Source organism: Pinus tabuliformis, chromosome 8 (genome assembly GCF_031772625.1).
Source record: "Pinus tabuliformis cultivar Carrire ecotype Pingquan chromosome 8, CPIR1, whole genome shotgun sequence".
Classification (NCBI taxonomy): domain Eukaryota; kingdom Viridiplantae; phylum Streptophyta; class Pinopsida; order Pinales; family Pinaceae; genus Pinus; species Pinus tabuliformis.
In genome coordinates, this window is record NC_142294.1 from 1,126,061,208 (window position 1) to 1,126,133,296 (window position 72,089).

General features: G+C 38.1%; 1 pseudogene; it reads right to left on the reverse strand.

The window, feature by feature from the left end:
* Positions 1-20,117: 20,117 nt before the first annotated feature.
* On the reverse strand, positions 20,118-34,297 carry LOC149239307 (glutamate synthase 1 [NADH], chloroplastic-like; annotated as a pseudogene).
* Between the last annotated feature and the right edge of the window lie 37,792 nt (positions 34,298-72,089).

Genomic DNA, 72,089 nt, shown 5'->3' on the forward strand with positions numbered 1-72,089 from the left:
ATGAGGGTAAAGTCCATTTTGAACTGAGAGGTTAATGCCTCACCTTCTGATCCTTCTGAGGATCCCTTCTTGGACTTCTTTGATGGCTAATTAGTCACATAATGTCCCATCTCATGACTATTAAAGCATCTTACTTTAGACTTGTCACCCTTCTTCCCTCCATGAGAAGAATTTGATTTGAAATGGGAAGTCTTCCCCTTTCCCTTCCTTGCCTTACTTGCTAAGGCCAGATTTTCTTCATCATCATTATTAGATGAAGAACCAAAGAACCATCTCGTGTGCTCCTCGTAAACTCCTCCTACATAAGATTTGACCACAGTTTTTCACAATCTGACAGTTTCTCCCTTTCATTCACAGAATCCTAGTAGCTATTCCAACTCTTGGAAGGCCAAGGAGAGTGAGGCTCACCATATCATCATCGGTAGTAGTTATTCCCACACTACCAAGCTCATCTCCGCAGGTGGTGAGCTTGTTTAGGTATGTGGAAATAGTATCACCCTTCTCCATCTTGATTCTTCGAAGCTTATCCTTGAGCGCCAATTTCCTCTAGTCGCTATTGTTTTGGTAAAAGTCCTTCAAAGTCTTCCACATTGAAAATGGAGTATCCTTCCCATGGAGACTCGAGACAATATGGTCTCGAACTCCCTCAAGGATGATCTGTCTCACCTTCGCCACACACTTCTTCCACTCAGCCAACTCTTGTGCATTAGTTGAAGCCGGCCTTGGGATTTCTTGGTCAATGAATTCCGTCAAGCCATTGTCTTCTAATACAACCTCCATTCTATCTTTCCATGCTATGTAATTCGAGCTACCTTCCAAAGAATACTTGAGTCTCAAGCCATAGAATTCCATTGGCCAACCTTGAAGTATGATATGAATTCTATTTGCACCTACAACCTCAAACTTCAAACTTCGAATTCTCTTCTTAGTATAATGTTCACAGCTCTGATACCATGTAGAAATTTTATACAAATATAGCTCTGATACCATGTAGAAGATTTCTACAAATCCAGCTCTAATACCATGTAGAAAATATGATGGTAGGTTAACCCGATAATGCAATATAAATCAAAGCATAATATTATAACCTACTTCTACTATCAATTTGTGGAAGCTTAAAGATCGAGCTAAACAATATAATCAGAAGAAGAAGAATCAATGGCACAATACACATGAAAATACTTTGGGGAAAGCCTCAGCTAAAAACCCCACACCATTGTATTATCATAAATGGTGGAAATACATAGTAATTATACAAAGCCTTAGCTCTCATAGCTAGCCAGCTCCCAGTACAATCCTCACAGATGCTCACAGGAAATCTTGGATTCTCTCCAGCCTTCCTCTCTGCCCTTCAAGCTCCTATTTCCTTGTGCTATTTGTGAGCGCCAGTATTGCAGCAAGATTGTTGCAACTCCTGGGCTGCCAACTTTACTTTTATCAACCTGTTAGTTCATAACAAACTTGAAAGCGTCGATGCTATATGCACAAGTACTAGTTCTCATTGCAGGTTGTCACTTGGTCAGCTGGCGCGAGATCACTAGGAGCTCAAGCCAACTTCTATAGATTTAAGAAGAAGCTCTATGTGTGATGAAAGGAAAGAAATATTACTCTAAAGATGCTATTACAACTGCAGAAAGGAGAAAGACTGGAATGTAAAGCAAAACCTATTAAACCCTAATTAACAAGCTAATTATACTTTTGCCAAAAACACTATGAAAACCATGAAAGAAATGCCATTACCTACTCAAGGAAGTAGAAAACATCTAACCATGCTATTTCTGGAAGTAAATAAGAAAAAAACATATTTTTGGATTTTTATGTGTTTTTATGTGAATTTAACATGCATCTAATTTATTGTGTGTGAGTGTGGTAGTGAACAGGTGGCGTTAGAGGGCGGTTTTTGAGCTTGGGAAGATGTAGGATGGTGTGGATGGGTCCTAGGAGGTATTAGGTGGCCTTTTGGAGCCTTTTCCCACACTTTGCCTTCAAAAGAAAGCCTACATGAAAAACTATAGGAGGACACAAGAAAACTACAGGAGGAAAACAGGGAAACTACAAGAGGCCTACAAGAGGAGGCCGAGAGAAATTTTTGCTGTTTTGAGGGTGTGAGAGTGGGTGGAAAAGGTGGATGAAGGTCGGAATGAGGTTTTAGGGCACCTAAGGTCGACCATGAATCACCAGGAGAGAGAAAGATGATTGGGGTTGCTCAAGGAGAGAGGAAGAAGTTCTATGAAAAATGAAGGAAACTAGGGCAGAATTGAGGTGAGGTTTGGGAGACCTGTAGGGCATGGCTCAGATGGAGGGTGTGATTGCTGGTAAGCTAGCCTACTACTGGAAGAGATCTGTTGCATAGAAACTAATAGTCAACCAATAAAGTTAAGCAACCAATGAAATGAGTGCATCCTAGGTAAAACAGAGTTTTGCATTAAAATGGCCTAAACTATGATGTATAGAAGGAAATGTTGGGAAATGTTGTAAGAAAGGAAAGCATGCAAAAGGAATATTGCAAATCAGGAAGTGAACATGATAAAGAAGATCTAAAGCAAGAAAAATTGGACTATCAACCTACTAAAGAGCTGCAAACACTAAAAGTTTGAGGAATGAGGAAAATCTATGTTTTTGGGGTAGCAAGAGAGTCTTTGCCTCAGATCATGGTCCCAGAGGGAGGAAGAAATGCCAAGGCACTGTTTCTAGCCTTTTGAATCTTCTCTGATCACTGCTTAATCTGCTACAGAAAGCATAAATGGAAGCAAGCTCCTAAATCATCAAACGCTACCTATTCTTAACCATAAGAGAAGTACATCTAACAATAAATTAATCTACAAACTAAAGTAAAGCATAAAAATATAAGTAAAGAGAAGCTTGGCTACTTGGATTGGGCCCTAACCTAAGAGCTTCAGCCCTCTGAGGTAGCTCAGTGCTAGCTCAAAAAGGATTCCATCTTCATTATCAAAAAATAGCAAGATTACATAAAACTGTTATAAAATAGTAAGCTCAAAATTTGGGCAGGGTTTTCACAAGAAAAAAAAAGTCAACCCTAGTGAGGCCCTAGGCCTCTCTACTTATGCATCTGAAGCTACCAACAGCTTCCTTAAAATCAAGGAGGCTTGGCTCCCAAAACTCAATATAACTCTCAATCATCTTCCACTTGCTTGACTACCTTCTAGTGTGATTCGGCTGCTTGTACTCCTAGCTGAATGGAAGGGAATTCGAAGTGAGGAGCAATAAATGAGGCGGATTCCCTCCTATAAGTCCTCTCCTCTATCTACTTCGAGTTATTGTTGCAGTTTGACCATTAAATCCTTGACATTTACCTCGAAATCCATCAATAATCTGCATTAAATACATGTTAGACCACATGGCATAATAACTAACTCAACTCTCCCTATAAGCATAAATATAATCAGAAAATCATACAATAAGCTAAGAGAATGGTTGATTTGACTAGGTTAGGAGGTAAAATGAGCCCATATAATTACCCATTTATGAGGTTCATCATCACCACCCTACTGAAGGTGTTGCTCATCCTTTGAGCAACCTAGTCAATCTCTTCGTCTTTTATGGCCCTAGTGGCCTCCCTAGCATCCCAGGCTTTTGTTGTGGTCTGCTCATGTTCTCCATAAAATCTTTCCTTTCTGTCTATGTCCTTCCACTGCTCCTCCTCTTCTTCTTCTCTTCTGCCTTCCATTATGCCTAATATGAGTGGAGGACTCAGTTTAAGGCCAATCTAGTTGACCTTTAGCCTTTGCATGGAGTGCTTGTACATTGGCACTCTTTTCAATGCCTCCTTCAGCCTCATGGGGGAATGGTATTACCTAATCTGCAAGCTGTGGGGTATGGTGTTCCATCTTCTCATGCATGCATGAACACAGTCCTCCCCAAGTAGCCTAAACATATCTTCAAAGTGTGCAATGGCTTGTTCCTGGTTGGCTAGATATTTAGGGGCAATCTAAGGGTCATTGACAAGAAGGTTGTGTGTGTTGATGAGTCCCATAGGATCTGATGGCTTAGCTCTTATCATCAATGGTTCATTCTGATCTTTTATTAACAATCTTTTCATTTTTGTTGCCCTCAATTCTTCATGGTTGATCCATGAGGCTATGGCCATTAATTTCAGATCCCCTATCTTGGCATTGGGGTCCCACACATTCAGGTCTGTGAGGGCCATGTTGTGTAGATAGAACTCTGCCATGTTTTCTTTGTCCTCAAAGGTGCTTTGGTCACACAAATCCATGAACTGCCTGTAGTCTTGGAAAGGCATTGTGCCTCTTTTTGCCAAAGTTTTTATTTGGAATTGAAGCCATTGATCCTTCAGATAGAGGCCATAAGATTTGGCTAGTGTTCTGCATTGTAATGCCTCTATGGATAAGCTGGCCATGTATGCCAAATGAGTCTCTTTCTCCTACAGCTGCCTCCTTAGTAATTCATTCTCATTTTTAAGGTGGCTTCTTGTAATGGATTCTTTGTCTCTAAGAGCACTCAATTCCCTGCCCATTTCCTTGAGTTTGTTTTCCATATGGCCAATATCCTCAACTCGTTTAGACTTGGCTATCTGCATCCACCTATGCGTTCTCACTCTCTCTTTTTCCAATTCGAAAAACAGTGGAATTGCATATTTCTATGGGATTATCTTGCCTCCCTCAAGTAGATTGTAATAGGAGGCAATATTAGGCTAGGGGTTAGGTTCTTGTAGCTCTTTTGCTTCCTCTTTCACCCCTGGTTGTCCTCTTATATTTTCCTCAAGTTTTTGTGTCTCCTGTACTCTGGACAGTGTCTCTTGTAGGACTGTTTTAGCTTCCTGTAGGTCTGGTTTGCGGTCCTGTAGAATTGACTTTCCCTTCCATGTAGTAGATCTTGTAGTCCCCCTTTCATAGGTTATGGGTGTCTTGGAAGGAGAATCTTTCACCTTGGCAGATGGTGAATCTTCAATGTCAATGGGAGTCTTTGATGAGGGCTGAGGTTTGCCTGTTTTAATTCTGGTACTCTTCCTTGCCCTGAAATACATGGAGGTTTTTATTTTCCTCTTCTGCTTCTGCTTGACTGGTTTGCTAAGGGCAGTGAGGGCAGCTTCTGCTTCCCTTTCCCAAGTTTCAGGGGACTCTTCTCTTTGCTCTGCCCTCTCTGACTCCTTTTCTCCCTCTTCTGTCTCTTTTTCCTCCTCTTGCTCTGTATCTTCAACTTTTCCCTCCTCTGTTTCTTTTCTTTCCTCCTTCCTTTCTTGCTTTGCTATGTAACCACTAGCTTCATCTTCTCCTCCTTGTTGTTCTCCCTCATCACTGATAGCATGACTGACATCGTAGGTTAATGCCTTTATGTCATCCTCAACTATCATATTTATGAAAACTTCCCATGCTATAGGGATTGTAAGGGTATGGAGGGCTTCGTCTACTAGGATTTTGATTAGGCCATGGTGAGCTAGCTGTTTTGAATCTCCTACTTGTACCTTGGTGTTGGAGTTAATGAGGGACTGAAGGAGGAAGTAAGGGATGGTGAGCTTTTGATGTGCTAGGGTATCCATGCCATATCTCAAATCTTGGAGGATTCTGAAATGATATCCATAAACAATGTTGTGCCTCCCCTCACAAGAAATGTATTTGATCACTTGGTAGCTAACCTCATCCCAGGGATATGGTATACTAGCCCTCCTAATTCCATTCTTGTCTTCAATAGGGGTTTCATTATCTTGGAAAAATTTCTTCTTGGGAGCCTGGCCAATTGGTTTCTCATTTTACTCCAAGGCATCCCAAGAGGAAGGGTAGTGACTCTATTGATGAATTCAAGGTTTATTTCAATGGAGAGGCCTCTAATGGTTACATTAGCATGAGTTCTTGTGTGAGAGACTAGAGAGAGAGAAAATTCATGGGCAATTTCCTCATCAAACCCTCTAAACATCTCAAAGAAATTCATCCAGTTTGCCCTTGTAAATATTTCCACCACTTGAGGATGTGCATGGAGTCTAGTGGAGTTAGTGGGCTCTTTTCTCGTAAAACCCCTTGTCATACTGCCTATACTTCTTTTGAAAAACCAAATATGGAGGTGGAGACAAAGAATTTTGAGTGAAATAGAAACACAGAGGGGACTGTGTTTTTTTTTTAAACATTATTTGTTTTTATGTATTTCTACCTTCTTAAAGACTCATTTCATCTTCAAGTTGAGACCAATTCTTTCACATTTCGATATTCAATAGAGGGCATTCATGAACCCTACCTCTTCAGACTGGAATTCGTGCCAAAATTGATGTTTTCTCCCTTCAAAATGGCTCATTGCCCTTCCTATAGAAGCCCGTTGTCCCTCCTGTAGATTTTCTGTAGGTGCTCATGTAGAAAATACCGAGAGAAAAAATATGGAGGAAATCGATGGAGGATGGTGGATACGAGGCTATGGGGGCATAAGAAGACTGATGTGGCTAAGTTACGAGGAGAAAACTGAAGAAAAGGTGGTGAGAATGCGCAGGGAGGAGTGCTCAATACCTTTTATGGATATTTTTGGTTATGAGTGTTGAGCTGGCAAGGTGTACATTGCCCGGATTAGGACTGTTGGTCCCCAATTACTTGGTCATCATGACCCCTCCTCGTAATCATCCCTCATTATTGCATCGGAGTTAACTCTTCCTCCCACTACTTGTCCTTGGCATCTTTTGCTTGAGTTGAATTTGAGCACGTGTGGGTGATATTTCGGTTAAGTGGAGTCAACTAAATGAAGGTGGCCAAGTTAACTGGCCACCTTTTCCTCTTTTGATTTCAACCATCTCATTGCCTTTGTATGATTCCTAATTACACAGATGCAGATAGAGGAGTGACTTAGTTACTTACCTGTAATCCAAGTGTATTTGCTGCCATCAACTGTGAGGTGTTATGGCTTCCTCTGCTGCATGCCTTCATTTTCCTTCATGAATGTTGTCTCTGCTTGCTGATGTGCTGTTGTGTGTTTTTGCAGGTTCTTCTTTTTCTGGAGCTGAGCGGCATGTGCCTTTTCAACCTATAGATGTGCACTCTCTTGCTGTTGGTGCTGGACTTCTATGGGATCAGCTGCTACAGGAATTCCTACAGGAGCTCCTGTAGCTGCTTCTCGCATTGAAACTTCATCTATTTCCTTGTGCTTGGAGCTCGAGAATGATGCTAGAGGTGGAGATCAATGATGGAGGGATAGTAGGTAAGCTTCAGGTAAGGTTAATGGTGCATTTTCCCTCTTTTATCTTTGTTTTTTTTTTCAAAACTGAAAAACTGTTTTTCTGTGTTTTTTCTTGGACAGGGAAAAAAATAATAATGATGATTGGAGTGTGATGCAGGCTTGGAAGGGATGGCAAGGAGGTTTGAAGATGGTAAGAGGGATTATAGGTCCCTCGTGAGGCTTTTCTTGTCCCTCAAACTGCCTTCTATAGACATTTTTGGCTCTTTGTAATTCCTACAGGAGCCTCCTGTAGAAAACATAGTTTTGGAAGAAGAGGTACAGTGGGGTGAAAGAGATGCCAAAAATGATGGAGGAAGGTGTGGAGAAGATGAGATGGATGTTGGTATGAATGTCAGGGTCCCCTTGGCACCTTCTTCTGCTCCCTGTAGTCCTCTTGCAAACCTGCAATGCAATAAAAATTCATTTTTTTCTTTCTGTCTCTCTTTTTTTTTTTGAAAACAACTAGGGCACCTTAGAGAGGTTTTCACCTTAATTGCCTACCCTGGGCGCCTCCAAGGGATTTTTTCACCCAGGGATCTTATTATTTTCCCATTTTTTTTTTGACATCACTGGGCCGCCTCAGAAGAGGTTTTCAACCCAATGATGGGACTCAAGTGCCTCATGGAGGTTTTCATTTGAGTACTTACTTTTTCTCTTTTTTCTTCAGTGAGTGTTTGAAGCAGAAGCTAAGACATGCTCTGCTACCATCACTGTTTTATTCAAATCTTCAATAAACTCTCGCTTGGAGAGGGGTTTCTTGTAGACTTTCAACTGATGTCCATTAACAAGCATGGGGATGGCTTCATCATCAATGGTTCTGATCAGAACTGAACCATTGTCATTGTATTTCTCCATAGTGTAGGGTCCCAGCCATCTTGTCCTCGGCTTGCCTTTGAAATCCTTGTATCTTCAATCATAGAGTAGTACCCAATCTCCCTCTTGGAATTTCTTCTCCCTGATATTTTTGTCATGCCATATCATTCTCTGAATCTGAACTACCTCTATATGGAGAAGGACTTGTAATTTGTATTCATCCAATCCATTGAGCTAAACTAATCTCTCCTTCTGTGCATGGTTGAGGTCTACGTCCAGCTGAGCTGCCATCTTTAGGGTATTGAATTCAAAATCTATTGACAGCAAAGCCTTCTTCCCATAAACCAGTTCATAGGGTGTGAACCCAGTGGTGCTCTTCCATGTTGTGTTGTAGGCCCAAGTGGCCTCAACTAATCTGTCTGCCCAGTATTTTCAGCTGCTACTCAATACCTTGGTTAGGATCCCTTCCAATGCTCTGTTAGTGACCTACAATTGCCCATTGGCTTGTGGATGGTAAGGGGTGGAAGTCTTGTGCTTGATCTTATGATGTGTGAGCAGGTCTTCTATCAGGTTGGAAGTGAACTGACTGCTTTGGTCTTTGACCAATTCTCTCGGATACCCGAATTTGTAGAATATGTTCTCTCTCAAAAACTCAGCTACTTTTTCCTCTGTCATTGCTTTGATTGCTTTTGTCTCTTCCCATCTCGTCAGGTAGTCAGTGCACACAATGATGTACTGCTTCTGCTTTGAAGGGGGGTTGATAGGCCTCACAAAGTCCATGCCCCACTTCTCAAATGGTTCAAAGGTCACTTGAGGTTGCATGGGCATTTCATCCTTTGGAGTGGGTTTCCCCATCCTTTGACACCAATCACACTGGATCGTGTATCTCCTCACATCCTGATGAAGAGTGGGACAATAGTAGCCTGCTTGAAATATCTTGAAAGAAGTTATTTTCACTGCAAAATGGCCTCCACAAGGCCCATCGTGACAGGTCAGGAGGATATCTTCTCAAAATCTAATCTGGGCCAAGTTTCAAGAGATTGCCTCCAATCCAGGTGAAAGGGGTGCTTTTCCTTAATATTTTTCTCTTCTCTTTTGAGGATAGGTGTGGTGGGAACTGTGTTGAAACCAAATAGTTTGCTATATCAAGAAACCATGGAGAGAGTACTGATATAGCAAATAGGTGTTCATTTGGCATTTGGTCATCCACCATCCCTTCTTCACCTGCAGGAAAATTTACTCTAGACAAAAAGTCAGCAACAACATTCTCTTTACCAGGCTTATCAATAATGGTCAGATCAAACTTCTGCAGTAAAAGCAACCATCTATTAATGAGATAATTTACATTTGGTATTTTCATTAAATATCTAATTGTAGCATGATCAGTGTGCACAAAGGTTTGATAGCCTATGATATAATGTCTGAATTTGTTTAAGGAATGCATGATAGCTAGGAGTTCCTTCTCGGTCTGTATAGTTTAACTCTGCCTTTGAAAAGCTTTTTCTTATAAAGTATATGGCATAAGGTAACTTTTCATCAACTTGTCCTAAGGCTGCTCCTATTGGTTTGTTCGAGGTGTCTATGTGAATTTGAAAAGGTAGGGCCCATTTTGGGCCTCTGAGAATTGGGGCAGTCACTAGCTTGCTCTTCAAGGTATCTAGGGCTTCTTGAAAATTTTTCGGCCATATGAACTCAACATATTTGCCTAGGAGGCCAAACAAAGGAGATGCTAGCTTGCTGAAGTATTTAATGAATCTTCTATAATATCTAGCTAAGCCTAGGAAACTTCTGACATCTCTCACCTTTTGAGGATGTGAGACCCTTTGGATGATGGCAATTTTGTTAGGGTCCACCTACAGTGCTTGTTGAGATATTGCATGACCTAGCACTGTCCCTTCAGTCATCAAAAATTCACATTTTTCTAGATTGAGGGACAGGTTCATCTCAATACACTTATCTAGAACTTTTCCTAGCTTAGATAAAGCTTCCTAAAAGTCAGAGCCATGAGTAAAATCATCCATGTATATTTCTAATGCATCATGAACCAATTCAGAAAATATACTCAATACCACTCTTTGAAAAGTGGTTGGAGCATTGCACAAACCAAAAGGAAAGACCCAGTATGCAAAGGTACCCCAAGGACAAGTGAAAGTGGTCTTATCTTGGTCTTCCAGGCTGATTTGAATCTGATTGTACCTGCTAAACCCATCTAGGAAGGAGAAAAACTTTTTACCTGCCAGACTGTCTAACACTTGATCTATGAAAGGTAAAGGAAAATGGTCCTTTTTAGTGGCTTTGTTCAATTCTAGATAGTCGACACAGATTCTCCACTTACCATTTTTCTTTGGCACTAGCACCAAAGGAGAGACCCATTCACTATCAAACATGGGATAGATGAATCCTGCATCAAGCAATTTCTGCAGTTATTCCTTAACAATATCTTTAAGTGCTAGGTTCATCCTCCTTTGAGGCTGCCTGACTGGCTTGTAATCTTCCTTGATGTATATATGATGAGTACATACTGAAGGGTGCACTCCCTTCATCTCCTTATAACTCCAGGCGAAGGCATCTAGATGTTTTCTTAGTATGTTGCATAACTCGTTCTCCTGGGAAGTAGATAGGGATGGATTGATCTTCAATGTTCTTTCTGGGCTGAACTCTATGCTTTTAACATGGAGAGAAGTAGGGTCGGCCACATAGAGATCAGTTGAGGGGTTGTTTTGGGTTTCTCTTACTATGTCTTCTAATGGTGATACACTAGGAGGTGGATTCTGAATCAAAATTTTCAATCATATCATCCTCATCTTACGATTTTCCCCCCATGGCGATTTCTAATGTACAAAGTGTTGCAGAATAAACGTCATCCTCATCCTCCTCCCCCAACCAGAGAGGTAGATCATGTTCTAGCAAGGGTTAGGCAGGAGGATATAGGATGAACTACTTGGACATGTGCCCATTCTTTATGGTCATGTTCCTAGCTTGGCAGCTGATGTAGGCATCGGCTGTAGCCAACCAGGGTCTTCCCAGAATGAGAGGATACCCAGTGAGCTTTGCCTTTGGATGGAGAACTAAGAAATCAGTAGGGTACTCCCAAGAATCAATGGAGACCATCACATCTTCCACAATCCCTTCAAGGGTCACTGTGGAGCGGTTTGCTAGCTGTAGCACCGTCATGGTCTTCCTTAAGGAGCCTTGGAGGTTAAGTTTGAGCATCATTTTTTTTGTCATTACATTAATGGCAGCTCCCAGATCAATCAAGGTATGTGGGACCATTGTGCCATTGATGTGGACATCAACTACTGGGCTTCTAGGGTCCAGATATTTTGCACAGATTATCTGCCCCAACATCAGGTTGGACAGTTTTCCTATGACATTGATGGTTGGGGCATCTCTCTTGCGCCTTCCTGGATGCCTAAAGCACTTCTCTTTGATCAACCTATTGTAGATAGGCACATCTTTTATGGCTTGGAGAAGTGGTATCTTCACACATAAATGTTTCAATTCTCCCAGGAGTTCAGTCTCTTCTGAGTTTGGTTGGATTGTCATCGATAGTATCTCAAGAAAGGGTGGATTTGCTTTAGGTCACTTTGCTATTTATCTTCCTCAACCTCCCTGGGTGGAGGCTGGCTATCTGGGAGAACTTTCCCAGATCGCAAGTTAATTTCTTGAATCTCCACAGCATAAGTTGGGCATGATGGTTCCCCACTATACACTTGTTGAGTCTGTCTGTTGTTCAGGTTTGGATTTGGTTGGGCAAGTATTTGGGGTTGCCTTGGTGGAGTAGAATGTAATGATTGTGGTTGGGCAAGTGGTGGAGGCAGAAGAGTGGGAAGAGAGTTGTATTGGGGCCTCCACCCTTGGTGAGATGCATTCCACTGAGGTTGCAGCTAAGCATAGATTGAAATGAATGGGTGGCTGGTTGGGCATGATATTGAGATGTGAAGGACCAAGGAGGAGGCATGGACCAGGAAGGATGAGTAGGGGGGCCCCAAGATGGTATGGAGGTGACTTGTTTGGGGTTGTTGTAGGCCTGAGATGTCCCTTGCATCTCCTACTGGTATGGTGTAGGTCCATGCGACCTCCTTTTGTTTATGTGATAGATCTATTCAGTGACTACTTTGGTCCCTTGGTATATAGCTTTAAGTCTGGGCAAGTAAGGGCACTTATCTGTAGAATGATTTTCTTCATAGACTGAACAAACCTCTATAGAGTTCAATGGGCATTCATTCCTAGGATGCCTCCGATGCATCTACGGCAAAAAATGGCCAAAGCCCTCTCTGCTTCCTCTTGTTTTCTTTTGATATGTAAGGTATCCATTTGCATCGAAAGAGTCTGAAGCATCTCACTCTTGAAGTCTTCAAGCATGTTTCCAATTTTACCTTTAATGGATGAATTGGAAGAAGAGATACTGGATATGGGTTGACTCCCCCTACCTGTCTTTCTGGCTGCTCTAGAATGGTTTCTAAAAACAACCATGATGTCCTCATAGGATAGTTGGTAGATGTCTCCCCCGGCCAATAGATGGAGGGTGTCTAAAAGGTCTTCTTGGATTCCCCTGAGCAGGACCAACTTCAGAGACTCGGGGTCAAGTGTACACCCGACCCTTTTGTAAATGAGCTGGAACTTCTCTTCATAGTCTTCCAGGGACTCATCACTTCCTATGGTCATTCAGAAGATTTATTCTTTAGTATCTTTTGACCTACAATAGTCTCGATACTTGTTGTTAAAGGCCTGTTGCATCTGAGCCCAAGTTGTGATGGTATTGCCAGGTATTCCCATGAACCAGCGCAGTGTTGCATCCTTGAGAGTAAAACGGAACAATTTCAACTTTTTCTCGTCTTCTGCATAGTCATAAGTTTGATAAATGATAACAAACTCGAATAAGAATGTGTCAGGATCTTCTGTAGTCAGACCATGGAAGTGAGGTAGGGCTAAAGGACTTATATTCTTCATTATGGTGTTTCCATTGGTCTCCCGAATGAGGAAGGTACCCTTTATTCTCTCTCCATTTCCCCTAGCATTTCTGTTTTCAACCATTGGCTCCAGAGGAATGTTTTCTTCTTCTTCTTCCCCTATAGGTTCTTCAAATATCTCTAGTTGTTCACCTAAGGGTTCTTCTTGATCATAGCCACTGAAGAAGAGAGAAGGTTGGTTGTGTGAAGCAGTGGGGGTGTTGGGCAAAAATTTTCCTGAGTTATCTATATTCCTACGAGGCATGAAAGGAAATACTTTTGGTTGGTTTTTGTTTCTTTTTCCCCACACTAAAAGTACCTACAGAAACTGAAATTGTGATTGAACAGAACAAACTGCAACTAGTTGAAATGAACTTGCTGAATGGAAATTTTCAGAATTGAAAAGGAAAGCAAGGAATGTTGAACTGGAAGAAAAGAAAGGACTAGTCTACTTTTGCCAAAATAAACTAATAGTAGAATGTTGCAATAGAAAATAGAAGAAAACAGTAATCACAGAATACTCTAACGCTTCCCTGGAAACGCACCAAAAAGTAGTGAGTGCCAGTATTGCAGAAAGAATGTTGCAACTCCTGGGCTACCCAACTTTACTTTTATCAACCCGGTAGTTCGTAACAAACTTGGAAGCGTCGGTGCTATATGCACAAGTACTAGTTCTCACTGCAGGTTGTCACTTGGTCAGCTGGAGCAAGATCACTAGGAGCTCAAGCCAACTTCTATAGATTTCAGAAGAAGCTCTATGTGTGATGAAAGAAAATAAAGATTACTCTACAGATGTTATTCTAACTGCAGAAAGGAGAAAAATTGGAATGTAAAGCAAAACCTAGTAAACCCTAATTAACAAGCTAATTCTACTTTCGCCAAAAACACTATGAAAACCATGAAAGAAATACCATTACCTACTCAAGGAAGTAAACAACATCCAACCATGTTATTTCTGGAAGTAAATAAGCAAAAAACATATTTTTGGATTTTTATGTGTTTTTATATGAATTTAACATGCATCTAATTTATTGTGTGTGAGTGTGGCAGGAACAGGTGGCGTTAGAGGGCAGTTTTGGAGCTTGGGAGGATGTAAGATGGTGTGGATGGGTCCTAGGATGTCTTAGGTGGCCTTCTGGAGGCTTTTCCCACACTCGGACTTCAAAAGAAAGCCTATAGGAAAAACTATAGGAGGACACAGGAAAACTATAGGAGGAAAATAGGGAAACTATAGGAGGCCGAGAGAAATTTTCGCTGTTTTGAGGGTGTGAGGGTGGGTGGAAAAGGTGGATGAAGGTCAGAATGAGGTGTTAGGGTGCCTAAGGTGTACCATGAATCACCAGGAGAGAGAAAGATGATTGGGTTCGCTCAAGGAGAGAGGAAGAAGTTCTATGAAAAATGAAGGAAACTAAGGCAGAATTGAGGTGTGGTTTGGGAGACCTGTAGGACACGGCTCAGATGGAGGGTGTGATTTCTGGTAAGCTGACCTACTGTTGGAAGATATCCGCTGCATATAAACTAACAGTCAACCAAGAAAATCAAGCAACCAATGAAATGAGTGCATCCTAGGAAAAACAGAGTTTTGCATTAAAATGCCCTAAACTATGATGTATAGAAGGAAATGTTGTAAGAAAGGAAAGCATGCAAAAGGACTATTGTAAATCAGGAAGTGAACATGATAAAGAATATATAAAGCAAAGCAAAACTGGACTATCAACCTACTAAAGAGCTGCAAACACTGGAAGTCCTAGGAATGAGGAAAATCTGTGTTTTTGGGGTAGCAAGAGAGTCTTTGCCTCAGATCATGGTCCCAGAGGGAGGAAGAAAGGCCAAGGCATTATTGCTAGACTTTTGAATCTTCTGTGATCACTGCTTAACATGCTACAAAAATCATAAATGGAAGCAAGCTCCTAAATCATCAAAAGTAACCTATTCTTAACAATAAGAGAAATACATCTAACAACAAATTAATCTACAAACTGAGGTAAAGCATACAAATAAAAGTAAAGAGAAGCTTGACTGCTTGTATTGGCCCCTAATCCAAGAGCTTCAGCCCTCTGAGGTAACTCAGTGCTATCTCAAAAAGGATTTCATCTTCATTATCAAAAAATAGTAAGATTACATAAAACTGTTATAAAATAGTAAGCTCGAAATTTGAGCAGAGTTTTCACAAGCAAAAAAAAAGTTGACCCTAGTGAGGCTCTAGGCCTCTCTACTTATACATATGAAGCTACCAACAACTTCCTTAAAAATAGGGAGGCTTGGCTCCCAAAACTCGAGATAACTCGCAATCATCTTCCACTTGCTCGGCTGCCTTCTAGTGTGATTTGGCTACTTGTACTCCGAGATGAATGAAGGGGAATTCGAAGTGAGGAGTAATAAATGAGGGGGATTCCCTCCTATAAGTCCTCTCCTCTGTCTACTTCGAGTTATTTCTATAGTTTGAACATTAAATCCTTGACTTTGACCTCGAAATCCATCAGTAATCTGCATTAAATACATGTTAGACCACATGGCATAATAACTAACTCAACTCACCCTATAAGCATAAATATAATTAGAAAATCATACAATAAGCTAAGAGAATGGTTGATTTGACTAGGTTAGGAGGTAAAATGAGCCCATATAATTACCCATTTATGAGGCTCATCATTGTTCCTCTGGGATGATTCTCCTGTTACCAAGTGGATGATCTCCTCCAAGACCGTGCAATCTTCAAGGATGATTCCTTGACTGCATGCATGATTTTTATTTATAAGAAAACACATGAAATTGATAGTACACTATCCTTGACATTTAACTCAATTGGTTCTTTCTCAGAATAGACATGCATGAGTTTCTGATGAGGGAATCTTCAGTCAACTGGAGTAGCATTAGTTGAGTGCATGCATGCATCAATTGACTGTTAACTCATTATTAGTTCCTCAAACAATTTGGAACTAATTTAACTGGACTTAACTCAGTAAACTAAGTTAACTAATTACAACTCAAATATAACTCAATCTTATTTCCTTAATTTAAGGGATAACCCTTGCATGACTTCAGAAAGACTTCTAACTTGAATTTCTCCAACTAATTAATTTAAAATTAATTAATTAATTATTTTCAAGTAGCTGTTAAGACTAAATTCGATTTTAATTCACAATTTAATTCAAGGACAAATTAAATTGGAATATTCTTGTTGCCATATTTCAACGTTCTAATCCTATTTTATTGCTTGCACTAAATGCATTGATTTCAATGTAGATGGTGATTTCTATTCCTATTTGATTGCTTGCACTAGATGCATTGATTTCAATGTAGATGCTGATTTTTAATAATGTTTTATTGCTTGCACTAGATGCATTGATTTCAATGTAGATGGTGATTTCTAATCTTATTTGATTGCTTGCACTAAATGCATTGATTTCAATGTAGATGGTGATTTCTAATCCTATTTGATTGCTTGCACTAGATGCATTGATTTCAGTGTAGATGTTGCTTTATAATCCTATTTTCTTACTTGCACTAGGTGCATTAATTTCAGTGTAGATGTTGGTTTATAATCCAATTTTCTTACGTGCACTAGATGAATTGATTTGAGTGTAAATGTTGATTTCTAATCTTATTTGATTTCTTTCATTATATGCATTGATTTTAGTGTAAATATTGTTTTCTAATCTTATTTAATTGCTTGCATTAGATTCATTAATTTCAGTGTAAATGCTGATTTCTGTTTTGATGTAATTGGATGTATGATGGTACATTAATTTTAAAGTGATTGGATTAACATTTTCCATTGATTTCAGTGTAAGCACAAAAAATTATTGACAATGTACATTGATTTTTGTGTTATAGTAATTCAACCTATTAATATTGGAGAGGAGAAACAAGGAATAATGTTTAATACAATAGATTGAACTAAATATTTAAATGGTTTATGGTTTAACTTGTGCTTTTCATATAATCGATATGAAAATATGACAATCAATATGAAAAGAAGATAAAAGTAAAAAGGGTGACAATAATAATAATAGAAGAAAATAGTTTTAGATTAACCACAATGAATACTATTTGTAATTGACTATATTCTTATTATTCACATTTTATATCATTCAACACTATTACATTGACCCTTTACATTCAAAATTTATATTTCATCATTTTTCATCATTAAAGTTATTATCATCACAACAAACTGAGGCATCTAAGAAAATTTAAAATTAAAATATATAGATTAATCTGAGACATACTAGCATATTTAAAATGATTATATTAATATTAGATGAATTTACGTATTATTGATAAAATTAATCATATGTTCGTTAGATTTTCTTTGGCTGCACATGACTGAAACCAACCTAGATCCATCTTAACTCTGGATTTATCAAGCACCGAGAGGGATCAAATCTCTCGAGGTACAAACCTTTCCTCAAGTTTTTCACTCAAAAAAGAGGTTTGCACCTCAAGAGATGTGATCCCTCTCGTCGCTTGATAGATCTGGAGTTAAGATGGAACTAGGCTGGCTTTATTTTAAAATTGAGGAAATTACAAATATTTTTGAAAGTAACTTTTCATTAAAATAATAATTCTTTACTTTCAATTACATAAATTGATATAAAACTAGCTTGGATCTATCTTAATTTTGGATTTACCAAGGGCAGAGGGGATCAAATCTCTTTTCACTTTAAAAAAGGTTTGTATATGAAGAGATTTTATGCCTCTGACACTTGGTAAATTAGGAGTAATATGATTGAATTATTAATTATAATTATAATTATTAATTTTATATTTCACTTTACTTATTTTTATTTTTATAATTTACCCCAACTTTATTTTTCTTAACATTTTTCACATTAAATTTTATTTTACGGAGTTTCCTCAAATTAGATGTTAAAATTGATTTTCAAATAAAATAAATTGGCTATATTTTTTAACTATTAAAATTTATTTTGAATTTGCCCCATGGTGTAGATTAGTTGATAACAGAATGGGTTGTTAAGGCATTTCTTATGATGTTATCGGTTTAAACTTCGATTAGCTCAGTGTGCCACGTGTGAGGCAATGTTGGTAAACTTGGAGGTGACTGTGGTAGTGGATAGAATCGATCCTTAAATACAAACATGCTATAATTGTCTATTCTCTCATATACAAAAAAATAACAATAACCATAATAATCTTATTTTTTTTAATTTTATTGAATTAATTATTTATCAAAATTAGATTTTATTAAAAGCACATGATTCTATTGGAAGTAGTTTAGGTGATGGAAATAAAGGAAACTACTTTTCTTGTAAGAATTTTCTAAATTGTATCTCCACTCAAACAATCTCATAGAAAAAAAAAAGTCTTGACCCCACCCATCAAGCAAGCCACCCAATGTCACCTTGGTGGCCTTCTCTCACTCTTTAGACTACAAGAAGGATATCCTTATCTAGGGGGGAATGCTTAAATATCGAGCTAAGCTAGGTCATTGAGTAATGAAAGGAAGTTCCTTAACGAAGATTAGTGATTTAACACTACTCACTCTAAAAGTATAAGGTCAGGGATAAGTGTGTGAATAGTCAAACAAACCATGAATTATTAACAAATTTTGAATGATTTTAATTACACAACTATGCTTATTCATGCAACCAAATTATACTTGAAAAATGAAAGATAAATCTTGCTCAAATAACCATATAACATGAGATGCTAGTGAAGAATATATATACAATGGCACAATAAAAATAGAAAATTAATCATAAATTGTCTATACAAGTAAGGAATTAGATCATTCATTCATCGTATTCATGAGCATTGGAGATTGAGAGTTCGTTATCATCATTAAGAGACCATTCCACAATTAAGAGATCATACACCAACAATATTAACTATGTTTGGGACAACAAAGAGTTATGTGTTTGCGATGATAAATAAAGGAAATATTCAAACTTGTCATTGTTACTAAGGACAATGAAGACAACAAAGTTGAATGTGGACTGCTTAGACATTTGTAACATTCAAATTTCATCCATTTACCAAACCTGCACAATGGTTGTAGGACCAGGAGTTATGTTCATGCACATCTTGAGCCCTTCTTGGATCTGTCATTCAAACAGAGAAGTTATCCATTGTTTAAATATTTTTTCTAAATTTCTCTTGTCAACTACCTCCATACACTCAAAGATTCATTTCTCCTTCTGCACCACTAAACATCTATCACCATGCAGAATCCTAAGAGAAAATTCAGGTGCCATGTCAAGAAAAAGGACTAGGAAACCGCATTTGCACTCCTCCAAGGGAATAGTTATGGATTTCAAACATCAACATCATAGCCAGTGTACATAGGCAGAAAATGGGATATAAATGCAAATGATGAAATGTCCATTGGGACTAAAATGTCTCGTATAGACCATTTTTCCATCACAAAGGCCTTGGACCAGGCAGTTAATGCTTCCAAAATACCCTCCTTGTTAGTATTAATGAATAGCAATGTGAGACACTCGAAGCAGAGCACTCGACCTTTGATTCCTTTCACAACTTCAATAACAAGGCATGTGAGTGGCATGTTCGGCATGTTGTTTCCATTTTTCCTGGGATTATGAATTTCTACAACAAGTTTCCTAGGGGGCACTTATGTTTTGAAAGTGAACATTGGGTGTTTATCCTTGTCCTCCACTCTCTTCACAAGTTTTGATCAACTGGTCTTCCTTCATCACAAATTTATTTATCTGGGCAGTTGTTGGTCTTGCTTCAGCAATGGCCCAAACAACTAGTGATTATCCACATCTACAGTCACCAACAACAAAATCACCATCAACACTTGTTGCAAAATCACCAAAGTTGGCTTTGAAACTTGACCTGTTATCCCTTTCCATATCAAGCTTCTCTACAATAATCTGTCAAACCAAATAAAAAACTAAAATTAGAGTGAGGAGGTAAATGGAGAAATTCTAGAAAATATGGTGTGTATGTCTAGTATCTTTTAGACACAAAATATAAATGTTGAAAAGATGTGTATTCAATGTTATGGATTGGGAAGGTTGTAATATCATTGAATTACTCAATTTTCCAAAGAAAAAAACATAGTCCAGCAATGAATGTTGTCAACTAAATTTAAATTGGACCCAAATCATTATATTGTGCTTATCAATAAAAATTTAAAGTTTTATATCACCTTAGCAACAACTTTGATGCTTAGAAATATATAGCTTACCTGTTCTAGTCCAAGAAATCCCATTTTACCTTGATCAATTCAAGCCCTTTATCATTTCCATTGTCATCATCTATAAACCTTTTTTTCAACACATATGACTTGGGATCTTTACCAAACTTGGTAATAGCTTCTTGGTGGCCATAATCTACTTGGAAAACCTTAGGCCACTACCAAAAAGTGAACAAAGACCCATAATCATGGAATTGTACTAGGATACAACATGCTAGAAAATAATAGATAGCTAATTTTTATTTAGATGAAGATGAATAAAGACAAACCTAAGGCCAAAGATTCCCAGGAGCACAAGAATTGGGGGGTTGTGGAAGGAGCTCCAAATTCACAACATTGCTACATCCATGTCTTATGGTTGTTGCTATACAATCAGTTCCAATGTCTCCTCCTCTAATGACAACAACCCTTTTCCCTTTTGTAGAAATAAACTTTCCATCTTGCAATCCATTGTCCAACAAACTCTTGGTATTTGAATGAAGGAACTCCATAGAAAAATGTATTCTCATTAATTCACGACCAGGCATAGGAAGATCCCTGCAATTTATATATATAAAATAAATTGACACTGTACAACAAGGGCCTCGACTCCTATGGGAAAAATCTGAATTGAAATCAAATATAGAAAGTGTACCTTGGTTTTGTTGCACCACATGCCAAAATCAGAACATCATTTTGAGTGTGAAGCTTCTCCATAGAGAAAAGAGAGTCAACTCCAACATTTGCATTCATAAAAAAATTAACACCTTCCTCTACCATCAGATCAACACGTCATTAGATAACATCAAGTTTGTTTTTCATATTAGGAACTCCATACATCGTCAAACCTCCAATTTGATTAACACATTCATAAACAATGACAGAGTGCCCATGAGCTTTATTAAGTTGATCAGCAACAACCAAACTAGCTGGCCCACTGCCCACTATAACAACTTTCTTCCTACACCCAATGACCCATCCATATCAAGATCTAGTTCACCACATCATAGAAAACAGACATATTATTTTCAAAATGATAAGCATCATAAGAATGACATTAAGAATTATAAAGGAAAGACACATACCTTGTCCTCTTCTCAAGTGGACGTGGAACCATATAACCTTCTTCGAAAGCTTTATCAATGATGGCACATTGAATACTTTTAATAGATACTAGATTTTCAATTATTCCTAGTACACACAAACCTTCACAAGGGGCAGGGCATACACATCTAGTGAATTCTGGAAAATTATTTGTTTCCAGCAGTTGGTCCAATGCTTCTCGCCAATGCCCTTGGTGCACTAATTCATTCCACTGAGGTATTTTGTTCCCAAGAGGAAATCCACTATTATCCTGCATGGAGGAAAAAGTTTCACATGTTCATAATACAAACAAGTGTACAATATAGAAAAACAAAAAATATACATGAACAAGGAATGTAATTAAGAAGCTTTGCAATATACAAAAAGGCAAACACTCAAACAGTGAATATAAGTTATAACATATGAATTTTGAATTGTATAACTACATTATGTTTCACTTGCTATTTTAATAAATAATTAGGGGCAAATAAATGATGTATGGACTTTAACTTGATGACAAAAGCGGGTTCCACAATTCATACACCTAGCTGATTGTGTCTTCAATAGTGGCCTTCGCTTTTTTTCCTCAACCACTTCTTTCTAATCATTCATCTATGCTACAACATCTCTATATGCAAGACTCTCACTCTCATACATCAGAAAACCATGGTGCTTAACTACATTATCTATTTTTGTAGGTCTCTGTGCCACCACTTTCTGTTCACTTTGTTGCAAACTAGATAGAAATGTTAGCCCCATGACCAAGCCATCACACTCAACATTTATACAACTTAATATTTGATGACATTGTCAAATCATTTGAAAGAGTCAAGGATTTTATACGATGGAGTTAATATTTGATGATGATATACATGTTATACAATTGAAATTAAAATAAACAAAAAATGAGTTGAACTACATGAAAATGTACCTTGTAAGCCTTGTCATTTTTTTATGTTGATTTGAAGCAATTTTTTCCATCCTCTTCAATTCCTTAAAGGAATATTTCTTCATCTAGTCAGCCTCCTCTGCTTCCTTCACAGTATTCCTAGCCTTCATTTCTTGGAACACTCTTTTATAGTATCATGGGAATACTTTCACAAACTTTGGGAGGAAAGATTCAAAATCAGCAAGGAATTCTCTTGCCAGCTAACTGTTAGAGTGACGTTGGTGTTGTTGTATCATCATCTTCAGTGTCATGACATCATCTTCCTCTTCAAAATTTTCAAGGTCTACCAACTCGAGATTGCATCTTGAATCAAATTTTCCATCAACATTAAGAGCATAGGCAATACCTCCACTCATTCTAGCTACAAAATTCCTCCCAATTTCTCCCAAGATGACCATAGTTCCACCAACCATGTATTCACATCCATCATCTCCTACTCCTTCAACCACTTCTTTCACACTTGAATTCCTCACACAAAACCTCTCTGCTGCCATGCCATTGAAGTATGCTTCTCCACTTGTTTCCCCATATAGAGCAACATTCCCAATGACAATGTTTTCTTTAGGATCAAACTAGCTTCTTCTAGGAGGGTAAACCACTATCTTGTCTCTTGATAAACCCTTACAAACATAATCACTTATGTCCCCTTCCAACTCTAGGGTAACACTTGAACAAAGGAATGCCCCAAGGATCTGACTTGCACTATCTGTTATTTTACAAGAATCATGTCTGTGGGTAAACCTGTCATATTGTATCTTTTTGTAACTTCATGGCTAGGCATTGTACCAAAATATCTATTCACATTCCTTAAATCGTGATCAACTCTTGGTCCAAGGCCATATCTAGACCATAATCTTGGGCTTGAACACAATATTGAGCAACTTCTGGGTGAATCTCCACTATAGGCCGAAGTAGCAAAGAAATATCGACATTTTCAAGCTTCTCATTACTGTCTATAACCTCTTTATCCATATCTAGCATATATGCATGGCTGACCATATCCTTTACAATTTTGAAACCCATCTCAAACATAAGTTCACAAACCTCTTCAGCAAGCATGAAGAAGAAATTAATGACATGTTCTGGTTCTCCTGCAAAATTTTCCCTTAAAATAGGATCTTCAGTAGCAATACCAAGACGACATGTGATTTTGTGACATTTGCACATCATGATGCAACCTAGACTAATAAGGGGTGATGTACTAAAATCAAACTCTTATGCACCAAGGAGAGCATCTATGGCAACACCTCTTGTTGTTTTCAGTTGACCATCTACTTGTAGAACTGTATGACCATGCAAGTCATTAACCACTAATCTCTTATGAGCCTACTAGCCCAAGTTCCCATGGAAGCCCAACCATTTTAATTCCTGTCCAGCGAGATGCTCCAGTACCACCATCATGTCCTTAAATAAATACATGATTTGTCTGACCCTTTACTACACCACTTGCTATCACTCCATCTCCAGATTCCGAGACAGGCTTTATGTTGATTCTAACTCCTGGATTAGGATTCTGCATCAAAATCCATTAAAATAGTCAGATACACTTTCATGGTCTACAGGATTCAGAGACTTTCTTCGTTGCCAAAGAAATTCTAAAGCACCAAGTCAAAAAATTCATGTGAATTTATTATTATTTATTTCATGAAAGGATGACCAGTTTATTTGTTTATTATTTCTCAAAGAAAATGTCAGTGGGAAGCCATACACACAGAAGTATGAGAAGTTGATTTTCAAATCATCAATGAGATTTACAATTTTTCTGAGAACGAGATATTTAATTTATGTACACTAAATTTCAATATACCAATGACAACTAGATGAACTCCCCATCAAACTATTGGAAAAAGCTAGTAGACATGACCAACCCCCATGACTATCTCAATGGAAACTGAGGACCTCACTAAAGACCCTGCTTTAGTCTTTCTGTGTGGACTCCTATTGGAGTTTGATAACGGGCCAATTATTTTCCCCTTTTCTGATTTTCCCTTATTGGAATCTGGCAATGTGATCTTTGCTGAAATTCACTATTAAATTGATTGAAATTACAAATTTCAGTTTCTCAAATAAATTCAACACCCTCAAAATCTCTCAGGCACCCAGATTATGCAATCCCTTCATGGAATTTCATCTATACAAAATTACTTTTTCTGAATTCCTATAGGTTTTCACCAGTTTGGCCTCTTGTTATTTTTTCCAAATGGGGAAGAGGTGAAACATGGGTCCATTATCCTATATCGACTCATATTGACAAGTATGAAGACCTACATATGTCACAAAAAGGGACAAACCTACTAAATACCAAGCGGAAACAAAGTGACAGAAAGCACTGCAAAGCCAACTAAACTAATGAGAAAATAAGAGTTGCATGTCTCGGATGTTGAAGGTTTTAAGATGTGCTACACTAACTGATAGAAATCTATATGGGTGGCCATCTTCTTGTCTCTAACCACATCAACATCATGCATCTTTTCCAACTACTTTCCATGTTTTAGTTTTTAGGATAAGTTATGTTGCACATTGTTAAATATTAGCCTCCATATTTGGTAAACATAACACAAGAGAGAAACCCATTACAGAGTAGTAAGAAGAGTTTGTACAATCTTATTGAAGCACTAGGGGTATATGACCATTAATCTTTTCCTTGTTACTCCACACCACACTGTTAGGGAAGGAATTATGACCATATTAACTCTTCCATGAGAGATCCCCAGTGCTATGGTGAATACCACTTACGGACATCACTGCTTTATAGCCTGCAATAGCTTGATGATGGTGCTATGCCCCTTCATCATATTTCTATAGGAATATGATGGCTATCTTTAGTGTCTTTGAGACCTACCTTTCCCTAGTGGAGATAAAAGTATAATCAGATTTTGTGGCATTTCCTTCACTTCTAGCTGGAATTTACCAGTATCCATGCAACACTTTATTCCTTTCTCAAGCAATACATTTCGGCCTATACATAAACTATGCATGCATGCATTATGTATGTGCACAACCATATATCTAAGCATCCGCAATACTAGGAGATCCCATGTGAAATAATTGACATGATATAGTACTTAAGATATAGATCCTTAGATTTCTTTTCAGGCTTTTAGGTTCCATAAGCTTGTTTTGTTTGAGTCCACAAGGTTCATCTTATAGGACCATAGGATATTGTTAAGATTTTTAAAATCATGGAAAGATCGATAGAGGCCTTCCTAACTCTCTATTTATTTGTGAGCATAGTATAGCAGAGAATCCAACCCCCATGACTGTCTCAATGGAAACTGAGGACCTCACTAAAGACCCTGCTTTTCTCTTTCAATGTGGACTCCTATTGGAGTTAGATAATGGGCCAATTATTTGCCCCTTTTCTGATTTTTCCTTATTTGAATCTGGAAATGTGATCTTTGCTAAAATTCACTATTAAATTGACCCGAATTACAGATTTTGATTGCTCAAATAAATTCAACACCCTCAAAATCTCCTAGGCACCTAGATTATGCAATACCTTCATGGAATTTCATCTAAACAAAATTATTTTTTTCTGAATTCCTATAGTTTTTCACCAATTTGGCCTCTTTTTATTTTTCCAAATGGAGAAGAGGAAAAATATAGGTCCATTATCCTATACTGACTCATATTAACAAGTACGAAGACCTACGTATATCACAAAAAGAGAGAAACCTACTAAATACCAAGTAGAAACAGAGTGACAGAAAGCACTACAGATCCAACCGAATTGAGGAGCAAAGAAGAGTTGGATGTCTCGATGTTGAAGGTTTCAAGATGTGCTAGACTGACTGATAGAAATATCTATGGGTGGCCATCTTCTTATCTCTAACCACCTCAACATCATGCATCTTTGCCAACTACATTCCATGTTTCAGTTTTTAGGATAAGCTATGTTGCACATTGTTAAATATAAGCCTCCATATTTGGTAAACATAGCACGAGAGAGCAACTCAATACAGAGGAGTAAGAATAGTTTGTACAATCTTACTAAAGAACTAGGGGTTGTATGACCATCTTAATTCTTCCATTAGAGATCCCCAATCATATGGTGAATACAACTTACGGTCATCACTGCTTTATAGCCTGCAATAGCTTGATGATGGTGATATGCCCCTTCATTATAGTTCTATAGTCACATGTTGGTTATCTTTAGCGTCTTTGAGGCCTATGTTTCCCTAGTGGAGATAAAACTATAATTAGATTTTGTGCCATTTCCTTCACTTCTAGCTGGAATTTACCATTATCCATGCAATTCTTTATGCCTTTCTCAAGCAATACATTTTGGTCTATGCATAAACTATGCATGCATGCATTATGTATGCGCAAAACCATATAGCTAGGCATCCACAGTAGTAGGAGATCCCATGTCAAATAATTGTCATGATATAGTACTTAAGATATATATCCTTAGATTTCTTTTCAGGATTTTAGGTTTCATAAGCTTGTTTTGTTTGAGTCCACAAGGTTCATCTTACAGGACCATAGTATATTCTTAGGATTTTTAAAACCATAAAAGGATCGATAGAGGCCTTCCTAACTCTCTATTTATTTGTGAGCATAGTATAGCAGAGAATGCAACCCCCCTGACTGTCTTAGTGCAAACTGAGGACCTCACTAAAGACCTTGCTTTGGTCCTTCGGTGTGGACTCCTATTGGAGTTTGATAACGGGCCAATTATTTGCCCCTTTTTTTATTTTCCCTTATTGGAATCTAACAAATGTGATCTTTACTAAAATTCACTATTAAATTGGCTACAATTATAGATTTTGAATGCTCAAATAAATTCAACACCCTCAAATGCTCCCAGGCAACCAAATTATGCAATCCCTTCATGGAATTTCATCTAAACAAAATTACTTTTTTTTTTTTTTTTGTGAATTCCTATCGTTTTTCTCCACTTTGGCCTCTTGTTATTTTTTCCAAACATGGAAGAGGCAAAACATGCATCCATTATCACATACCGACTCATATTGACAAGTACGAAGACCTACATATTTCACAAAATAAGACAAACCTAATAAATACAAAGAAGAAACAAAGTGACAGAAAGCACTGCAGAGCCAACCGAACTGAGGAGCAAAGAAGAGTTGAATGTCTCGGATGTTGAAGGTTTCAAGGTGTGCTAGACTGACTGATAGATATCTCTATGGGTGGTCATCTGCTTGTCTCTAACCATGTCAACATCATGCATCTTTTCCAACTACTTTCCATGTTTCATTTTTTAGGATAATCTATGTTGCACATTGTTAAATACTAGCCTCCATATTTGGTAAACATAGCATGAGAGAGAAACCCACTAAAAAAAAGTAAGAAGAGTTTGTACAATCTTACTGAAGCACGAGGGGTAGGTACATTTCAACTTCATGAAATATGTGTTTTGTTTTTCTTACCTACCCTCCAAAGGGTTGTGGATCAGATGGAGTTTTTCATGCAGTCATGATCTCTGATCTTCTCTCATACCTCAGGGTTCCTTGGTCTTCTTATGTGATGATTATATTTTCTCCTTATCTCCTTAAGTGCCATCTAACATGTCCTCCTTCTTAATCTTCTTCTTCATAATCTTTCTATAGCATGGTAGAATTCCTGTATTTGCAATCCACTCAAGACAAGATGACATCAGTTTGATAAACCCCTAGTCTAAGATGTTGCATGATTATCTATTAACTGAGATGGAACTAGTATTAGATCAAGGGGGAATGCTCAGTGATTGGTCTGCATTGAGGGATAAGATTGTACAGTTCCCACTGAGGGAAAATTTACGCAGTTCCCACTAAAAAACATAATTGCGTAGGTCAAGCAGGCAATGATTGCTACAGGATGGTGCCATGGGAGGACAAACTACACAGTTTCAGGAGGCAAGGGAGACTAGGAAGCTAAGTCGATTGAGAGACTGTTAGGTCCCTATACTACTATTTTAACCCCTCATTTTTATTAGTGAAACCCCCTTATTATATTTTTTTGCCCATGTAGTCCCCATATTATTATATTGTGCCCCATAGAAGCCCACTATTGTTATTGTTGTGCCCTTACATTATTATTGTTATGTCGGTTATGATTATATCATGACCCCTTAAACTCCTATATATAGAAAGGAGGTCTTTTCATTTGTATCATCCAATAAGTGTTCGTTTATGTAATGTAAAGGAGGTTACCCCCTCGAAGAGGCTGATTTTTAAGCTGTTTATCTATCTTTTCTATTTTGTGAGCTAGTTGCGTAACATTTTGTATTAGAGCTTTGGATTCTAGGGTTTCGCTGCTCCAAACAGGTAATCATGGCATTTTCGTTATAAATTTTTCTCTATGAAGTTTCAGTAGCAAAAAAAAAATCATTTGAACCAAAATTGTTATGAACCTCTGGTCCAAATTTTAGATCTTATATCGCTATATTTTTGGAGATATGATCTGAGGAAGTTAGGTTTTTGCAGACTCCAAAATTCCATCTCAAACATGTCATCGTGGAATTTTCGGTATAATTATTTTTCTACAAAGGTTCAGGCTCTAAAATTAAAACTCATTTGAGCCAAAATATTGGTGAAGCTCAAGCCTGAATTTCAAATCTTGTTTCCCTATATTTGCTGAGATACAGTCCAAGACATTAAGGGATTTTGGAGACTCCCAAACTACCGTCCAAATAGGTGACCCTGGGAAAATCGTCATAACGTTCTCTCTGTGCATTAGATTGAAATTTTGTAAGAAGTTATGGAAAGAGGACGAACTTTAATTTTCTTTGTATTTATTTCAGGTGTTAAGGTCAAAACAGTGATACGTGAAAGGTCGTACAAGTTCTCTCTAGTGAACCAGTTTATAATCAGGCCATCGTAGGAGATTTGGCATAACTCTTTATTGAAGAAGATAATATTGATCAGACTGGTGGGGTTAGAAAGAGAAATTAGAGGGATACCACTGGCCAAAATTTTAGAACTTGAAGATCTGAAATTACAGATTTACAGTCGTTTAAATATTGAGCTCTTAAAAGCAAGAAAAATAATGACTTGAATCAAGAAAATAGAAACACCTAGTAAGAAAAATTGGATGGATTGATTTTAAGAATCTGATCGAAGCTAAGATAAATAGTTTTATATGTGCCATGGAAGCAGATTGAAGAAAGACATGGAATATTTGAAGAAATACATGGAAGGTTTGAAGGAAGGTGGGACAAAGCTGCTACAAGAAAGGCCTCCTAATGACGAAAAGGTAGTAGAGGAAACTCATGATGAGAAAAAAATAAATGTTAATCATGATTTCATAGAATCTAACATTGGATTGAAGACCCACCATATTCAAAAGATCGATATGAGGAAGTTTTATGGCAAGGATCCCATAACATGGATACTACAGATGGAGAAATATTTTGATCTACATGATGTGAAACTATTACAAAAGGTATGTATTGCATATTTATATTTAGAACCGAATCAATTTTTATGGTATAAAGGGTTTGTTCTCGTAAACCACTTGTCACTTGGTCAATTTTCATGGAGAAAATTGTAGCAAATTATGAGGATACAAAGAGAAACACCTTCTTTAGCCAATTAATAAATCTCAAACAAAAGGGTTCAATGGCAGAGCACATTGAGAACTTCCAAAAATTGAATATAAGGGTAAATGATATTCCAGAGAAGCAGAGGATTGATGTTTTCATAGGGACTTGAAACGATAACATTCAACATGAGGTTCGTCTTTGGGAACCTAATTCATTGGAGAAGGCATTTAGGTTGGAAAGAAAAATTATGGCAACAAGAAATCCTACCACTCACAATTATAACGATGGAAGTGTTGTTGCTCCTAGCTTTCCACAACCTACAAGGTTGACGCCACAACAATTGGAAGAAAAAGGAGAAAATGAACTTTGTTACAGTTGTGATAACAAATACACTAAAGGACATAAGTGTGTTGAGAATAAATTATTTTACATTGATTATGAAGAGGAGGAAGAAAAGGATCAAGAAATGTCAAAAGAAGAGGATATACACCAGGAACCAACCCCAAAGAAAGAAGAAATGAATCCGACCACATCTTGTAATGCATTGGCGGGAATTAACACTCCTCAAACTCTCAAGATAGGACATATCAAGAAGAAAAAGGATAACCTCACTTTCACAGAGAATCGAGTGAAACAACAGGAAGATCAACACCACAACGAAAGAAGTTTTGATATAGGTGACTGGGTATTTTTATGAATACAACCATAAAAAAAATGTCCCTTGAGCAAGCTAAGAAGGATAATAAATTATCACCAAATTTCTATGGTCCTTTCAAGGTTCAACAAAAGATTGGTACTATGGCATACAGATTGGAGCTTCTTACATCTTCTCAAGTGTCCCCAGTTTTCCATGTTTCATGCTTAAATTGTAGGAATTTACAGGGTAAGTTCCTCAGACAAAACACCAAAGGAAACTGCTCATAAACATATCACAGATCAATACACCAGTATTCTTGACATGGTTAAAACCCTCAAAGAAGGAAACAGTCCATGGCCTGAGCCAATGTACCCACTTCAGGCAATTTATTAATAAAAGAATGAAAATTTACATAAGCTTCTCTCATGAATAGTTACCCTACAAATGACCCTCCATGCTCTTTAAATAGAGATCATGGACCAATCAGATGTTAAGCCACGGATCAAGTGTCGGTAATACTAAGGAGAGAATGAACTGTGAGATCACTTCATGTCTAGAACATATCATGACCGTCAAATTGTATGTTACAAAAGTACATAGTAAAGAAACACACTTTACCTAACTCTACACTAGACCACGTTATACTTAACTATTTCCTATGTGTCGGAATATCCTAACATCCCCCCTTAAGAACAACTTGGGATAGGATTGAAGGATGTACAAATATGACACAATAGGAGAAGGAAGGAGGCATTACAGCCTATCCCCCCTTAGTGACAACTTCCTGAACTCCAACCATAAATCGAAGTTTAGTAAATTTCACCTCTATGAGAGCCTTTGTAAAGATGTCTACAACTTGATCATCTGTTGAATAATATTGCACTTCAAGAACATGGTCATGAATGAATTTTCTGATGAAGTGAATGTGCAGTTCAATGTGTTTGCTATGCTGATGTTGGACTGGATCTTTGCATAGTTGAATGGCACTTTGATTATCACACCAAAGTGTAGTCGAATGCTACTATTGAAAGCCAAACTCTGATAGAATTTGACGAAGCCACAGGGATTCCTTACTAGCTTTTACAACACCACGATACTCAGCTTCTACTAAAGAAAGAGAAATGGCACTTTGTTTCTTGCAAGCCCATGTAATAGGTCTTGAACCAAGAGTAAACACATAACCTGCAGTAGACTTGCGATCATCAGGGTCACCAGCCCAATCCGAATCAATGAAACCAACCAATAGAGGAGATGCTTTTGCACTGTAATGAATCCTAAACTGAATTGTACCTCGAACATAATGAAGTATTATTTTAGTTGCTTTCTAATGAATTTCATGTGGGTTTTGCATAAACCGAGCAATAAGGCCAACAACAAAGGAATGGTCAGGACAAGTATGGGTCAGATATAAAAGTTTTCCTAAAAATTGATGGTATAAGGTAGCATCAACTTCAGGGGAAGTACAAGTGACTGAAATTTCGGCTCTGTTATCACTCAGATTTTCCTAGAAGTTGTCAAAAAAAGGAAAGGTGTCTGACGTAACCACAAACCAACTTTTAAGTAAAGAATCTAGCCAATATGTACTCAGAGAGGGCTCTCTCTTTATGATTTAGCTTTGTTTATTAAGGTATTAGGCTAGGTATGAAAGCTTGGGGGTTTTGATTTTGATTGGTGGTGGAATTTAGGAACAGATGGGTAAAATAAAGTATTTCAAGCCATTGGGCTATGGAGTCAAGTGAAAATGGCTTAACAGGATTGGGTTGATTCAAAAAAGGAGGGCTTCAAAGGGCAAGATAGAAAAACAAGAGGCAAATGGTATCTGAAAGGGTGAAATGGTCTCAAAAGGGAGGAAGGGTAGTTAAGAATCCTTCAACGAGTTTCGAGGGGAGGGAAAGTGGGTGATCACTAATAAAAAGCAATTAAGAATTTCTTACTAAATGACCACAGTGAAAAACTAAGAAACAAGGAGCAACTAAGAATTCCTTGTCTATAATAGTTTTGAAGAAAACATTAAGAAAGATAAATCTTTTAAAATAGATTGCAATAAAGAACTTTCTGAGATATCATTATTTCGTTTATCATTCAGATTTCATGAAAACACATATGATTATTAATAAACAGAGGAAAAACAATAATAAACAAGAGATATAGAATACTTATTTGACCATTGTTTTGCACATGAATCCTATGAAAGTCCTTTGCTTTATTCACTGCTTCCAGCTAGCCATACAAGAGTTGTTCCAATAGCACTTCTTTTCCAAAATAACAAGTTTACAGAAATGTCTAAGAATCCACCCCCAGTACTCTGAATGAGGAAGTACTTATACAAAAATTTACAATAAAATATCTCTTAACAAAGAGAGATATAATCTAGGAAAGCTAAATATATTTTACATAAAAGTAGAGACAGATGGTCTCGAAGATAGAAACTGAAAGTGAGCTGCTACCTTTTTGTCCCTGTTTTTGTGAATGAGCTGGAGGCAGGCCCTATGATTGAGCATCTTGCTGTCTAGCTTGTAATTTTGTGTTGGCTACCTGCTTTTGACTTTCGACTGATACTCTTTAACCTGTTCTGATACACTTCACCTGCTTTATCCTCATTTACCTTCTTTTACCAAAATTGACCATGGTAAATATTTGATTTTACCAAGGTAAATCACAAAATTTCTGTCATATCTGACCACCAATCATCCCTTGGTATCCTTGTCCTTTGTAGCTTCCTGAAGATTTCATCAGCCTCAGTATATTTTACAAAATTGGGCTGAACTAGAAACAAATGTTTTAATTCGTGCTTGACATAAAAAAGGTTCTCTAGACTGTCATAGAGAACTCTGCTTGTAGGTAGTTCCTTGGGTGCAGATGCACTAGCTGATGAACTGGCTTGGTTATTTGCATATTTACCCAATTTGTCAATATAATCTTCATGTCTCATCAATTTATCATTAATAACTAAAGGACTGGGAAGTCCTTTGCTCTGTAAAATGCCAAACTTTTCCATAAATTCATCTATATCCTCCTGCATGTTTTGGCATTTTCTTTCTAGGTTCTGCATTAGAGACCTTTTGGTCAAAACTTTTTTGATTTCAAGGATGGTTGCAGTTCTGTCTTCAATATTCAGCTGCTCTAATTGATGCCTGGACCTGCTGTTCAAAAAGTTTATCAGCCTGATAGCTTCCTTAGGCTTACCTCCTAGCTCATCCCTGGTTTTGGCAATTTCTTGAAGAGCAACTTTAACCAGTTCAATCTATTCAAAAATGATCTGTATTGATGACCAAACATCATTTATTGATTGAGTGATGTTGGTCCATAGAATCTTCCTAATATCCGTTAAAGGCTTTTCAAATGTGAGGTCCTTCTCCAATGTTTTGACTTGTTGGGCTAAGCCTTTATTTTTCCTCACTTCTTCAGCAAAATTAATCTTTGAAACATCATATTTCTGCTCCAAGGTGACAAATTTTTCTTTAACTTTTTGGAGCTCAGAAACTTGGAGTTTCATTTCCTCCATTGACTTAATTAATTCTTCTGTGCTTTGACCTAAAGTTTCTGCCTATGCTGTACCTGTTGTTGTACCTGTTGCCTGAATAGTTTTAGCTATAACCAGAGGGACATTAGGTGCAAGAGCTGTTGCAAGTGTTGATGGGACTGTCATGGAGACCACTGGTATCACATTCTAAGGCTAAGAGGTCAACTAACTCTGCCTGCTCTTTAGTGATTTTTCTAATTCCTGCTCAGTCTCCTTCAACTGTTCATTTATCTTAAGGACTAAGTCCATATGCTCTCCTTCAAACTTCTTTTGAATAACTTCAGCAGTCTGTGGATGCCTTGATGGAGGCAGCTTTAACTGCTTTCTCAAGGTAGCTACATCTTCATCTTTTTTCTTTATCAAGGCCTCTGCAGCTTTTACATGTTTTGGGTTATGACCCAATCCAATAACCAACTCCTCCAGTGATTTGATTCTATTGCCTTTAGCTTGTGAGGAGGCTCTTTCTAGCTGTAGTTGAGCAGTGGTATTGTTTAACAAATTTTCTAATCTTTGGGCCATCATGGCTTTACTTGTTAGGGTGGAATACACCATCTCCCCTGTCTGCTTATGTAATTCAATTTGATCTAGGGGGTGAATGTCCTTGGCCATGACCTCAAAATCAGTTTTGAGGTAGTCTGCAATTGACTAAGGCTGTTGTACTTTGGGCTTAAAAAAGCTCATTTGCATTTTGCCTTCCTTGATGTCATAGGCTGACATCAATCTATTCTGATTGGTAGGAGCCATCTTCAAATATTGATTGTAGACTTGGACCCTTAATGGTTCATTTATGGCCTTTATTTCTTTGAATTTTTCTTTAATATCTAGGGACTTGTTATCTGAAGGCCTGAAGGATGATACTTCAGCACTTTGCTATCTTTCCAGCTCCTGTCTTTGTGAGCTAGAAGGTGTCCCACCTGCTGGGAAGGTATGCTATCTGTCTGCACCTTCTTTCCTCTGACTCCCTGTAGTTTCGTCAAAAATTCATCTTCTGAATGGGGATTTAGCCTGTGCCTCTTAGCACCAGGTTGATCTGAATGTCCACTGGCAGGGGTAGCTACTTCCTTATCTCTTTTTAAGCTCTTTTCCTCATTTAGAGGAGTCTGAAAAATTGAGGGGTCTCCCATGTTAACTTGAATTTGGTGGGTCTATGTTTGAGCCTGTTCTTGAGAGGTTTCTGGTTGTTTTGACATGTTGGATTTCCTTGTTGCTGGAGTAGTGGTCCCTTTTTATTTTTCCTATGATGAATCTGCAAGTGGTGCACTTGTTTCCTGTGAGTGCCTTTGAGAAGTATTTGATGTTGAAGCACTAGTCCCTAGTGTTGGCTTTTGAGAAGTCCCAACTAGCACCTGTTCACAAGAGTCCATGTCAAGTGCTTTTTCTAGATCTTTCATTACATTTTCTACATTGACCTGATCACTTTCCATTTCTACAAGATTCCCTTCCCTCCATTCATCCATGTTAGAATATTGCTCAATTTCTGGGATTCTGTGATGAAAATATGGTGATAGTCTATTTTTCATTCTCCTATCACAGATGAAATTGTGGGGGTCATATGGAGTCCAACAAAAGCTTTTGTTTAATTTCATGTCGTCTTCTAGGATTGCTTCTGCTGCTTTGCCTGCTTCTCTATTGTTGCAGACAAATGGGCCTAGGTGATCCTTGATTCTTAATTGTGCTTTCTTCTTGGCCTTGGTAAAATGGATCTAATCTGAGTTGATTATTTGTCTATAATATTCCAAAGCAAATAGCCTCATCGGAACATATTTTGGTAGCTTCAATGGAGGAAGCTCGCAACCATATACCCTGATCTCTGTGTAATTCTGGTATAAGTACCAGTCACCTACTCTATACTGTTTTGATAGCTGAAGGATCCTTTTAATTTCATCACTAATCCTAGGAGGAGGATTTCCTGTCAGCAAGGTGGTCGCTGGGTGGAAAAACTGGTCAATGAACTCATTATATGTATAAGGGCAAGCAAAAGATTCATGGAAGACAGAAGTCCAAAAAATGACTAACCTTGGATTACCCTTTGTATCAAGTTTCTTGATAGAAAATGGGAACTTGTCAGACTGATAGTAGAGGATGAGGTGATATATGAATGTGGAATACTTGAAAACCTTTTCATTCTCTAGCCTCATGAACTGGTCATGGATTTTATCTACGATAAATGCAGCATAATTGTACATGACAGTAGGGAGATGACCAGGGGTGAATATGGACATCAAAACTAGGGTTAATTCATCTACATATTCACTGGTGTTGAATCCCATGACTGCAACTATCATATCAACTATAGTTTTGCATGTGTTTGTGAAGAACGCTGACACATAAGGAGGGGGATCTTTGGGTTGATGGTTCTTATCCACAAAAGTTTGACAAAGGTGACTGAGTTTAGGTTGGTATAATTTAGTTGATTTCTCAAGAAAATCTCCAAGGGAAATGGGGGTGAGGGCTTGACTATGATGAAATTGCAGCATCTCATTGATTGAGTTTGCAGTTATTGTGAAGAGGATTGTTTGATTGGGAGACATCACTGCTCTGAGGTTGGGGTCATAATTTGCATGGCACTGATGGATTATGTCAGGGAAAACATGCACAAAGGGGAGAAAGTACATTGGGAGATTGGATTCCCACAGTCCTATGGCATCATAGCCATTCAAATGATTATCTCGGCATTGGAAAAATACTTTCAAGTGGTCTTTATCAGTGGTTAGGTCTTTTATTTGAAAATCCTTATCTGTCAGGGGCAGATAGTCTAAATCACAGTGAGGGGTGGTAATGGGTGCAATATTTAGGGCTACTGGGGTTTCCATTCTGGTTCTTGTGGATTTAGATAGGAAACTGGGGTTTTCTTTGTAAAATTGGTGAAACAGAGGGTTTTGGGAACTTGAATTTCAAGTGCGGTAACTGAATTATGGTGAATTAGGATTCTTTTCAATTAATTTGTGGTTAAAACAAGTATTCATAGGGTTTTATTTGACGGGAAGCTGGTAAATACCTGTTTCTAGTGAGGGCGATGAAATGCAGGTTTACTAGGTGTAATGGCAGATTCTGGTGGTGTCGACTGCAAGTCTGAGGGTGGTTGATGGCCGAATGCACGGACTGGTTGACCTCGACATTCAAATTACATGGATGTATGTTCGCAGAATAGAATGACGATATGATTTATTTTGTTTTTTATAAAAAGTTAAGAATTTGGCGGGTTTTGGGATTTGGATGAGTGGTGTCAGTAGAAGGATTTGATGTTTTTTCATTTAATGGGAGACGATAAGCGGTTTTTTATCGCACTGCTCATGGAGGGGGGGAAATATTTGGGCTCATCCGCGCGATACCATATGATGAGTGACACGTGGTGAGGGCACTGTTTGCAAAACCGCTTCACGATCACACACTAACATTCGGTCGCGGAGGGCCGTGCGATATGCACAATAGTCATTGGATGTGGGGGGCTTGATCGGACGACTATCGGGGAGGCGAGGTGATGGGAGTTTAATGAGGGTGGGCCCAACACAATTAAATATTTTTTAATCATATCGGGAGCAACGGGATTGGTTGGGAAAGTTATTAATTAACCATGGGGTTAATTAATCCTTATTTAATGTAGTGGGGGTCGGGGTTCTTAATTAGTTACAGATTAACTAATTAATCCCAATTAGGAATGTATTATGGTTATATTTTAACCAAGGGGCGGGATATGTAAAATTTGGGGATTTTGTATAGTTATAGTAATACGGGAATGGGTAGATTTTTATAGGGGAATTACTTAATAACATAAATTAGTAGTTAATATGACATTGAATGGAAAAAGTGCTAAGTCTTAAACATTTCATGTATATATTTGAAACTTAGGCTAAGTGAAAAATGAGGGTTTTTATGGAAAATATTTTAATTTTCCTAAGTAAAATAGGATTTTACTTAGGAAAAACTTTATCAAGGGAATGAATGATGTTATGAAGGGGTGAATATTGATTTTAAGTACTTAGGCATTATAAATTATTGGGCCGAGGGTCCGGTCCCTCCAAAAGTCAGAGAAATGCTCTGAGCCCCTCTAACTTTGATAAATACCTTGGCACTTAGGGGAAATTAGTGAAAATTTAGGGGAAATGAGAAGGGAAGTTAATTATTTTTTACTTTGCTTGCTTGATGTGCCTTCCATGTAATACATGCCTTTGCTTCATGATGAAAGTAAAAGATTGATACATTTAGAATCATCATTCACCACATATTATTCTGCAACCATCATCTACTTACCCTACCTACTTTAACCTAGCATTTTTACTTCTTTATTTGGGTGCACTTAGACTGGCAAACCCTTATCAAACTTTCTTTTCTTTTACATGGTGATGCCTATCTAAGTCTACACTTATTACATCCAAGGGCTCAGATTAAACTGTTGAGCTCCTTTTTCACTCTACCTATCTAATAATCTGCCAAGATTACACTGTTTGGTCAGACCTTTATTCTCTACTTCTAAAACATGAAATTGAAATATGAACTAGCCAAGCTTAAACTGTTTGATTATTCATGAATTGTGGCATAAGTGACAAACTACACACAATTTTTATGACACAAAAGTATAAAAGTAGTGGCATTTAGACTTGCACACTTTCCTGGTCTTTCTTTTTGTTGGGGTTCATTTTATTTCATTTTTTGACCTTCTTTTATTCTTTTCACCCTTTGATTTTTCTTTTAGGGTGTACCCTCTTTACATTTTTTAAATTTTTTGATTTTTTACAAATATGGAAAACCTTTGCAACAAGTAAAGGTACGAACATATTACAAAGCTAAACCAAGTCAATCATGAAATATGACACCTATTGGTATGGGGGCATAATAGGCTCTAGACTGAAAGGGAGAAGGGGCTAGGTTGAAGTCTTCCATGTGAAAATGGTGTAGAAGATCACAAGCATACTTGGACTGGGAAAGGGAAATACCTTCCTTGGATTGCAAGACTTGAAGACCAACAAAATAATGCAAGTGTCCTAAGTTTGTCATTTCATACTTCTTTTTAAAGTTGGACTTCACATGGTTTATAAGGTTTGGATCACTACCAATAAGGATAAGATCATCAACATAAAGAAAAAGAATGATAAGAGACTTTCCCACTTTCTTGGTGTAGGTAGTATTGTGAGAATGACACTTAGAAAATCCAGTTTCTAAAAGAAATCTATCCGTTTTGGCATACCAAGCCCGAGGGGCTTGCTTGAGACCATAAAGGGTTTTCTTAAGCCGACATACAAGGTTAGATTTTTTTTGTATAAAGCCAGTAGGTTGTTCCATATAGATTTCTTCAAGTAAGTCCCCATGCAAGAAGGTAGATTTAACATCCATCTAATGGACTTCGCATTTGAAAGAGGTAGCAAGGGAAAGAACAAGGTGGATAGAGTTCATTTTTGCAACAAGGGAGAAGGTTTTAGTATAGCCAATGCCTTCAATTGTGAAAAACCATTAGCAACAAGATGAGCTTTATGTTTATCAACTTTTCCATGTGTTCCATACTTGGTTCTGTAAACCCATTTGCATCTAAAAAGTTTTCATCCCTTTGGAAGAGGAACAAGATCCATGTATCATTTACCAATAATGAACGATATTATTCATTCATAGTTGCGTCCCAATCTGGATGGCCTGAAGCTTCTGTAAAGGTGTCAAGATCATAATTCGTTGAAGCTTAAGCCAATAAATAATAGGCTCTATTGAACTGAGAACGTGTACATCGTTGTTCTATAGGATAAGGTTGGAACACATAATACATCATTAAATTGACCGTTGTCTAGATGAACACCCTACAACACTAAGAGATCTATCATCACCAACATATATATTTTTGGTGTTACAATCATTTAAAGAAGAAAACATGGTTTTTTTTTTTTCCACGTGATAAGAAGCTCCAAAATCAATGAGCCACTCATGAGAATGAGAAGAAGAAGATGCATTTACTGCATAACGAGACAAAGATGCTTGATAACCACGTGCAGAAAGTGTTATTCTTGAAGATGAATTTGAAGTTGAAGAGTGCTCCAAATGGATGTTATGATTCTTAATTGTTGCTTCCAAGGCTTCCATATTCTTAAAGCATTTGGATTCTAAGTGGCCATCTCAATTACAAAAGTGGCAATTGTTGAAAATAATACTGAGAGGGGGGTGAATCAGTATTATCAAATTCTTTTCAATATGCCTTCTAGATTTATACTTTAATTTATTCTTCAGATATTGATCATTAATTTGTATGTTAGTGCCATATAATAATGAACAAGAGTAAGAAAAATAGATAAGCACACCAAAGAACACCAGATATAAGGTGGAAACCCAATGTGGGTGAAAACCACCTGCTGCAATATGTCTCTATCTTCCTTCAATTAGAAACTTCTTTTACAAGGATTTTGTACTGGTTCAATCCTTTACCAGTAAACAGGCTACAACCTACAGAGAGCTACAACTCTCTCTCATTTTCCAGTCTCTCCTGGAAGGCAGCTACAACCCCCTTTGCTCTTCTACTTCTTTAAGGACCACGTTTCATTAATTTTCAAACTGGATCCAAGAAGATCAAATAATCATCAAGTACATGCAAATCACCCAATCTCCTTATACAATCAACCAATGAATCACCCAACTTCTCAGAATGCTGTAAACATAAAAGTAATACCAGAAATCTAAACCCAAAACTCTGCAGCAATAGATAAAAGACAGTCAACAAATGTTTTAAGACAGGTTCGCAACTTCACCGATATAAACCTGTGGATATCCGCAGCCTTTCTCTGTCTGAACTGCGCAGATCCGCACCGTATCCTTCCGCTGCTCTGTGTACCACCGCACTTTCTCCTTCTGCTAAACTGCGTACCTCAACTCAGATACGCATTGTACTCTCTATCTGATTGCGTACCTCCACACTGTTCCTTCTGTGCCTCTGTGTATCTCCACGCCTTGTTTTCTTCTGTGCTGTGTACCTCGCACTGCGCCTTCTGTTGTGTTGCGTACCCCCACACTGCGTCTTCTCCTGCATTGCGTACCCCTGCAGTTGCACCGTGGATCGCCTGCGAACCTCTGATTAGGGCCAAATTAACAGTCCTCCAATGTGCCACAGTCAGTCAGATCCACAAATCTGATCATGCGCCCGAGAGATCACGACTTATCAATAGATTCGCCTTAAATTTTCTCCTTGATTTAGATCTAGCTTTTAAAACCAATCACCCAAACATTCAGATCTTAAGATATTCAAATTTCACAAGTGTCTAGCCAAGTGATCTCCTTCCCCTTTTTATAGTCAAACCCTTATCCACACCATGGGACAAAACCATCAAAAACCAATACAAGGGATCCCAACTAGGGTTCAATAAATTAGATCCTATACCACGGGCCAAAACCATAGGATCGTAAAAGACAAGCTAAAAACCAAGGGCCAAACATAGGATACCCCACGTGAGCGCGCTTCTCTGCATTGTGGAGTGAGTGAACTGGGGGACCGCACCTTATGAATGGTGAACCTGCGGGTATGTCCGCACTCCCTGGACGACGAACCTACGGGTCCACACCTTTTGAACGATGCACCTGCAAACCTCTTATTTTCCATTATTTTAATAGCCTGAATAGAGTTTTTCCACTTGAGTGAGTTGTCATCAAGTACAAAACCTATACCATAGAGACAAACCAGAATCATAATGCCAACAATCTCCCCCTTTGGACTTTATGGCAACCTCAAGATCCTCATCGTCATTCTCCCCCTTTGACATCAAGAGCAAAGGGTTATGCTCCCCCTGAGACCATGCTTAAATATTTAATCATGCTCCCCCTGACAGTAAACCAGATCTACAAACCATAATCCACCATACACCATAAGAGAAAGAGATAGAGACATATTGCAGCAATATTTAGATCAGCATCCATGATCTCCTTCTGTGCTACCATAATGCCAACAATGCATTATATGTGCTCCCCCTGAACCTGTGCCATTCGGTCTTCGACCAATCCATAAGCCAACAAATGTACACATATACCCCATATGAACCTCGCGTACAACCAACAATCTCTGAAACAGATGATTAACAACAAGATGATACATCAACAACCCCTAGCTTTTGCCTGAGGTATTCAAAGGTCTCCCTGGGCAATGGTTTGGTGAGTATATCAGCAACTTGTTCCTTAGAAGGAACACACTCCAACTTGACCTTTTGTTCAAGCACTTGTTCCCTGAGAAAGTGATACTTGATCGGTATGTGCTTGGTCTTTGAATGCATGACTAGGTTCTTTGAAATGCTAATTGCACTTGTATTATCACATAAGATAAAGATAGGTGGAGTACAAGTGATTTGAAAATCCTGCAAGGTCTGCATCATCCAAAGGAGTTGAGTGCAACAAGATGCAGCAGCCACATATTCCACTTCAGCTATAGATAAAGCAATCGAACTCTGTTTCTTGCTGAACCAAGATACTAATCTGGAACCCATAAAGAATGCACCACCACTTGTGCTCTTCCTGTCATCCACGCTTCCGGCCCAATCTGCATCTGTATAAGCATGAAGTGTGAGATCTGTATCTCTAGGATACCATAAGCCATAGTTTTGAGTTCCTTGAAGGTACTTAAAAATTCTCTTCACTGCCTGAAGATGAGTTTCCTTTGGATTTGCCTGAAATCTTCCAACTATTCCCACTGCATGCATGATGTCTGGTCGGGTACCTGTTAAATAAAGTAGACTTCCAATCATAGATAGGTTGGTTGGTGCACTGTTGCTGATTCATCATTTTCATTGAGGCTACATCCTATGACCATAGGGGTACATACTGGTTTTGCATCTTCCATGCCATATTTCTTCAAAATCTTCTTGAGATACTTGGTTTGAGACAAGAAAATCCCACCTTCATTTTGTTGGATTTGCAATCCAAGAAAATATGTCAGTTCTCCATGAAAAGACATTTCGAATTCTTTCTGCATCACCAAGGCAAAGCTTTGAATCATAGCTTCTTCATTGCTGTCAAAGATAATATCATCTACATACACAACAAGTATTAGTAATTTGTCATTTTCAATTTTTATGTAAAGATTGCTATCTGTTGAACCCTTTGAAAAACCTTGTTGATGAAGATATTTGTCCAAACGGTAGTACCAAGCCCTTGGAGCCTGTTTAAGACCATAGAGAGCCTTCTTTAGTCTGCATATGAGATTTGGGTCATTCCCAAGGATGAACCCATCTGGTTGCTCAATGTACACTTCTTCTTCTAAGTCCCCATTCAGAAAGGCTGATTTCACGTCCATTTGAAAAACTTTGAACTTCTGAAAGCTTGAGAGAGCAAGGAACATTCGGATGGCCTCAAGTCTAGCAACGGGAGCAAAAGTTTCTTCGAAGTCTATTCCTTCTTGTTGAGCATACCCTTTACACACAAGTCTGGCCTTGTTTCTAATTACTTCTCCATTTTCATTCAACTTATTTTTGAAGATCCATTTTTTCCCTATGACATTCTTATCTGTTGGTCTAGGAAGCAATTCCAAGTGTTGTTCTTTTCGATCTGCTCAAGTTCTTCATCCATCGCCTTGACCCAGCATTCATCTTTGCATGCCTCTCTTACATTTTGTGGTTTAGTGGAGGAGAGCAATGCCAAATAGCTTGAGGCTTCTGCAATTGTTCTTCTTGTTTGTACACCTGCTTCTTTCTGCCCCAAAATCTGAGATTCTGGATGATTCTTTTGAACATACCTGGATGGAGTCTTCTCTTTTATCCTTATTTGCTCCTCAGGTGCCTCTTGATGTTCTTCTTCATCATTTGTCTGATTTGGAGAGTAGTCTTCATCCTCTTCGATATTTTCATGATTTACTTGCCTAGGGATGTATCCTTTTTCATCAACCACTACATCAATGCTGTCAACAATTCTTCCAAGTCTTTTATTGTAACACTTATATGCTTTGTTGTGGGGAGAATAACCAAGGAGAATGCCTTCATCTGCTCTAGGTTCAAGTTTGCCAAGCTGTTCATCAGTGTTCTTGATATAGCATTTGCTCCCAAAAATTTTGAAATGCTTTACCGAAGGAGTCTCACCATACCAGAGCTCATGAGGAGTTTGAGTGTTGTTCACTCGGACATTTGTTTTGTTGAGGATAACAACCACAGCAAATGTCGCTTCACCCCAAAAGGTTGCGGGAGTCCCAGACTCATCAAGCATAGCACGAACCATTTGTTGGACCGTTCTGTTCATCCTTTCCACCACTCATTTTGCTGAGGAGTCCTAGCTATAGAGAATTCCCTTCTTATTCCATGTTCTTCACAGAAATCGAGAAATTCATTTGAGGTAAAATCCCCACCTCTGTCAGACCTTAGGCACTTAAATTTGTGATCTGATTCATTTTCAACCAATGCTTTGAAAGATTTGAATTTTTCGAATGCTTCGTCCATGTGTTTCATAAGTACCAACCAAACCATCTTGGAGAAGTCGTCAATGAATAATATAAAGTATTCTTCTCCTCGAGGTGACCTTGTCCTAAATGGACCACATACATCTGTATGGACTAGTTCAAGAGGCCTCCTGGCTGATCCTTCCTTCTCAGGGAAGTTAGTTCTGGTTTGGTTACCAAACTGACATGATTTACATATGGTGTTTTCTGGAATTTTGATATCTGGAAGACCACGAACAGCCTGGTAGTTGCATGCTTTCCTTATTTGTGAAAAGCTTAGATGCCCCAACCTCCGGTGCCATAACCAATGTTCATCATCCTTACTCAAATAGCATTGTTGTTGTCCTTCTTCAAATATGTATAGATTATTTGGAGTTCTTTTGCCTTTGATCACTGTTTTTCCTGTGTCAAGATCACGAACGCTACATCCATTTGATCGAAATATTACCTTGGTTCCTTGATCACACATCTGACTGAAACTTAGTAGATTATGCTTCAGGCCATCAACATACAAAACATTTCCAGCTTTGACCTTTTCTTTCAAATGAGCAGTGCCTTTTCCTTTTATGGCTGCAGGGGTATCATTTCCAAAAGAAACTTTCTTACCCTTTTCTGAAGCAGTATATGATTCAAGTTTTTCTTTATCACCTGTCATATGCTTCGAACATCCACTGTTGATGTACCATAGATTTTCCTGTCCTTCTGCATAAAAGTCTATCCCACATCTTTCTGGTTGCAGTTCCTTTATTCTCCATGTTCGGGTGCTTGAGGCTTGTTCCTTTGTCTGCCGAAACCTACTCCTGCATTCAGAATCTTCATGACCGAAGTTATTACAAATAGAACATTCAATTTCATTTTCAAGGGCCGAAAAGTTGTTATAGGTCCTTTTCGTAATCCCGGTCATACTTCTTTGTTTTTGAGCTTCTCTAGTCATGATTGTCTTATAAGCAACACATTGAGCTGCTTTGTGACCAAAGTTATGGCAAGAGAAACATTGACCATTGAAGAAACTTTTGCGATTATCAAATCTACCAGCCAAATGATTGTAATTTCTATTGTCATCCATTCTTGAAGCCAATTGAGAAGTTTTTACCTATGGCTGGTTGTAGCTTTTGTTCACCCTTAAGATGGATTGCCCCTGGTTTACCTGGTAGTCTCTATTTGTTCTTCATGTAATTCGTCCCTGCTTTACCTGATGATCTCCATTGGGCTTTTGCTCATTCCTCCTTGCTGCATCAAGATAACTCTTTGAGGTGGATGCTTGAGATGTTTCTCCATTATAACCCAGACCTGTCTTAACTAGTGGAGAACATTGTACATTGATAATCTCATCCAGATTTTCAGATGCTTTAACAAACTTAAGATTAAGAACCTTTGTTTTCTCAATTTCTTTTCTAAGGCCAACAATTTCACATTCTAACTTCTCAAGAGATTTTTCTTTTTTATCAAGTTGAAATTGCAGAGTATCAATGATCACATTCTTTTCTTCTAAACATGTCTTGAGTCTAGAAATCTCTTCATAAAAGTCATCCACATCTACAGCATCCATGTAATCATCATCTTCAAAAGCCATTAAAAGTTTATAATCATTACCTCATTCATCTTCGTCACTATTTGATAGGCCATCACTGTCTTCATGAGTGTAGTAACTTTTCTTAGTTGCATTCTGTTTCTTGTTCCATCTAACAGGTTCCTTCCCTTTGTCAATCTTATCCTTGTGAGGACATTTGGTAGCATAGTGACCGACTCTTCCACAAGCAAAGCATTTGAAAGGTAACTTACCTCGGAACCGTCCAGTACCCCATTGAAGATTTCTGACAAAATTTGATTCTTCTTCTTCTTCTGACATGTGTCTTGACTCGTAGTACTTGCCTTTGCCTGAAGCCTTGAAGGCATCTTCTCTCCTGTCTGATGGACCTCCTTTCCTCATTTCATAAGCAGTTAGAATTCCGTGCAGCTGTGACATTTTAAGGCTTTGTAGATTCTCCTTTTCTTCTATAGCAGAAACTTTAGATTCAAACCTAGGGGACAAAGATCTTAGAACTTTTTCAACCACAACAGCCTCTTTTATTTCTTCACCCAAAGTTTTCATACAATTAACAATCTCATCTACACGAAGAAAATAGTTAGCCACACTTTCATCATTATACATCCTGAGATTTTCATACTGAATCCTGAGGGTTTTAAGTTTTGCTCGTTTTACCTGATCATCCACTTCATAGCTCAGAACAATCTTGTCCCATATCTCTTTTGCAGATTTAAACTGCATTACCTTGACAAATTCTAATTGAGATAGACATCCTAATAGAGTATTGACTGCCTTTGCATTTGTTTCATATTTCTTCTTCTCAGCAGGATTTGTAGGAGTTGCTGATGGAAAAGTATACCCTGTATCTATGATATCCCAGACTTCTGTACCAAGAGATTGAAGATAGGCAGTAACTCTTACCTTCCAATAAACGAATTTTGTCCCATCAAAAATCGGTGGCCTGATTGATGCTTCCCTCTCGTAGTTGCTCATGATGCAAGATCTTTCTTCAAGCGATCAAGCTTCTTCTGAAGAACCTGCTCTGATACCAATTGTTGAAAATAATACTGAGAGGGGGGGTGAATCAATATTATCAAATTCTTTTCAATATGCCTTCCAGATTTATACTTTAATTTATTCTTTAGATATTGATCATTAATTTTTATGTCAGTGCCATATAATAATGAACAAGAGCAAGAAAAATAGATAAGCACACCAAAGAACACCAGATATAAGGTGGAAACCCAATGTGGGTGAAAACCACCTGCTGCAATATGCCTCTATCTTCTTTCAATTAGAAACTTCTTGTACAAGGATTTTGTACTAGTGCAATCCTTTACCAGTACACAGGCTACAACCTGCAGAGAGCTACAACTCTCTCTCGTTTTCCAGTCTCTCCTGGAAGGGAGCTACAACCCCCTTTGCTCTTCTACTTCTTTAAGGACCACGTCTCATTAATTTTCTGACTAGATCCAAGAAGATCAAATAATCATCAAGTACATGCAAATTACCCAATCTCCTTATACAATCAACCAATGAATCACCCAACTTCTCAGAATGCTGTAAACAGAAAAGTAATACCAGAAATCTAAACCTAGAACTCTGCAGCAATAAATAAAAGACAGTCAACAAATGTTTTAAGACAGGTCCTCAACTTTACCGATATAAACCTGCAGATATACGCAGCCTTTCTGTGCCTGAACTGCATAGATCCACATTGTATCCTTCTGCTGCTTTGCGTACCACCGCACTTTCTCCTTCTGCTGAACTACGTACCTCAACTCAGATACGCACTGTACTCTCTGTCTAACCGTGTACCTCCGCACTGTTCCTTCTGTGCCTCTGCGTATCTCCGCACCTTGTTTTATTCTGCACTGTGTACCTCGCACTGCGCCTTCTGTTGCACTGCGTACCCCCGCACTACGTCTTCTCCTGCACTGCGTACCCCCGCAGTTGCACCATGGATCACCTGCAAACCTCTGATTAGGGCCAAATTAACAGTCCTCCAATGTGCCACAGTCAGTCAGATCCACAAATCTGATCATGCGCCCGAGAGATCACGACTTATCAATAGATTCACCTTAAATTTTCTCCTTGATTTAGATCTAGCTTTTAAAACCAATCACCCAAACATTCAGATCTTAAGATATTCAAATTTCACAAGTGTCTAGCCAAGTGATCTCCTTCCCCTTTTTATAGTCAAACACTTATCCACACCATGTGACAAAACCATCAAAAACCAATACAAGGGATCCAAACCGGGTTTCAATAAATTAGATCCTATACCACGGACCAAAACCATAGGATCATAAAAGACGGGCTAAAAACCAAGGGCCAAACATAGGATACCCCACGTGAGCGCGCTTCTCTGCATTGGAGTGAGTGAACTGGGGGACCGCACCTTATGAATGGTGAACCTGCGGGTATGTCCGCACTCCCTGGACGGCGAACCCGTGAGTCCGCACCTTTTGAATGATGCACCTGCGAACCTCTTATTTTCCATTATTTTAAGAACCTGAATAGAGTTTTTCCACTTGAGTGAGTTGCCATCAAGTACAACACCCGTACCATAGAGCCAAACCAGAATCATAATGCCAGCAGCAATGTCTATCTGTCTACTTCCCTTTGTTTTTATTTGCCTTATCATTTTGTTGAAATGATTTTTCATTCTGAGATTGAAATTTCTTAGGACCCTTGTTTGGTTTAGGACCACTCTTTTTAGGATACTGCTTCTTAGGACTCTTTGAATTTGGTTGTTTTTGGGTAGCTAAGGCTTTCGTAGAAGAGTTTCCAAGATTAAGAAGACCAATATATAAGAGCTTTTCTTGTTCTCTTATTAAAGAATCAAAAAAGGGGGACTTGTAGTCTTGTCCTTGAGAAATAAAGGCTTCTCTAGTAGAATGGGAGGTGGAAACAAACTTAGAGTAGGTTGGTCCCAACTTAGTAAGAATGGAATAGATAAGACTACCATCTTCTTTCTTAACCTTAACACCCTACAAGAGAAGTCTAAGGGTATTGAACTTGGACAAAAAAATCTTCAATGGAAGAAAAATTATTGAGGTCCAATGTAAGCAACTCATTTTTGAGTTGATGGGCTCTAATTTCATTTTTAATTCCAAAAACTTTAGTGATTTGTTTCATTGCTTCAATAGGAGTATCAAGTTCTACGATATGGAATCTAAGGTCTGGAGAAATAGACATCCCTATCAACCCACGTGCTTGATCTTGCCTATTTTCCCATTTTGCTGCCTTATCTTCATCTTGAGGTTTGGTTTCTTGGCCTGACGCTATTCTGTAAAGATCTTTACTTCTAAGTAAATCGACAATGTAGGACCACCATTGGAAGTAGTTGGTGTTGTCAAGAATAACTTGGCATAGGCTTTCCATTGTAACAGAAATTGAAGTTGTAGATGTTGAAACTAAGTGTTCCAATGGAAAGATCTCGAAAAATTAGGCTGATTAAAAAAACGGCTCTAAAACCGGCTTCCAGATGAAGAAGGTATGGCTTTTTGAAGAAAAGTTGTTGAAGATGCCGACAAAGTGTGTGAATGTGGGGAAATGAATGATAATGTTATATTAAAAAAAAAATCCCCTCCCTTTCCAAACTTAATCTAATTAGCTCACTTAAAAAAAATAAAAAATAAAAATTGTGACTCACTTTTATAAATATGTGAAAGTCATTTTTACAATGGTACTTTATGAGCAACCCACTAAATTGTAACTTAAATAAAAGATAAAGAGACTTTATAATTATAAGTGACTCACTTTTTATAATAGGTGAGAACACTTTTACATAAATTAACTTTAAAATAAGTTACATGTGTTTTTTTGAAAAGGTAACTCAACAAAAAAAAAGACTTGAACTCAAGACCTCTATTCTCATAAAGTAACTTTGGACCAAGTGAGCTAGTTTAAAAGGTTAGTGATTTTTGGAAAAGAGGAAGGGGTTTTTTTTTTTTCGTCACTGAAGCTTTGGTGTGTGTGCTTACTTGAAAAATATCTTTTTTTCCTACAAAACAAAAACCACAAAACCCAACACGGCGGCAGAAAAGAGCATACGCATGAGAAAAATCCTTCCTTTTTGTTTCGGATTTGCCGAGATCGCATAGAGTGGCAGGGAAAAGAGTATATGCATAAATGAAAGGTATATATATGGTAATAAAAAGTAGAGAGCTAAATGAACTGAAATAAACAGAGATATGAATAGCTAGAACTACAAATAAAGACTATATACCTCCAAATCTTAAAAATGTCGTAGCTAGGGCTACCAGAAACCTTTTCGTGTGAAACGAAAGGGGTTCCTCACTAGAACAGATGCTCCTAACACAATAGATCAGTCCTCTCAACCCAAAAGTAGTCAGAAATAATAGATCTAGGAAATGATAGCCGGATGTAGTTGTACCAACTTCATATTTGGATCACCAATGGATGCAACCCTCAAATAGCTGTGATACCATGTAGGAATTTATAGGGTAAGTTCCTTGGAAATAACACCAAAGGAAACCGCTCACAAACAGATCACATATTAATACACCAGTATTCTTGACGTGGTTAAAACCCTCAAAGAGGGAAATAGTCCATGGCGTGAGCCAATGCGGCCACTTCAGGAAATTTATTAATAAAATAATGAAAATTTACATAAGCTTCTCTCATGAATGGTTACCCTACAAATGACCCTCCATGCTCTTTAAATAGATATCATGGACCAATCAGGTGTTAAGCCATGGATAAAGTGTCAGTAATACCGAGGAGAGAATGAACTGTCAGATCACTTCATGTTTAGAACATATTATGACCGTCGAATTGTAAGTTACAAAATTACATAGTAAAGAAACACACTTTACCTAACTCTACACTAGACCAAGTTATACTTAACTATTTCCTATGTGTCGAAATATCCTAACATAAATAAGGTTATAGGCGACAAGCTCACAGTTCAAACAATATTGTCGGAACTTGACTATGAAGGAAAATTCATATTGGAACTTGAAGCAATCACAAAAACAAGAACCCAATAACTATGAAATCGATCAATTTTAGAGTATCTAATCAAGTGGAATAACTTACACGCTAAAGATTCCACATGGGAGGATGAGAATTTTATACAGAAGCATCTATAACTACTCAAGCGTTGAGGACAACACTTTTTAAAGGAGAGGGGAATGTTAGGTCCCTATACTACTAGTGTAACGCATTATTGTTATTAGTGCAACCCCCTTATTATATTGATGTGCCCATGTAGTCCCCATATTATTATTATTGTGCCCCATAGAAACCCACTATTATTATTGTTGTTCCCTTACATTATTATTGTTATGTCGGTTCTAATTATATTATGACCCCTTAGACTCCTCTATAGAGAAAGGAAGTCTTTTCTTTTTTATCATCAAAGAATTGTTCATGTGTGTAATGTAAAGGATGTTTTCCCCTCGAAGTGGCTGATTTTTAAGTCGTTGATTTATCCTTTCGATTTTGTGAGTTGGTTTCATAATAGAGACAGAACTGCGCAGTTTCTAGAGGCAGTGAGCTCTAGATAAGGAATGACACTGGAGGAAGCATATGTGTAATTCTGGAGGCCAAGGGAGGATGGGCTTTCTGCATATTACGTAGTTCCAGTAGGCAAGGAAAATGCTTGAGGGCTGCAAATGTGAAGTGCGCAGTTTAGGAAGGCTGGATGAGGCTAGGTTCCTAGGAATGCTCTGAAATTTGGCCAAGTGTGGTATCAATGAAACCAATGTGAACAATGATATAACATGACTGTGACCACACACTTGGACACTTAGTGATACAACATAGATCATCCAGAACATATGAAATATACTTCACTTAATGCAATAACCTTTGTGGCAACTTACAACAAGTGTGGCCATGTCGATATACTTTGTAAGGATAATGATGACACTTGTGTAATGATGCATGAAACTTTTGAAATGAGTGCGAAAAATGTCTATATGATGAGAACAACTCACCTTCACAAATATTTCCCCTTGAAGCAAACCAAAACTCCCCTTTGCATGACAAGCGATAATTCCCATGCCTGAAGATGACACTTGCTATATAAAGATAAAAGCGTGAACAACACTTGATATCTGAGAAGGGGGCTTGAAATCATCAACTAACCAATAAGTGACTAAGGAACGATCGATCACAGGATCCACAGTAGGCTCCAAAATTCAAGTATAGGCCAAAATTTTGGAGGGTGTTGCAGCTGCTACAACATGGTGATAAAATAATGCTTATGGTAGTTGATAGTTATGCACAAGTTATCACTTGATATGTTTGAAGAGTGGCAATGATTATTAAAGCTAGTTGGTATTATATTTTCATGCATACTAGCAACAATATTGTAATAGATGATAATAAAGTTAATAATTTTTTGAATGTTGGTCGTTAAACACAATAGTGATTTGTTTTTATATCTAGAGGAATTGATAACTAGGTTGGTTTTGTACTTATGTGACATAAGGTTGATTTTCACCACTACCACTATAACATCTAGGCGCCTACATATGCCACTTCCACAAGCACGAATTAATCTAGGGAATTTGAACCTTGAATCTCATATTTTACATAACTCTTCATAAGATGGTGATAACCAATTGATCTGACCCTGAGGGGCTAAGCACAATAGTGATTATCCAAGCTACCTCTAAAATATTGTAATTATCTAGCTTCAAAAGACATATTATCTTGCCTAAGTGAATCACAAAAGTTGAAACCACTATTAATAATGATGTCACATATACATATTGAAGGTATAGGGAAGTGCAAAATTAGTTCTTGATTATAAGGAAAAATTACTAGCAACATACCACATATATTAAACAATTTGTTCAATGTGGAAATTTAGGTTTTCCCACAAAAACATTGTATGACAATAACTTTTAAAATTGATTTAAAGAAATATTCAAGGTGAAGGTGAAATATAAGCACTAATCACAACTCAAACATAACTATAATTGACAATAAACTTATTATATATCAATAAAATAAACAAGAGCACTAGTTTGACAATTACTAATGGGACTTTGGGTAAAGTAGAACTCATTGAGATGCCTATAATGGATTTGGAGCTGGCCACTAATATATGATATCTTTTTATATTCATTAAAAGGTTGTTATTTCAAAAATAATGAACAAGAAAAAATAAATATATCAAAAAGCACATGCACGTGCACACACACACACATAATAAAAAAGAAATAGTATTTATCTATATCAAGAATCATTCAAATATTCATTGATGCAGGAACATTCAGCTCAACATTATCATTGTATTCTAGTAGAAATAGGGGGTCTTGTGTTTCAAGGAAGTTGGTTTCCTAAGTACTGAATTAATGTAATTATTAAGAGTTTTTAGTTATTTTAATGAGAGAAGCTAGAATAGGATTTAATTGAATATGGTGAGGCATACTTGTAAATATTCTCGAATGTAGGAGAATATGAGAGACTTAGGATAGTTGAGAGAACTGAGGGATTTTAGAATTGATTGTAAAATCCAAATTAGGAGTTAGTTCATGATTTTGTGGATTTGAGAGAATCCTTAGGGATGAGAAAGAGATTTTAGGATTTTGTTGAGAAGCTTATGGATATAAACCAGGAATTGTTTTTAGAATCCCTTTTTGTATAAATGTAAGCCTAAAAGGCATAGACAAGGGTAGAAAAAGAGAAAGAGAGAGGGAGAGTTAGATATTTAGCTAGTGTTTGTAACCCTACGGGAAGATAATGAACAGAGGCCATTATTTTAGAAGATTAGGTCGAGGAGAGATAGAGAGTCTCATTATGTAATTGTTTGTTGATATATGTATGCACATAGATTCAAATTCCAATTTATATAAGTGTGTTATCGAATATTGAATGATGAATGAATGAATTAGCATATTTTGTGTAACAGAGAGTTGCAGGCGAAGTTCGGCGATTACACAGAGAAATACATGAAGAGGAGGATCATAATGGATCGTTGAATCCATTAGAGGGATCAAAATTAAAGCTCAGGAGGAAGTGCACAGTGGAATAGCCGAGGGACCAAAATCTTGAAGAAACCCAAAACCATTATGGATCGCTGAAGGAATAGCATAAAAACATAAGTAAATAGAGTAGCAGAGGAGTAAATTTTCAATGCACAGCAACTGTTAGATCTCATAGATCAATAGCCAGGATTAAATCGCAAGAGTGGAAAAATCGGGATCGCATCACAATCTTTCAAAGGGAGGAAGAGAAGTGCGATTGTGATATGCGATGCATAGCCAGACCCAAAACCTTATCGAATGTAACCTAGAACCCCATCGGGTCCGAGATACATGTCAGATAGAAGTTTTAAAGTGGGAGAGTCAAGTGCAAGGATCAAGCGATAGCCAATAGTGATAGATCAGAGGCATCGACGATCAAAGATCGGAGGAGGAGCAACGCAGCGTAAGGTTTGATATGGAAGGGTAGACCCAATGATATATGAATGCATGTGTATAATATTTGAGATCCGCTTATGTGTTTCGGAGCGGAATTTCAATGTAGTTCTATGTATTACGGTTAAAGTGGGGTCCCAGTCTTTTAATGTAAAAGTGGTGTTAAATGATTCTGATAGTCACATATCAGATGCAGAAGAGGTGATAGGAGTCATATGAGCATGGAGGACTACGATGAGAAATTGCGATAAAGGCAAGTCTTGGGAACTATCCAAAGGCTTATGAAAGGCAGAAAAAGGTATGATTTATGTGGTTTTATGTGATATCTATTATAAAGGGTTTATAATAGTATTAAAGTGTCGATAGCGATTTGTGGGTTAAGCCTATGTATGACCCAAAGTTTAATAATGGTTTAGGGGGTTGGCTTATATATGCGGGCCTAAGGATTAACGAGGGTTAATGAAAAGGATGGATCAAGGGACAAAATGTGGTTATTTTGTTTGATAAATCATTTCACCAAGTATTAATAAAAGGGGCCTTAACCCATTGTTCATTTATAATGAATATTTGACTAGTATCCATATAAAATTCCTGGGACAGACAAGATTTATGCTTTGACATGCATACTATGGGTAAAGCAAGGGTAACCCTGTGTCATTCATAGTATCTACTAAGTTGTTTGTGGAAATTTTTAGACTCTAGAGTATGAAAGGAATACAAAAAAAATATTAGAAGAATAAGATCATATTTACCTTATTATGTGTAATACATTCTAGTAGATTTATTAGCAAAGAACAATATGTAGCTAGATCAAAATATAAGTAGAGATATGTTTTTAAAGTTGGGTGAACAAGCCCATTAAGTCTCCTTTGAAATATTCCACATTACACTAATATAAATCTCATAGTAATTATTATTTACCAGGAAAAAACTAAATTTGCCTTGCAAAGCTCTCCTTTGTCAATGTCTCTAGTGCATAGCTCCATGGTGGGATTTCAACCTACAATGCAAGGCTATCACAAAGGCTTTCCTATTAGACTTAGTGTTTGTGGAAATATGAACATGTGTTCAACTCTCTGCACTAGTATTGTTTCTACAAACCCTAAATAGGGTGATTCTTCAGTCATGTTAGTCTTTACAATCTCCTATGCTGAAAATGAAATCGAGAAGGGTAACCTCAAACCAATTCAGCATAGTAGCTAGTGCTACTGAGCATGAGAGGGATCTCTCTAAGTCTCTTATCTATGATATGAATTTAAAGCAAAATCATTTTAGGCTAGATATATGTATTTGTTTGTGAAAAATTGGTTTTTAAGGATTTTCTGAACTTAGGGTTTCGAGCCACAAGTAGGTCTAGGTTGTGAGAATGCAGGAGCAAACATAAGAAGGAGTTAGATATTAGAAGCCATGGTGTAATTTGAGTATTTTTCATTGTATTATAGAGGATATAGTGTGGAAGAAACTAATGAGCATAAATAAACATGATTCCATTAGCTTAGGAAGACAAAACACATAACTATGAAAACCAGATAATAGAGCTTGAAAAACACGAATTCTGAGTATTTTATCATAAGGAATTCATAGAAAGAAGAGATATAATGTAGATAAAGATGTTTAGACCATGAGAAAACAAAAATAATGAAGTACAAGCACCATGAACTCATTGGGCTAGAGTTCCTTGAAAATAGCTAGAACCTGTCTCTATATTAGCTTAAAGATGATTACATGCAAGCCTCCTTCACAAAAAGTTCAACCTTATTCCACTAAAGTGAAATGATACATATAGACTCTCCTAGACCACTTCCCAACCCTCAGGAGTTGAATTCCTTTGTGGAGGAACTGACACCAAGATTCTCTCAAGCAATAGGTGAGAGTGAGAAGGTGAAACTCAAACACTTCATGAAGAGTTTGTTTAGGAGTTTGCTTCTTTTATGAGGCCTAATAAACATAAAAAAACTACCTATGATGTACATTTATTCATGCATACATCACCTAGCCTTGTAACTAGTTCCATTACATAGAGAATCTTGACTTTGACCAAGTCAAACTAGAAACTAGAAATTTACACAGTGAATTTTACAATTTGAAACATAGAAAAGTGCAGAAGCGCAATGCTAACGTTGAGCTGATGTTTTGGTGCCTTCCAAGGGTAAAAATGCAAATATGAAATAACGGTCAACTAGCTCTTAAAGTTTAGCTTCCAGAAAATTTTAATTTATGAATTTGGAGTATGGGAAGACCTTCAAAATTCCATTCTCCCAAGATCGCTCCAGAAGCACAGCACCTGTCAAAAAATGGTCCAGAATGCTATTTTTTGCCACTTTTTTGCATTTTTCTCCAAAACTAAGCCACCTCTGCAAAATATGGGAAAATGGGTTTTTAGAGGATTGAAATACCTTTCCAAAAATGTAGACCTTTCCTCAAATGGAAGCCTAAGGAAAAAGCGCAATGCCAAGGCGCTGCGCTTCTTGAGCAACTAAATTTCTGAACTTAGACAAAAAATTCTCAAAAAACTCAAAATGCTCAGAATTTTCTCAAAATTGGAGGGAATGTGTAAAAATAGGTTTTTTATAGCTTCATGGATGCTTTAGCAAGCATCTCCAAGTTTCCCTCATCCTTTTGGTCTTTTTGGGCCTCCTTGAGCTTGTTTTCAAGTTGCTTTACCTTGACATTGCCGATCATGTTTTGAGCTTGTTAGTGGTGTGCCATGTGTCTGAGAAACTGATTGTCTCTATTTTCCTTCTCAAGGAGCTTCTCCAAATGTTCATTCACTCTATTGAGCCAATATTCCTTATCTTGATGAACCTCTAGGGCGATCTTATCTTCTAGGTCAAGGTCCTCATTCAGCAGAATTTGTTCTTACTCCTTTTGCAAAGATTTCTTGATGCCTCTTGTTCTTGGTCTTTTCAATTTTCCTCTCACCTTTGATGCTTCAGGATCACTTGATTTCACAATATCCTTACTGTTGGGTTGTGTTATATTCTTTCCACGTAGTTAACAGGGGGTCTGAGGGGCACCCATAACCCCACTTTATGGGGTCTAGGGCAGCGCCCCGGAAAATTTTGGTTTTGGACCCTATGTTAGGTTGGGCAGACCCATCTATGGTTTTGTGCATGATTTTCACACATGTTTTTTTGGACGCGATGGTTTTCGGTCCATGGTATTAGATGCTTCAGCATGTATAAATATGTATTATAACATTAAAAGGAACATAATGAAAAATCAAGCTGGTAGTCCCGGTTTTGGTATCCAGTGGGAAAATCTCTGTGTATATGTGTTTTATGTGTTATTCTCTCGCATTGTTTATTTTTTTGTGTTTTAGAATTCGTATGCAGGTAATTTCTGTACGGGGTTAAAACCTACATTTGGTATCAGAGCTGTTTTGGCTTCAAGGGGACGCCTTTGTTGCTGAGGGGTTTCGCTCGGACCTGTGGTAGACCCTGTTCAATGGGAGATCTACAAGATCGATTCTGGTGGTGAAAGAAGATGGCGAGCAATTGAAAGATAGAGATCGAGAAATTTAATAGTCAGAGTTTTGAGTTGTGGAAACTCAAGATGGAGGATTTGTTGGTGGATAAAGATCAGTGGATCGCGGTAGATCCGGGTACTAAACCAATAGGAGTGTCCGATGAAGAATGGAAGAAGTTGGATTGGAAGGAAAAGAGCACAATATGATTGTGTCTTAGATTCAGTATTGCTAAATGTATCAGGGGAAGCTACAACAAAGGCTTTGTGGGACAAGTCAGGGACTTTGTACCAATCTAAGTCTCTAGTGAATAAATTGTTCCTACGGAAAAAGCTATATAACCTGAGGATGAAAGATGGAGACTCTGTGACAAAGCATCTGAACACTTTTAACACTGTGGTAAGTCAGTTAGCATCTATTGATATTAAAATTTCAGATGAAGATATGCGCATCAGTTTGTTGTGTTCTCTACCAGATTCGTGGGATAGTCTGGTTATTGCAATAGGTAGCAATGCAACTGCCTTGTAGTTTGATGAAATAGTCTCAGCCTTGCTAACGGAGGAGATGAGACAGAAAAATATGGAGAGCCAAAATGGTGATGCCTTGTTTTTATGAGGACGGTTCCAGAACAGAAACAAAAATAAGTCATCGAGTGGGAGATCTAAATCTAGAGGGAGATCTAAATCTCCAGGAAAACCTGTAAAGGTGGTGTGCTGGAAATGTGGAAAGGAAAGCCACTTCAAAAGGGACTATAAATCTAAATCTCCTAACAAAGGAAAGGGATCTAATGAGGCTCCTTCTGCTGAGGCAAAAACCACCTCAGATGAAGGTGGGGATGTGTACTTGGCTTCTTCAAGTACACATGTAGATCATGAGGCATGGTTGATTGTCTTAGGTGCATCCTTTCACTTCACTCCCCATAGAGAGTGGTTCTGTGAGTATGAGAAATATGATGGTGGTGATGCCTTCTTGGGGGATGACAGGAAGGCTAGAATCATTGGTCGTGGAAAAACAAAATTGAAGATGCAAGGTGGAAGGGTTAGAACACTTCCGGGTGTTCTGCATATTCCTACATTAGCCAGAAATTTGATTTCTATTAGTAAGCTGGATGATGCAGGTGCAAAAACAGTGTTCAAGAAGGATACCTGCAAGATGGTTTAGGGAGCACTGGTATTGATGTGGGGAGTTCGGATTGGAACTCTGTACAAGTTGCAAGGTATCACTGTTGTTGATGGGTGCAACAGTTCCATGGTTCCTAAAAGTGGAGGAGAAAATCTAGTGGTCTCTGGAGAAAAGACCATGCTGTGACATCAAAGGCTTGAACATATTGGAGAGAAGGACCTTCAAATACTTCATGGTAAAGGTATGGTAGAAGGTATGAGTAATAGCTCTCTGGATTTTGATTTCTATGAAAATTGTGTATATGGCAAGCAGAATTGGGTGAGTTTCCCCTCTGGTGTTAAGAGGGCAAAACATATATTAGAGCTTGTGCACAGTGATGTGTTTGGACCTGTGAAGGTTCCATCACTAGGTAAGTCTGTGTACTATGTATCATTTATAGATGACTTCTCAAGGAATACATGGATATATTTCCTTAAGAAGAAATCTGAAGTCTTTGACAGGTTTAAAGAATTTAAGGCTCTAGTGGAAAACCAAACAGAGAAGAAGATAAAGGTGCTGAGGACAGATAATGGTGGAGAGTTTTGCAGTAAGGAATTTGAAGAATTCTGCAAGAAGTGTGGTATAGCACAGCAGAAGACTACTCCATATACACCTTAGCAAAATGGAGTTGCAGAAAGAATGAACAAGACGTTGATGGAAAGGGCAAGAAGCATGCTCAGTGGTGTCGAGTTAGGATAGGAATTCTGGGCAGAGGTGGTGGATACTGCATGTTACCTGGTCAACAGGTCACCTTCATCAGCATTGGAGGATAAGACTCCACAAGAGGTATGGATTGGTAAGAAACCCTCTCTTTCACATCTGAGGGTATTTGGATGTGATGCATATGTACATGTTCCAAAGGAGAAACGAACCAAGTTGGATAGTAAATCTGAAAAGTGCATCTTTATTGGGTATAAGTATGGTTTAAAGGGTTATAAGCTTTGGAACCTAGTCACACAGAAGGTTTTGTATAGCCGAGATGTGGTGTTCAGAGAGGTAAAAGATGTCCAACCAAAGGAACCTGAGAAGATAGAGTTTGAGCTAAAGGAGGAAGAATCAGACTCTACAGCAGAGGAGGAATCAGAAGATGAAGAGCCACAAACTCCGGCTGTGAGAAGATCAGTTCGAGAAAGAAGGCAGCCGAAAAGGTATAGTCCATCTGCTTTCTGTTCAAATTTTGCTTTGTCTGTTACTGATGATGATCCCAGAACTGTGAAGGAAGCAGTGGATTCAGAGGATGGAAAACTCTGGAAAGAGGCCATGGTTGATGAAATGGCATCTTTACACAAAAATGAGGCTTGGGATCTGGTGGAGTTGTCGGCTGGAAGGAAACCCATTGGTAGCAAATGGGAGTTCAAAAAGAAGACAAATGCAGAAGGAAAAGTGGAGAAATACAGAGCTCAGTTGGTAGCAAAAGGTTACTCCTAGGTGTCGGGAATTGATTTTGGTGATATTTTTTCTCCTGTTGCCAAGGTAACTTCTATTAGATTACTTTTATTTGTTGTTGCTACTTTTGATTTTGAGGTAGAACAGATGGATGTGAAGACAACATTTCTTCATTGGGATCTGGAAGAGGAGATCTACATGAAGCAACCTGAAGGCTTTGCGGTGAAGGGTAAGAAAGAACTGGTGTGTAAGTTAAAGAAGTCTCTGTATGGGTTAAAATAGTCACCAAGGATGTGGTATTATAAATTTGATACATTTATATGGGGACTTGGCTTTACCAAAAGCAAAGCAGATCACTGTGTGTATTTTAAATTAATTGGTGACCATGTTATTTATTTGGTCTTGTATGTAGATGATATGTTGCTGGTTGGAAATGACAAAGAAGTTATCCAGGATTTGAAGACCCAATTGTCCTCCAAATTCGAAATGAAAGATCTTGGTTCTCCAAACTATATTTTGGGCATGGAAATTAAAAGAGATCAGGCAAAGAGGAAGCTTTGGTTAAACCAGAGGAAGTATGTCGAGACAACATTGCAGAGGTTTAATATGCAAGATAGTAAATCGGTGAAGGTTTCTATTCATGTAGGTGTGAGGTTATCTGTTGAACAGTGTCCCAAGACACAAGAAGAGGAAGAGGACATGTCACGTGTTCCATATGCAAGTGCAGTCGGTAGCCTGATGTATGCAATGGTCTGTACTAGACCAGACATTGCACATGCAGTGGGAGTATTGAGCAGGTTTATGTCAAAACTAGGGAAGGAGCACTGGACAGCAGTGAAGCGGGTTTTCAGGTATTTGCGTGGCACTAGTGATTATGGTTTGTGCTACCAAGGAAGACCAGGATTGGACAGAGTGTTGGATATTCATGGCTTTGTTGATGCAGACTGGGTTGGAGATTTGGATCAGAAAAGATCTACAATTGGGTATGTGTTTAACCTATTTGGAGGTGCGGTTAGTTGGATGAGTAAGAAACAATCTGTAGTGGCACTATCAACTACAGAGGCAGAATACATGGCAGCCACTCATGCAAGCAAGGAATCAGTTTGGTTGCAGAGATTGTGTTCAAGTATGGGGTTAGTACAGGAAGCTATAAGGATAGACTGTGATAGCCAAAGTGCAATTTTCTTGGCAAAGAACCCTGCATATCATTTAAAGACAAAGCACATTGATGTTCAGTATCACTTTGTGAGGGATATGATAGAAGACAAAAAGGTGTTGCTGGTAAAGGTGGACACTTTGAAGAATATTGCAGAGGCATTGACAAAATCTGTGAGCTTTGAGAATTTCTCTTGGTGTAGAGAGACAATGGGCATTTCAGGGCTGGAAAAATGACTAAGCTCTCTTGTGGCCCCCTATGGAAAGAAAACAACAAGTGGGAGAATGTTGGGTTGTGTTATATTCTTTCCACGTAGTTAATAGGGGGTTTGAGGGGCACCCGTAACCCCACTTTATGGGGTCTAGGGCAACACCCAGGAAAATTTTGGTTTTGGACCCTATGTTAAGTTGGGCAGACCCACCTATGGTTTTATTCATGATTTTCGCACATGTTTTTTTGGACGCGATGGTTTTTTGGTCCATGGTATTGGACGCGATGGTTTTTGGTCCATGGTATTGGATGCTTTAGCATGTATAAATATGTATTATAACATTGAAAGGAACATAATGAAAAATCAAGCTGGTAGTCTCGGTTTTGGGATCCAGTGGGAAAATCTCTGTGTATATGTGTTTTATGTGTTATGCTCTCACATTGTTTATTTTTCTGTGTTTTAGAATTCGTATGTAGGTAATTTCTGTACGGGGTTAAAACCTACACTTACCTTTTCGAACTTGTTACATTAACTTGGCTTTTTCCTTTTCTAGGATAAACTCCTTTGCTTTGAGTTCATTGTTTTCCTGTTCAAGGAATGATATAACATACTTTCCCCTTTCCAAATTGATTGCCAAATCCTTGATTTGGTAATCCTTATCCCTAATGGTCTATCTCATGTTTGTGGTATGATCCTCAGTCTCTGGATTAATTAGTTCAAACTCATGTTCAACTATGTCTTTATCCTTTGTTGTCGATTCCTACTTTGTTGATGAAGAATCCTTGGCCCCTTTCTCTTTGTGAGAAGAAAACACAAGCCTCTGCCCATTCTTATACACTTTAGTCACCTCAGGTTTGGATAGCTGAGTCTTCTCCACTATTTTGCTAGATGACCCCACCTCTGTTTGTTGTTTTGGCACACTAGGAGACTGAGATGTTGCATTCCTCTCATGAAATTTCATAGCTATTTCCAAAAAGGCTTCCCAAGCCATACCTCTCTTTGCTGGCTCGTGAAGGAAAATGGTTTTGATGAGACTGTGATGGAACAAGCTTGGGAGTGCTCTTTGTCCTTTAACTGTATTTTTTTAGACATTTTGGAAATTCTCCTCAATAGATAATTACACATGCTGAGTGGCTTTTGAGAGGTGAAATGTATCAGGAGGCGAATATGATAGGCATACAACCTGGAGAATCTAACTTCACAAGTGAAGAACCTCATGACAGTTTTCATCAAAGCGGCATATTTCTCCAATAAATATCTGAAAGGCATGAGGTGAGTATGTGTATCTCTATATGGTGTATTCAAGAAAGGCTTGTAGTTTTCAAGAGGCTCATTCCTTTGAACCAATATTCGCCATTGTCTGGTAACCCAATTTCTATTGAGATGGAGGCCACTGAGAAACTGAACTCAACACTAGCAATGACAGTAGTTTCTTCTTTCAGTTGTGTTTCTACCCAATCTATTAGTTGCTCATGAAATCCCGCCTCACTCACCCTGTTGCAAAATTCCAAGAAATGGACATCCTCAAAGCATTGTTTGATGAAAGGATAGGAGTTGATTGTGTTGTAGTCTGATGGTTCATATCTGAGGATCCTCCCTCCTTTATGTTGTCTCTTTATTTCTAGTGAAGATTCTGCCTCCATGATGACACAAATCCCTAGCAACAGGAAGCGAAAGTAAGATGTGAGGTGTGAATGGAAATGAAGTGATATGTAGGTGATTTTTGACAAAATTATGGGAGGGTGTTTTGGAGAATTTAGCATCTACGGATAAATACTAATTCACTAGACAAGTAGTTGTGCCTAGAACAACAGTTTAAAGTATTTTAGACTTTCCCTATAAGCAATGGATAAGAAGAGAGGATAGAAGGCCTACCTGTAGTTCCGCTTTCCTCTCATCTCCCTTGTATCGATTCCATCACTCCTTCCCGTACTTAATCTGCTTGAAAAGTACCCTGTCAACACAACAAAATACAAAAACCGATCAAAGTATACGATCCATTGAATATAAATGAAAGGAATACGAGGAAATTCATACATATAAGCGTTATGAAAGAACACATCATATGGAAAAAGGTTCAAACACTTTATTATATAGAATAAGGAATTACAACCATCAGTGTCTGATTCAAAGTCATTCCTCCAGCTTGGATCCCATCCACATCACATCAAAAGCAAGACAACCTTGTGGCATCACATCATTTGCTCCAAAGTCAAGTCTCATAGCAGCATTATCTCCTTACAATTCAACATAATCTAGCCCCTGATCACTTAGATGAGTGGTCAATTTATAGGAATATGAATGAGGTTTTGTCATTAACGGTGACATTGAATGGCCTTCCATACTTAGAATTAGTTCCATGGAGGAAGGGATGAGAGGATAGGATGATCCTTAACTCATTCCTCATCCATTTTCGACCTCATAGGCGTTGATAAGACAGGGAAACTTCTAGATGACTCCACAAGATAAGAATATTCCAAAACCCTATGTGAGTTTCACTCATTCTCACCCAGTGTAGGTGAAAGGAAGCCTAAGTGCTCTACAGAGCACCCTAGCAGTGGACTCAACTGCTCTGCAACGCACCTTCATAAGGGCTTACCTGCGTTGGTCCCTACAAAGGCAATTTCTGGATGTCTTCAAGTCATGAAACTCTCTGGGAAGGAGGCATTCAAAGGGTTGACTTGTTTAGCGCATGAAACAACTTAATTTAGGGTTTCATGAGTCCTAAAGCACTGATCTAAATGTTTGGGATTTGATGTGCCCAATTGGATTTGTAATAGTTGCCCCGTAAAGCATGAAGTCGGAAAAATGCCAATGTCAAATGAAATGCTTTACGATGTGATGAGGAGGTATCGAAGTGGAAGGTGACTTGCATCAATTACAATACATATATCATGATATTTGATTTTACATGAATATCTTAGGGAAGTCATACCCATGCTCAGCTTACAAACTTTCATTACAGGTACATAAATAGTCATCTACAGATATAGACCCGTGATTGGAATGACTATCAATGTAAAGCCATTGTACATATGATTTAGTACTCCTGATATCGCATCCCGTATGGATGAAACTAGATCCAAGGTCTTCAATCTCATTAAACCGTTCTCTCAAGTACGAGTCTAACCATGTGAATATGTGATCTGAATTCGAACATGGGAAGACACCATCTGATTACCAGCCGATGATGAAAGTTGTTAACAGATGCGAGAGAAATCACCGATAATGATAATGATCCTCAAGGTACTTTAGTACATTCTGTATGGTCTGAATGGATGATTTGATGTTGAACACCATACAAAGTCTTTTGGTCGAAGGCCATTGATGTATACCTATTGTCGAAAGTGAGAAACCTGTCATTGATGCATGCAAGCCTCAAGGTACTCAATGGGTGTTTCTAAGTCAACTTCTTGGATAATGAGTTGATGTTGACAAGAAGTGACTCGTTGTAGGAGGGCCTTGATGTATCCCACATCAATGACATGAAACGAGTGTAGTGATTTTAGAGATGGAATTTGACTGACGACACAAAGTTTAGGAATGGTGGTCATGAAAATGAAGGTTTATGGTATTGCAAAAGATGGATTTTGACTCGATGACTTCTCTTGAACATGTCGGTGACACTAAAGTGAATTGGCAGCACTGACCCAAAACAAAGCAATGGATGGTATAATAGACCAACGGTTTGATAACCATCAAGCTAATAACCCAACCCAAATAGTCACGGTGATGGAGTGAAAGTGTCATGTTCAAGAGCGACCTACTACCATAAAGTGGTTTTCCCCTTTTCCCATTTTCTCCAGTCATTTCTGACTAGTACCTCTTTATTTTTATTATATAATTTCACCCTTCAGGCGAATCCATCGCTATTTGATGTTTTAACGAGTCTAGTGAAGGTGAAACTCGGTCTTGTCTAGATGGACGAGTTTGTCACTATTTGATGTTTTTAACGAGTTTAACAACAAATATAACTCAGTCCTTTTCATGTTTAGAGATTTAAAAAGGTACAAAAAGAAAACTCCACAAGTTCTTTTTCGTAAATTAATCTCTCAAGTCTAAAAAAGCATAAAATAATACAAGAGAGATATCATTTCCAATCTGTTAACAAGCTGGAAAGGACAAGCGCTCGACAATATTTTCATGTTTAGAGAGTCTGAAAAGAGCTTAAAGAGGACTCCAAGGGGGTTCCTTTTCATTTTTAACAAAGCTCGAAAAAGAGATAAAAGTGTGTTTTGTGGTCAAAAGTACAACTTACAATTGAGCACGTTCAATTCTACAAATCAGTTGTAAACCTACTCAAAACATCATCAAATGGATTAAAAATATATGTTTCATAGGCAAAAATACGCAAATACTAATGTTTAGTCGATTAATTAACATGAAATAAACATAAAATAATTTTTTACAATATCATTTTTACCATTTGGAACTTACCATCCAGTTTTGTGCTCTGAGCTCAGTTTTACCTCAAACTTCACCGGCTTATTGCAAAATATTATGTGGACCTTTTCTCGAGCCGTCTAGACCAGGTTGGAACTAAACCTCTCTACTTTCTTTTCAGTCCATTCTTTTGTCATTTCATGCAAGTTTTCGGGTTTTTTGGGGCCCCTGGGGTTTCATTTTTTCCCTGGGATCAGCACAGGATTTCACATGAAAAATTATGCTGAAGAGAACCCATATAGAAGACTAGATGCTCTACAGCTCACTGTCTCTGTGTCTAGGCTGCACTAAGCGCATTTCCCAAGTTGGTTTTAGCTGTTTGCTCCAAAATTTTCCTTGTTTTTTGCATGGAAAGGATCCTAATTTAGCTTATGATTGTGTTTCAGGCTTTCATTAGATTAGAATGTTGATTACATGGTGAGAAAGAGAGAATGAAGAACAAGACATGGTTTCACTAAATAACCCAGCTATAGTTGAGGCCCTTAGGAATTGCGTGTTACTCAAATACTTTAAGTTGTCTGAAATGAGGCAACAAATAGAACTATTGCAGTTCCTTTTTCATTCATGGGATCCAACAGATCAGACAATTCACATTAGGGACAAGATGGTCCCTATTACTATTGAGGATATTTACTTTCTTACCAAATTGTCGAGGTGAGGTGCCCCCATCTCACTTTCTGGATTTACCCATGGAGGTGAATCAGTGAGAGATTACATCAGACAGTTTTTTTGGCCAGGTACATAGCCTAGCAAGGATGGGAAAATAAACATCAGGGATATAAGTGATTTTCCTTTAAGAATGATCCTCTTTACGATCACAAAATTGGCTGGCAATGTGACACTACATCTAGCGAACAGATCTTATATGCAGTATCCACTGGAGTGTCTAGAGCCAAAAGTTTTCAACTGGTGCGAGGTTGTACTTTCACTGCTGAAATAACAACTAACTAAGGTAAAAAGTGATAAGACAAATAATTTTCGATATGGTTCGATCTTGATTGCTTTTGCCTTAGAGAAAATCCCATTGATGCAACCACAACATGTATCACTGGGTGTGGCTAGTCCTAGATATCCATGTATGCAGAGGTGGGTAGAATTGATGGCTCGACATGCTGGTCAATCAACAATCATTTTCTCCCCTACATTTTTCAGCTGGCTCGAGCGACAACATGTTGTTATCGAGAAGCATCCATTCTCAGGGATGGATTATCATGGAGATACAAATTTGATTCTACCAATTGGAGCACACTGGGGTGCTATGGCTAAGTTGTTTGACCAAAGTGTTTTTTGATTTTTTCAAGTTTCTACATGTTTTTTGTGTTTTTTTAATGTTTCCAAGACTAAAATAAAATTATTTTTATGCATACAGATGTGGGTACTATTCAACCTGTTGTACGCCAATAGGTTGCAGGTGGGCCAACACACAGAAACGTTGGGAGAGCAGTTATCCAAGACTTGGATTTGGTCGAGACCTTAGCAGAGTTGCAGGATCACATAGAGGGATTAACCCTTGGTATTTCGGATATCCAAATCGAGGAGTTACCTATGAGGTTGCAGCGCCACACTATTGGTGTTCCTAACCGTTGGGCTAGGCTTTTGCGCATGATAGCATAGGTTGTGACCTGTTATCATGAGCACCACTAGATCTACTTAGGATATTTTGTATGCAGTTTTGAGTTTTTAGGTCAGATGACCAAATGTGTCTTGGGCACAAATTTTGTAAAATTTTTTAAAACACCTATCTATTTTACTTTCAAAAATTTTTATGGTTATATGCAATCCTATTCAACTGATGATGCGAATTGAAAATATTACTTTTACATATGTTGCAAATGTCTATTTAACATGTAATTTTCTAGAGAATCAGTTAATGTGTTAAGATTTCTGGAAATATGTTGATATTGAATGTGTTCAAAACGTCTTTCCAAAATACAAACTCTAAGGAACATGGGAAAAATTGTTGGATTTCAGACAATATAAATGTTTATTAGTTATAGTACAACGAGTTGCGAGTCTAGCCTAACGATGATTCGATGAATGCTAAGTGAAATGGCATCAAAGAGTAGTTCAATCAACGTGCTATACTCAGCGATATTGTTCATTGATCGACCGATACAAATCCCTTGAAAACTCACTAACTCACCACTTGGAGCAAAAATGGCCCATGCTGCAGAAGACAAATTCTGTGTACTATGACTAGCACCATCGGCATAACCAACAAAAGGTTCTGAAGACTCCGACATCTGCAACAAATGCAAATTGGATTACTAACCAGATAAAAATATCTAAAAGACACACACATACACATGCAATGAAAGCATATGTACAATGAGTTTTACTACACTTAATAAAGCATAGTAACGTTTAAGGTACAACCCAATTTTGGGTTCCGACAATGGAATCCCATCATAATCTACTAACTCGTAGGCTCCTTTCGCCAGAACACGCTTGACAACATAAGGACCCATCCACATTGGTTCGAATTTCCCTGCTCCAAGTTTATCAGTTTCCTGATCATAAAGCAAGACCAAGTCTCCTTCTGAGAAGATACAAGGCTTGACATTTCTATCATATTACGCCTTAATACATTTCTTATGTGCTTCATTAGCCAATGTGGCATCATGACGGGTTTCATCCAGATGGATTAATTCCAAGAAACGCACTTCTTCTTCAAAAGTGTTGGGTAACAGGTTAATCGCGAGTTTGAGCGATGAAATTTCACATTTTATCGGTAAGATTGCTTCCAAACCATACACCAACTGAAAGGCTGTAAATCTAGTTGCATTTCTCATGGAGATTCGATATGCCCACAAGGAAGACTACAAGATTAAGTGCAAGTTTCTTTTATGAACCCCTATCATTCTTTGCAACATCCACTTCAGGACCTTGTTGATGGCCTCAACTTGTCCATTCGCTTGCAGGTAATACGGGGTAGAACTATCATGTGATAGTCCTAACTTAGATGTCAACTCAGCCATCATGTGATTGCAAAAATGCGACCCATGATCTGTAACTATGGCTTGTGGTACACCAAACCGAGCAACCAAATGGTTAAAAAAGAAAGAGCAGATGTTTCGCCACCGTTGTTCAATGTTGGCATCGCCTCGACCCATTTGGTAAAATAGTCAACAACAACTATAATATACCCATGCCCACCAGCCGAGGTGGGGTTACATGTCATAATGTCAATGCCCCATTTGGCGAATGGGCCAACAACAACGACTGGATGCAATGGTGTAGGCGGTAATCTAGTTTTTCAGTCATATATCTGGCATGCATGACAGCTTCTAATAGCAATAATATAATCTTTAAATATAGTTGGCCAAAAGTAACCAGCACGAAGAATCCTTTGTGCGGTTGCATATCCAGATAAGTATCCACCACAGGCCCCTAAATGGAAATCATTCAATTCTTTCTCGGCCTCCTCATGCTTGAGGTACCTCCGTAAAAACGTATCGATACCACGACGGTAAAGTGTGTCGCCAATGATCAGATAATCTTTGCCTTGGTAATGAATATGTCATTGTTGTGAGTGAAAGGTATCTTGCCGGAACTTTTGGGTTTGGAGATAAATCAATATATCTCCATACCAGGCGTCAGATGATGAAATTACAAATAGAGACTCATCCAAAATTGATGGTTCGGATGTTGAATCGATGGAGGTCGAGGGAAGATCACATAGTAACTCAGCGAAAACTAGAGATTTCTTTGACTTAGACTTGATGAATTCTAAATCAAATTCTTGTAAAATAGCTATACATTTTGAACATTTGTCCCCAAGAAATTGATGTGACAAAATATATGTCATAGGGTTGCAATCTGAAATGACGGTCGTTTTCCGTAACGGGATATAATGGCGAAATCTTCGAACAGCTTGCATAGTTTCCAAAGCTAGTTTTTCGACATAAGAGTACTTACTTTATGTATCTTTGAGATTATGACTCAAGTAATAAATAGGATGTTCAATCCCATTTTCTTCCTGGAGTAAAACCATGCCAATGGTTGTATCTGCAACGACGAGATAAAGGTAATAGTCATTTTGGTAATTTGGAGAATACATTAATGAAGCTCTAATCAGGGTATCTTTAAGAGCATCAAAGGAAGCTTGCGCAACCTGATCCCAATGAAAGGGTCTCCCCTTTTTCAAAATACGTGTAAAACCTTTAGCCATTTCAATGCAATTAGGAATGAATCTCCTCAGAAAGTTGGATTTCCCTTGGGGTCTCTGTAACGGTAAAAGATTTGAAGGTGGAGGCAAATCCAGAATTGCCTAAACCTTTAATGCATCCAGTCAAATCCCCTCTCGAGACACTATAAATCCAAGCAAGTGACCAGAACCAACACAAAACACACATTTGTGTGGATTGAGTCGAATCTTGTAGTGTCGACGTCGTAAAAATATTGCTCTCAGATGTTGCGGGTGATCAGTCCACTTTCGTGAATGAGCAGGTAAATCATCAAGGTAATGTTGAACAATGTGCTTGATGTCATGGAAGGCATAATTCATAGCCCTCTAAAATTTAGCCCCAACATTCTTCAAATAGAATGGGAGTTTCATATAGGTGAATGTGCCCCATGGACAAATAAAAGTTGTTTTCGATTGGTCTTGTGGGCGTATATTGATTTGATTGTAGCCGGAAAATCCATCCATAAATGAGAATATTTCGCATCCATCACATTCATCAATAATCTGGTCGATAAATCCCTATAATCGATGCAAACTCGTATTGTTCCTTGTTTCTTCATGACAGGAACAATGTTGGAAACCCAATCAGTAAGAGGAACATGGTAAATGAAACTAGCCCGCAAAGCCGCTGTCGAACTGGCTTGACATCAAGCTACATTTTAATTTCATGTTCAACAATACTAGAGTCAATGCCTGGCGTCTCCTCGTAAGACCATTCAAAAATATCTCTAAATTCACGAAAAAGAGCACAGTAATTATCAAGTTCCAATGGAGAACAAGATTGCCGACATGAATGTTCTCTACAATATTAGGCTTGGTCGAAATATTAACAGAAATCATTTCTTCAATATTTGACAGATTTCACTCAGATTCGATTGTGTCTATGAAAACTAAATTCGATAGGAAATCAACGACTGATGGGAAGTTTAGTTCATTTGAATAATCTTCAATGTCATCTGGAAGATGGGAACAATGATGATAATCTTCCCATGGTTCCTCTCATATCATCATTGATTGGATGATTCCTTTATCCGTAGAATGTATGCATGAAAAAGGATCCGAAGAGGTACCATATTCTAACGACTTATCTACCCATACAATTTTTGAGTGCGGATTTGGGTTTGCCGCACAAGCCCAAAATATTGATTATTATGATGATTCAATGGGGCTTAACGACATCACCTCAATTTTTCTATCAACTTCAACTTTGTTGGTAATCCTCCTTAAATCAGATGAGGTGGAGGAAATCATGTTGCAAGTCTCTACTCTTGCCACTTCCGCCAAATCATATGGTGATGGTAGGGTAAAAGTACCCATTAGGGAAGGATCTTTAAAGAGACCTACTCCAACACTTTGAAGTGATAGCGGGGGTCCATGTACCAACGAAATGCTTCCCATAGCCTGTGAACTATTAGCAAAGAAGGCTAGCTGATCAATGACTGTGATTCCACCCTTAAAAGGGAATGCAATAGTACGAAAGTACGTGGAAACCACAACAGCCATAGCATATACCCAAGGCCTTCCCAGTAAAATGTTGTAATCGAGGGGTTCGTCAACTACCTCAACTTCAACAGTAATTGTTTTGCCCCCTAGTTCGATTTGTAGGTTACTCAAAATCCCACATGGAGTATATGTTCTTCCATCAAAATATTTCAACGTAGTTGGTGATCGTGACAACGGCGGTGAACCAAGTGTTTTCCAACAACTCATGGACATAATGCAAGTATATGCCCCCGCATCAATAATAGTTCGGTGAAAATTCTTATTGAGAGATTTTACTTGGATTAGGAAAGATAATTGCATCGATAACTGTGCTGTATATCCCGCATGGTTAAAAACCACAAGATTTGAATCCGTAGGATCTATTCCGACTATTGTTGATAGTAAAGCCTACTTCTAGGAGGGACAATTTTGCAACACCTCGAGTGTCAACATAGTAGAAGGCAATTGAGCAAGATCTTCCACTATGTTACAATTTTGAGCTGCTCAAGCCT